Source organism: Monodelphis domestica, chromosome 4 (genome assembly GCF_027887165.1).
Source record: "Monodelphis domestica isolate mMonDom1 chromosome 4, mMonDom1.pri, whole genome shotgun sequence".
In the NCBI taxonomy this organism is placed as follows: Eukaryota; Metazoa; Chordata; class Mammalia; order Didelphimorphia; family Didelphidae; genus Monodelphis; species Monodelphis domestica.
Genome location: NC_077230.1, coordinates 262,018,367 through 262,090,455, shown reverse-complemented (window position 1 = coordinate 262,090,455; position 72,089 = coordinate 262,018,367).

Below are 72,089 nucleotides of genomic sequence, written 5' to 3'. Positions count from 1 at the left end.
GAATTTTTTGGACCTTCCTGTATTTGTTCATTCATTTCACTATTTTAAGTATGGGAAAACGGAGGCCCAGGAAGGTAAAACCATTTGCCTAAGGTCAAAAAGGTAATATGTAGCAAAACTGGGATTAATACTTAGGTTCTATGAATAATCCAGTGCTTTTGTTTCTATAGTGGTACATAGATATATCAAAGTGGTACAAATAAACATGAGATATTAGAACTATAAGGAAGAATTCAATTTTTTTAAAGCTGAGTTAATTTGACATGAGGGTACTTTCAGTGAGAGAGTATTACAGTGATCTGACAAGAGGCTGAGCCTTTGTCCAGGTGAGTGAAGGAACCAGAGCCTACCACTTTGATGCTTGTCAGTAAAAGCACTCTTTTCCCTGCACAGAAACAAAGGAATTTTCACCATTCTACATGACCTTGATTTGCTTTAATTCATCAGCACATTAAGGATATTTACATCCATGAAAACTTTAATAAGGTGAGATCAGACTGTTTTCGGGTACTATATATTTGTGCTTTTCAGTTCTCCTGTGGAGTAATATCTGCCAGGCTTCTGTCACTCAATAACAAGGGAAGACAAAGCAAACATCTGCAGAGAGAGGCTAAGGTTTGATTGGCCATCTCTGAATCATGTTTTTGGAGACCTTGTCTATGTGGTGTTAGTATTTACACAGTACTGTAAGATCTTTGCTTTGGGGACTTTGTACCTCACCACTGCTTAAGGAGCACCTTCATCTGAAGCATTATTTTTATCCATCTCTCTCTCCCCTAGAGATTTATGCCTTGGATTTGGGGACCATCATGGTTGATTAAAAGAAAAAGAGAATAGACCTTGCTTGAGGTTAACCATAGAAGTGCATAGGACAAATGCAGGGCTGGCATACACATCACCTTGTAGTCATTCACTCTCATGTACAGGGCTCTATAGGAGAATGATGGGGACCTTATGTGATGAGGACTCCCAATAAAGTTTGGGCAAATAACAAGTGTAAGCGAAAGAGTTACCATTCATATATATATATATAGACCTTTTCCAGTGCATGTCTTTGTATGTATTGTCTGAGGGTGTATGTATATATTAAGGGAGATTAATTATACAGGTATACATATATGTTTGTATATATATGAAATATATAAACACGCACGCATACATGTGCCTAGCTATCTCTCTATCTCTGTCTCTCACCTCTCTAAAAGAAATGGCCAAGGGAGGGGCAGGGTAGAAGGAAGGCCTTTCTTTGTGTGATCAGTATTTAGAATAGTGCTTAGGACATGGAAAGTGCTTAATAACTGCTTGTCGACTGGATAATTGCAGGTAGAATTAGAAATCAATGGAAAAAATAGTGAAAAAATGTTTATTGCTAACAAATTACAATAAGGTAACAAATCAGAAGGTAGAAATGCCCAAAATTTCTTTGAAAAGTATCTTGAAGACCTTTTTTTCTTTTGGTGTATATGTGAACAAAAATAATATAGTATTTAGGAATTCCAGTCTTCAAATTAGAAGTCTATATGCAGAGGGACTTGTTCATATTATAGTCTTAATTAGTAATAATAATAGGGTACTTAATTAGATGATTTATCACAGATCCCTTTAGGGGATTACACCTGGAAGGGATAAAAATACTTAACCAGGCTAGAAAGGAAATACTATCTGGGAAACAGAGAAAGGGGGTCCAAACAAATGGCTGGACCAAGCAAGGAAGCTAAGGCTACGATAGAAAAGCAAACCAGTTGAAATAGAATTTCACATCAGAGGCATCTGTGAGAATAGTAGACACTTTATCAGAAATGTCAGTGTAATCAATGTTTGCCTGACAAAATTTGCCTCACAAAGCTTCATCATTTTATTTAAGAGTAAAATAGTTCTTACTTCCATTTTTCTCTGAAATGTAGGCCCGTTATTGTGCCAATATTTGTGTCAATACCCTATATATCTCCACTGCTTAGTGAGATCAGTTCAGCTCTGTTGAGGAATACTCTATTCTTATGGACTAATATGAGTCCTTGAAGTAAGGTTCTATAATAAACTCATTAGCATTTGCGCTATTTTTCTGGCTCTGTACATTAAGGAGAATTGACTAAACTGAAGAGAGCTATAAATAACTTAGCTTTGAAATATGATAAGATCATAATGTTCAGGATTTCTGTTTAGATGCAGTGAAGTTTAAGTATAACAGTCAAACTTATGGCTTCATGTGAAATCAGCAACAACTCTTGATCTTTGTCATCTGACAGAGGACTCCTGTTACTGCTAGTAAAATTATTTCTTATACTTTAAAAAGTTATTATTACTTACAAATCTTAAATCACTCTACTTCATATCTTTCTTAATAATATTGAGGATATCATCATCTTTCCTGTTATATCATCCAGATTTTGTTTTCTGCAACTTCATACTCTCTTCCTCCCTTCAAAATCATTCATTTACCAACTACTATCAGTTCTAGTAACACTACATCACTCATATCAATCAGTCAACCAGCAAGTTTATTATTAAGTACCTACTATGTTTGAGGGAGTATACTAGTCCCTGGGAATACAAGCAGAAAGAACAAAATAGTCTCATGAGTTTACATTCTAATAAAAAAAAACACAAGTAAATATATAAATATGAATAAATGAATAAAACAAAGTAGTGGGCTAAGTATTGGGAATTCAAAGAGAAAACAGAGTCTCTGATTTCAAGGAGATCACTTTATAATAGGTAAAATTATACAGAGGGAAGTTTTCAGTTCAAGACAGTTGGAAAAAGTCCCATGATCTTAGAGTAGTGTTGGCAAAGATGTGGCACACTTGCAGAGCCGGAACTCCAGTATCTTCTTCATTCTCCTTCCTTCCAGTTCCAGAGGATATTTTTTGACATGCCCTGCCTCTCTGTTCAGCCACCCAAAGCAAGCACTTCCTCCCTCAGCTGTGTCCCATAATGCAGGGGCACATACATAGCTTGAATTTGCCCTGTGGGCACTCAGATCTGGAAAAGGTTCACAAACACTGTTAAGTGTCAAAGCAAATGTTAGTGCCTCTTTAATTTGATTTCCATTGATAATATCAGAGATTTACAAATATAAATAAAATTTAATAAATAAAGAAAACATAGCTAAATATAAGGCGGTTTGTTAATATATTTTTTGTTTTATTTAGTTTTAAGGAGGGCACTAGTAGAGGAGGATTGAAAATGGCTTAATGAAAAAAAAATGATGGCTGATCAGCAGTTAAAGAAAGAAAGAACCACACTCTAGGCATTTAGGATGGCTGGTGCAAAGCCATGGGAACAGGAGGTGAATTATTTCATGTGAAGAACAAAGAAAAGGTCAGTGTGAATGAATTACAGAGTGTAGGAGGGGGAGAAATGTCCTATGAAGCTAAATAGATAGGTTGCACAGGGCTCTGAAAACTAAAAAGAAAGTTAATACTTTATCCTAGAGGCAATAGGAAGCTGCCAAAGTTGATTAAGTGGGAGAAATATATGAACCATTAACAACTATTCCTTAAGCCTAGACATCCAAGTACTTTAAATTCTTCTAATTATTTTGTTGCCAACTCATATTCTCTAAAAGAATAACATGAGATGCTTGTATCAGACTTACTAAAAAAGTTATTAATTATATCAATAGCCATCTCCTCATTTATTAATTTAGTAATCTTGTCAAAAAAGGAAATGTTCATCTGACTTGGTATGTTCTTAATTAAATCATGCTGGCTCTTTGTAATCATCACTTCAATATCTAGATATTCATCAACAATTTCTTTGTAGATCCATACTAGAAAAATCTTTTATTAATTCTTTTATTAAAAATCTTTTATTTTCCCAATTACATGCAATAATATTTTTCAACATATGTTTTCCAAAATTATAGGATCCAAACCACCTCCCTCACTCTTTTGCCTCTCCTCACTCAGAGACAGTTAAAAATTTGATCTGAGCCACACATATATTATCATGCAAAACACACTTCCATATTGGTCATTATTGTAAGAGCACACTCAAAGAAAACCAAAATCCCCAAATAAAACCACAAATAAACTGATATGAAAGATACTATGCTTTGATCTCTATCTGACTCTAACGTTTCTTTCTCTGCAGGTGGTAGCATTCCTTGTCATAAGTCCATCAGAATCATCCTAGATCATTGCATTGCTGAGAGTAGCCAAGTTTTCAGAGTTGATAATCACACATTATTGCTGCTGCTGTGTATAATGTTTTCCCATTTTTGCTTAATTTGCTCTGTATCAGTTCATGTGAAACTTTCCAACTTTTTTTGAAATCATCCTGCTTATCATTTCTTATGGCATGATAGTATTTCATCACCAATATATAGCACAATTTGTTCAGTCATTTCCAATTGATGGATTTCCCCTCAGTTTCCAATTCTTTGCCACCACAAAAAGAACTGCTATAAATGTTTTGTCTAAGTAGATTTTTTCCCATTTTTATAATCTTTTGGGGGTATAGACACAGTAATGGCAATTACAGGATTTGGGGATATTGCCCTCCAGAATGGTCATATCAGTTCACAACTCTACCAACAATACATTAGTGTCCCAGTTATGCCACATCCCCTTCAACATTTATCACTTTTCTTTCTTTCTTTTTTAAAAACCCTTACCTTCCATCTTAGAATCAATACTGTGTATTGAATCCAAGGCAGAAGAGTGGTAAGGGCTAGGCAATGGGGGTCAAGTGACTTTCCCAGGGTCACACAACTGGGAAGTGTCTGAGGCCAGATTTGAAACTTGTAACCTCCTATCTCTAGGCTTAGCTCTCAATCCACTGAGCTATTGGCCAATCTGATAGGTGTGAAGTGGTACCTCAGAGTTATTTTAATTTACATTTCTCTACTCAAAAGGGATTTAGAACTTCTTTTTCATATTATTATTGATAGCTTTGATTTTTTCCATTGAAAATTGCTTGTTCATATCCTTTGGTCATTTGTCAATTAGAGAATAGCTTGTATTCTTATACATTTGACTTAGTTCTCCACAGATTTGAGAAAGGAGATTTTATCAGAGGAATTTTTATAAAACTTTTCCCCAGTTATTTCCCTTCTAATTTTGGTTACATTTGTTTTGTTTGTACAAAAACTTTCACTTTAATAAAATCAAAATTATTCATTTTACAGCTTATAATATTCTTTGTTTCTTCTTTGGTCATAAATGTTTTCCTTCTCCATATATTTGTGAGATAAACTATTCTATGTTCCCTTAATTTACTTTGGTATCACTTTTTATATCTAAATTAATATCCATTTTGACTTTATCTTGTTATAGGCTATGAGATATTGTTCTATACCTAGTTTCTGCCATATTATTTTCTAATTCCTGGCAGTTTTAGTTAAATAGTAAATTCTTTTCCCCAAAGCTTAAGGCTTATCAAACACTAGGTTGCTAAGGACATTTACCCCTCTATATTGTGTATCTAATCTAATCCATTTATTTACTCTTCTATTTCTTTATCAGACTATTTTAATTATCATTGCTTTATAGTACAATTTGAGATCTAGTGCTGCTAGGCCACTGAAATAAAATAGTGATTCTTCTGGATTCAAACTAGATGCTTTTACAAAGGGTACCTCTGCCATAAAGCTCTTGGGAGAATTAACTAAGTTTGGTGGAACTTCTGTGAATGTTTTAGAGCCTTGCTATCTTTATCAATAGTAACCTTTAGGGAACTGAAATTATGGGTCTTTGCATTAGTCACTTACTTTTTCTTGAGTTCTTGTGACTTATTCTTTCTTTTCCTTTTGCATAATTCAATCCCATTATCCACTGGAAAAAATTTTCTAGGAATGATTTGATTTCCTTTATAGACTTTTCCTGTGTGGTTACCATATAGCTCTTATCAAAGTCCCTCATTTCATTTGCAATTTGAGATGTTATTTCATTAATTTCTGCCTCATTTTCTTTAATCTGGCTCTGCTATTTTCTTGCTTTATTGCAATGGCTATAATTCACAGAGTCACTTTCTTTCATGATTTTTGCACTATTTCCCAACATTTTACTATTATTTTCATCTGTAGCCTCATTGTTACTATTTCTTCTTCTATCTCCAAGTGCCTGGCTTCATAATTCCCTTATTACCATCTGTGAACACTTTGGCTTAGCTCCAGTTTCTATTGCCTTTTTCATTTCTCTCAAGTAAGGAGCTTGTTGCGAGGACTTCAACTTGCAATGTGAGCAGCAAGTGGATTTCTTGTACCTAGTTCCTGCATTATATTTTTCTCTGTTATTACTCTCCTGTTTCTTCTTTAAGAAACAGTCTCTAATCAAGTGCCCTTTTTGGTGGCAAAAGAAACACTCTCTAGTTTCCTTTTGCACTGATCTTGCCTGGTAACTAGGTTTCTGGGAAACAGGTTTTGTGTATGTTTTTACTGTGGTCAGATTTTTGATTTCCTCAATTTCCTTCTGCTTCAAATCCTTTTCAATCCTCTCTAACTTTTCCTTAAGGTCTTGAACTTCCTTGCTTTCCTCTGAATTGTTTTAAAATAGGTAACCTGCAGCCTCTCTCAATTCAATTAGGGAAACTGAGTCATATTTTGGAAAATAGTTTTTAAAACCATCGTCAAATTGGGTGTGTATCCCCTCAGAAATTGCCTACGTACATGGCCAGCTGTCTCTTCATTATCTGCTTTTAAATGTAATATTGCCTCTGCCATTTCTGACATGTGGTCTATGTATGTGGCAGGACATTCCCCTCTTTCCTGCCTGATCTTATCAAATTTGGACTATGCACCAGGTTTGGAACAGCATTGCTTAACTGCTCAAAGCAAATCCTCTCTGCATCGTTTAAGATAAAACATGCAGGTTGGATTGGCGAAATCAAAATCAATTCTTTGATCTGGAGTGTGCCAGCTTGTCAAATTGGTCTCAGATCTAGTCTCCACAAAGTGCATTTTTTCATGGGAACTGAATAATTCTGATAAAAGAAAATCAATATCTTCAAAATCTGGATCAAAGATTCTGAACACCCATTTAAACTCCTTATGGGCTTTAAAAGGATTGTCCACAAATTTTGGAAATCGACATTTAATGGACTCAAGTTCCTGTGGAGTGAATTGTCTATGGGCCTTTGAGTGAATAACACCAGCATTAGTTGTAAGTTTGGTGACTTCCTTCAATGGACAGATTTTCTTAGGGGCACTAGCAGCTTGGTTCTCATTTTCATTGCTACTCTCATTTTCCTGAGATGCATTCTCTGATTGCCCATTGTCCTTGCCCGTAACTATATCTAAACCTTTTCCCTTAATGAGTTGTTCAAACACTGCCTTGATCATCTTGTCTAAATCATTGTCAATGGCCATAACCTTCTCTGCCTTCAGGGGAACCATGAATCTAAAAACTTTCTTTACTTGGGATAGAGTCTTTAACACAGCCATGAAGAGTATATATACTTGAGCCAGGACTTGCCAAAGTACTAATTCATTTTGAAAAGGTAAGTGTAACACAGTCATTGTCAAGTTTCCTACATAATCCATAGTCTCCACTACCATTTGAGTCAGTTTGCTGTATAGAATATGGTAAACCCAAAAGGAAGTGATGGCTGCCAAAACCACCACACCAAAAACTACCTGTTTGAACATCTTTACTATCTTTCCTGCCTATGGGATTGTTGGGTACAGTCAGACTACTGGGGTGCCAATTGAAATAAAATAGTGACTGACTCGTAATTGTTACTTCTTGAGATAGAGAGGAAAATCTGAGGGGAACCTTGTTTCTCCTGCAATGACTGTTGTTCTCTGGCTTTGACTAGAGAGACTGCTACAGGAACCTGAACCTGCTTATTAGTAATGGAGGTAGAAATGAGAAATGCTGAGGGATACCACCACACAGGGATGCTGGTACACTGAGGACACTACTCTGGGGTTTACTCTGGGGTTTGCCTATTGATCCCTACTGATTGCTGATGGATCAATATATTTCCTAACCCCCTTCCTCCCTCACTCCCTCCCTTAACCAACCTCTTTCCACCCAGTTCTTCTTGAAGCCTTTGGCTCCTTCCCTCCCTCCTGAGTGAACTCTACAGATATTCTAGTTGCTTTCTCAGTCAAGGGGTTTATTGGGATAACAGGATGGGAAAATGAGGTAAGAGGGATGAAGAATTTCCCTAATCTAAATGAGATAAAATTGAGGGTTTGGGGAGTCACAAATGTGACTCTTAGACAGTTAGGAAGATGGAGGACAGCAGCCCTTTCAAAATCGTCTTTCTTCTTCTTCACAAATCAACCAGGTCTCTCAGCTTAACCCCAGAAAGAAACAAAGTTCAAAGTCTCTCCTTTTCTCCTGGCCAGCTCAACTCTATTATAGACCACCAACTCAAAAGCTTCTTCCCTGGTCAGCTTCCACTGCTCAGAGCCAGGGAGACAGAGACCAAGTCCCAAAAGCCAAGTTTCTCTTCTCAGTGTCAACTTCAACTGCTCAGTCAGAGAAAACAAAAAAAAAATCAAATCAGTTTCACAAAAGTATTTCAGCCAACTTCAAACTTACTGGGAGAGAGAGTGTGTGTCTCCCAGTCAAAGACAAAGTCCAAAAGCCCCTACCCCCTGTCAGCTCAAACTGCCACCAACTAGGGACATTCTGTTGGAATCCAGCCTCTTGCATCTTGGTCCACAAGTCCTGCAAAACCTCTCTTCATGTCTCTATCACACCACTTTCCTTCACATTCCTCCCCCCCCCCAATTAATTCCCTTATTATTCATGAACTTTTGTTCTTCCAGATGAATTTTGTTAGCATTTTTTCTAGTTCTATAAAATAATTATTTGGAAGTTTGATTGGTATGGCACTAAATAAGTAAATTAAGTCAGGTAGAATTGTCATTCTTATTATATTAACTCAGCTTACCCATGTGCAATTAATGTTTTTCCAATTATTGATATCTGACTATTCATGTGAAAAGTGTTTTCTAATTGTGTTCATATTATTCCCAGATATTTTACATTATTTAGAGTTATTTTAAATGGAATTTCTCTTTCTATCTCTTCTAATTGAATTCTGTTGGTAATATATAAAAATGCTTGTGTTTTATGTGGATTTATTTTTTATCCTACAATTTTAGCAAACTTATTAATTTCAACTAGTTTTTTTTAGTTGATTTCCGAGGTTTCTCTGAATATTCCATTATATCATTTGCAGAGTGATAGTTTAGTTTCCTCATGGCCTACTTTAATTTCTTTTTTCTTATTGCTTAAGCTAGCATTTCTAGTATAATATTGTAAAAATGGACTTGAATCCAGGACTTCAATCCCCAGAATTCCTTGCTCCACTTCCCTAGAATGCTTTGTAATATCACTGAATTCTCACCTGGGCTGAGATTGAGAAGGGGTATTTAACCTGATTGGATAGGCTTTTGCGGCCCTTTCCTGTTTCTGCTTGCAAGCAGACGCCTCTCTTTTCATAATGTAGGTGAGGTTGTCTAGGCCTCTGGGCCTAGACACGTGCTTTCTTATCTTGTATTTTCTTTAATCCTTAATCTTCAATAAACCTCTAAAAATATAATACTCCTTGCAGAGAGAAACTAATTTCTCCCTGCCTCCATTTCCCAAAACTTTAATCTTAACAATATTAAATAATAGCTGTGATAATGGCCATCCTTGCTTAACCCCTGCTTTTATTGAGAAGGTTTCTAACATGCCAATTACAGATGATACTTGCTGAGGGTTTTAGGTAGATACTAATCATTTTAAGGTTTAGTCCATTTATTCCTGTGTTTTGTAATGTTTTTTCATAAGAATGGGTATTATATTTTGTTGAAGGCTTTTTCTGTATCTATAGAGATAATCATTTGATTTCTGTTAGTCTGGTTATTGATATGGCCAATTATGAGATTTTAATGAAATATAAATCAATTGTCTCTGCAGAACTTGTAATCTCTGAACAGTTGTCCCCTAGATCATCATCCCAATACAAACCACTCTCTCCTCCTTTCAACTATATATGTCCTCAGATTTCTACTGACCCCTTATCATAATGCTAATTGTTATCTTCCAAGTCTCAGTCTTGGATTTGTGAAGGGTGAATATTATGGTTGAGACTGAAAAAAATCTAAATTTCAATGGTCACCAAGGGAAATCCCAAATAATAAATTACACAAGTCAGCTGCCAAATTTTTATGGTGATTTAATTACAACAGGAGGAAGAAAATATTAGAGGGAGAGAGAGATAGAGATGGAGAGAATGAAAGAGGGAGAGAAGGAAAGAGGGAGAGAAGGAAAGAGGGAGAGAAGGAAAGGAATTTAATTCAGAACCACTCTGGCTCAGGCTGAGCCAAAGAGGGCATTAAGGCCTTGGAAAGCCAAGGCAGAGAAAGGGGTCAGTTCTTATCACTCATGTGACCAGTCTGAAGGAAAGCTGTCTGCAGGGCTCCTCCAAGCTCAAGCTCTAGGATTGAACTGAACTCTAGCCCTCTCCACAGAAAGTCACAAGAATTCCAGAGGATGTTCTCTACCTCACTTCCTATGTCTCACATGTGCCAATGGTGGCTCAAGCTTGACTTAGGACAGGCCATAGGTCTGTCCTTTTTTTGCACATGTCTGTTGAAGGCCATTTTTCTCAGATAATTAAATCTTGAGTTTAATGGAGACCTTTCTAATCTTGTTAAACTAAGAAGGGAGGAGAAATGTAGTTTCCAAGACCTGATTCTGTTATTACAAGTATCTCTATTGTTATTGATGTAACTTTTATTGGGAAAGGAAATAGGATTGGAAAAATGGGGATTTGGAGAGGTTTGTATGGGGTATGGAGGAGTTTAAGGGGAGAGAAGGAACACTGCTTGGTGAAGCAAAGGAGGGAGAGATGCCCCCTGCTGAGAGGAAACAGCAGGGGTCCAATAAGGATGGTTTGTCCTAGAATGACTGACTTGAAGTTCAGCTCCCTCTATGACCAGAAAAGACTGAGAATTCAAACAATATAAAGTTTAAAACCCAGTTGGAATTGGAGTTTTTTCTCAGCTTCAGACCCGAGGCCAGGCCCCAGAGGCTGGCGGAGGGTTTGTCCCACTCCCATCTACTCTATGTCAGTCCAGTTTGTATAATTCAGAATCTTAGCAGTAGACAGAAAGCAAACAAGAACAGGTCTAACCTTCAGAAGCCTGTGTCTTCCAGCTGAACCAAGAAGAGCATGCCACTCCAGACTGGGCTGAATGAGCTTCCTCCTCCTCCAACCCCAGGAAGCAAGTCCCAACCTGGCAGGAAGGAAGTGCTAGTCATAAGACCCAACTGCCACACCCAGCAGGAAGGAAGTGCTAGTCACAAGACCCAATTGCCACTCCCAGTTGGCCCATTCCCCCACAAACTATCAGTCTTGTTTCCTTTCCACATTGATCAGGAAATAGCTAAATCAGATCTTCTAAAGAATGGTCTGATTAGTTTGGGATATATATATATATATGTATATATATATATATTAATGTTATCAACAAATCAGTATGCTATTGGAAGATTGATTAATATTCAAATTGTCTTTTTTTTCTTTCATTGGTACATTTTATTTTATTTTATTTTTTGCCTTTATTTTTTTTAAACATTATTTTATTTGGTCATTTCCAAACATTATTCATTGGAAACAAAGATCATTTTCTTTTCCTCCTCCCTCCCTTCCTACCACCTCTCCCATAGCTGACGCACGCTTCCGCTGGGTATCACATGTGTCCTTGATTCAAACCCATTTCCATGTTGTTGGTATTTGCATTAGAGTGTTCATTTAGAGTCTCTCCTCAGTCATATCCCCTCAACCCCTGTAGTCAAGCAGTTGCTTTTCATTGGTGTTTTTACTCCCACAGTTTATCCTCTGCTTGTGGATAGTGTTTTTTAGATCCCTGCAGATTGTTCAGGGACATTGCATTGATACTAATGGAGAAGTCCATTACGTTTGATTGTACTACAGTGTATCAGTCTCTGAATACAATGTTTTCCTGGTTCTGCTCCTTTCACTCTGCATCACTTCTTGGAGGTTGTTCCAGTCTCCATGGAATTCCTCCACTTTATTATGCTGGAATAGTTTTGAAATTCATAGATTACTTACAATATCTCCTGCCTTCTATCCTACAAGTGGGCTGCCAAATGAAGATTGACAAAATCATGCAATTATTCTCATAGGATTCATTATTAGATTCATGTTATACATGCTTCAACTAAGCTCTCACTGTTGCTAGATAATTCTTTCACATTTTCATTATCAATTCACCATTCCACTTTCCATAACAGTTCTTCCAAACATTTTAAACTTCATATCTCCCATGGAATCATCTATACCCTATCCTCTCAGTGAAGAACCTTTATTTATATTTTACTAAAAAAATGAGGCTATTCAATGAGAGAGGTCCTCCTTTCCTTCTTTTATAACATTCAGAAATCTTCTCACACTATATGCTCCCTCACCCCATCTTGTGGTGAACCTACCCCTTGCTTGCCAAGGGAAATTCCAATACCTACATGAGTGATTCCATTCCATAGCATCATCTCCAGAATATTTCCCCCTTTTTTATACTTCTTATTTTTTAAAATCTCTTGTTATCTATTGACTGATTGATTCCCTAATAGCTCAACTATGTCCCAGTTTATCCCAACCCTAGCCATCAATTCTTCCATTCCTGCTATTGTTCCATTTCTTGCTTTATGGTTAAACTCCTTGAGAAAATCATCTACAATACATGTTTCTACTTCCTTTTTTCTCATGCTCTTTTAATTTCCATTTCCCAATCTCATTTGAAGGTATCAAGGCAATTTCTCTTGAAGATTTCTTTCAATATGGTATTGGATAAGTGGAAATTTTCTACCTTTGAACTACATTCCCCAGAATTCCTTTACTATCTCCCAGCATCCCTCTCCTGTGTCCTCATGTTTGTGTTGTTATGTTGTTATGTTATTGTTTATAAGTTTTGTTAACTCCTCCCTCTTCTCCTCTTCCTTTGCAACCATGGCTGAGTTTACTCTAGCTTTTAAATTTTTAGTTAATTTAATAAATCTTATTAAATATAATATCTGGATTTATTATATATTAATTCAAAATCTCACACCTTCCAGGCTCCATTTTTGATCATATCCTTCAAGTATTCCAATGATTCTTAGATTGTTTTTCCTGGATCTATTTTCCAAGTGAGGTGTTTTCCCAGTGAAATATTTCAAATTTTTTTCTACTTTTTTTAATATTTTGATTTTTTCTTCATTTCCTGATGCCTTATGGATGCTTTATGCATTTGGTCAATTCAAATTTTTAGAGTTATTTTCTTCCTTGAGCTTTTGTTTAGTTTTCCATTTGCCCTCTTCTATCTTAGGAAGTAGTTTTCTTTAGTGGGTTTTTTCTTTTGGCCTCCTTTTTCCATTTTCTCTATTCCAATTTCCAAGTTGTTGAATTGTTCTATCATTTCTTTAATTCTTTGATTTTTAAAAACTTCTTTGCAAGTTCTTCCAAGAGTTCTTTTGGATCCTGACAGGCTTTTTCACGTTCCCTTTAGGCTTCATATGGTTCCTTTATGCCATTGTTATCCTCTATTGAGTTTATATTTTTATTTTCCAGAACAGAGAATATATAACCTTTCATAATTGTGGACTTGAGAGGAATTTATGAGTCCAGGAGAGATAGAGAGCATTGAGAATTATAAAATGGATAATCTTGAGTTTTGTACAAATAAGATAAATGTTGTCAAGATTGCAAGGAAAATAGAAAATTGGGAAAAAATTATAGACAGTATCACAAATAGAGCTTTCATATTCAGTCTGTTGGTAAAACCTATAGATTTCACCTTTGCAATATGTCTCAAATATGTTCTCTCTTCTCTTCTGATATTGCCAACATCCTGGTATATCTCCTAATCTCTTCATGCCAGAATTATTGTAATATCTTGCTGGGAGAGACCCCAAGTCTCTCCCCACTCTAGTCTATCCTCCTTTCAACTGCTAGTTATTTTCCTGTGGCTCAGGTCCAACATCTCCCTACTCAATAAAATTGAATGACTATCACCTCTATACGCAAAATTCTTTGTATAGTGTTCAAAGCTCTTCAAAATTTAGAACCCCCCAATCTTTCAATTCTTTTGTATTCTCTTTACTAGTGATATTATAGGCTGCCTTGTTGTTCCTCACACAAGACATTCCATTTTGTAATAAGCTATTTCCTCTGTCTTTCCCCATATGACTGGATTTCATTCTTCCTAATCTCTTCCTCCCGACTTCCTTCAAGTCCCAGATAAATTCCTACACTCTAAAGGGAACCTTTACCAAGCACTTTTAATCTAATGTTTTCTTTCTGTTGATTATTTCCTACTCATACTGTGTATTGCTTATTTGTATGTATATTATGACCTCCTCAAGAATAGGAACTATTCCTTGTCCTTCTTTCTTTCATAGCATTTAGCTTGCATTGTGGTCAGCACTAAGTAGTGTTAAATTTATGGTTGGACTGAATATATTTAATTGGTCACCAGGAATTTAATTACTAAAATCCCAAAATTGAATTACTAAAGTCAGAATGGATTTATCAGAGTTTATTTTGCAATAGAGGGAAGATATTAAGGAAGAGAGAAGAACAGAAATGGAGAGAGAGAGAGAGAGAGTGAGAATTCAAAGGCCCCAATCAGGGGAAAGGAATCTCAAGATAATGGGCATTTCAGGAGGCTGATGCCTCTAGAAAGGCCAAGGAAAGGAAATTAGCCTTTACACTCACCACTTGTCAGTTCAATCAGCAGATTCTTTATTAGCCTCAACTCCAGTAGAAATGCTTCTTACAGCAGGTTCCACTGCAAGTGTGAGTCTCCACTCCATGTGTCTCTCTCCACTCCAAGTATCTCTCTTCACTCTAAGTGTGTCTCTGTTTCCACTTTTAAAACCCTTTTTCTGTTGCATCACTTCCCCTAAATTTTTACGTCTACCAAATACAGGTCCACTCCAGGACTGCCAACTCTTTCACATGTGGGTCATAGATCTCCCACTCAGTGTATGAAATGGGTGTTCATACCTTTTTGTGGCTAAAATCCAAAGTGGGTAGATCTTCATACTCAACTTTAAGTACTGTGCTTACATTTTGGGGGATTAAAATCTAAAACTAGACAGGTGATTATAATTTAATCATCACAATCAAGGAAGAGCTAAGTACTGTCATTGTTACAATCAGGGGAGAGTCAAATTCAATCTTCACGGTAGGCCTTAATAATTGCTTGTTGATTGACTGGCCGATAGTTCCTGATTGCTCTATTTCCTTTTTTGAAAATCAGGATAACATTTGATCATCTTTATTCTTTTAGTATTTCTCCTTTATTTCCTTAATTTTTCAAATATCTCTGAAAATAGCTCATTAATTATATCTTCAGATTCTTTCTGTATTAGATCTATAGCTACTCTGGGGCAGGAGACTTAAATTCACCAAGGTCGCTTAGATATCTGCTTATGTTCCCCATTTAAAAAAAAAAAGACCCTTACCTTCTATCTTGGAGTCAATACTGTGTATTGGCTCCAAGGCAGAAGAGTGGTAAAGGCTAGGGAATGGGGGTTACGTGACTTGCCCAGGGTCACACAGCTGGGAAGTGTCTGAGGCCAGATTTGAACCTAGGACCTCCCGTCTTTAGGCCTGACTCTCAATCCACTGAGCCATCTAGCTTCCCCCTATGTAACCCATTTTTAATGTTCCCCAAACTGTCCTTCAAAAAGAAAAAAAAACCTTTTACCTTCTTAGAATTGATATTAATATTGGTTTGAAGTCAGAGGAATAATAAAGAATAGGCAATTCCGGTTAAGTGACTTGTCCAGGATCACACAGCTACAACCTGTCTTTTTAATAACATTAAAAAAAAATTCCCTAGGAATCAGTCAAGCTAATTAATTAGTTCTACAATAGGAAGATTCTTCTTTTTCTAGGACTACATCTGTCTTCAGTCTGATTACTCCATTTCCTTGAATTAAGATTGTTTAAATATTATTAGCCTTTTTCAGTAATTACCTATCAGTTCCTTTAGTACTTTAGGATCTAATGTATCAAAGTCAGAAAGAAAAAAGTTTATTAATATTTCCTCATTTATCTTAGATTTCAAGTCCTTTTAATATAGTTTTTATTTCCTTCCTATCCCCTTAACTTGTTGCCTTTGTGGATAAAACAGAAGTAAAATAGAAGTTGTGTAATATTCTCTCCATCATCCATTATCAATACATGTTTCTTAGTCATTGCCTTGTTTCTTCTTTTTGTTTGTAGTTATGTCTTTTTAATAACATTTGTTTTTTAGTTTCCCCAGGAATCAGAGTCAAGCTAATTAATCAGTGCTACAATAGAAAGATTCTTCATTTTTCTAGGACTACATCTGTCTTCAGTCTGATTACTCCATTTCCTTGAATTAAGATTGTTTAAATAGTATTAACCTTTTTCAGTAATTACCTATCAGTTCCTTTAGTACTTTGGGATCTAGTGTATCAAAGTCAGGAATAAAAAAGTTTCTTAATATTTCCTCATTTATCTTAGATTTCAAGTCCTTTTAATATAATTTTATTTTATTCTTCCTATCCCCTAAACTTGTTGCCTTTGTGGATAAAACAGAAATAAAACAGAAGTTGTGAAATATTTTCTCCATCATCCATAATCAGCCTGTGTTTCTTATCATTGCCTTGTTTCTTCCTTTTGCATGTAGTTATATGACAGCAAAGACAAGAAAGACATTTGTCCTTATTTAATGAGTACTTGAGTGGCTGCCTGCCTATCTTCCCTGTGATCCATATGGCTGTAGGAATCCTTTCTGTTATTTTTGGTATATCATCGTTCCCTATAATATTTAGTTTAAAACATGAATGTCTTCAAAGAAATAGAATGAACTGCACAGTTTTATGGGGATTTATGTATCTTAATGTATTTTACAAATAATTGTGATAAAAAATTTCCCTGGTCCAATGATTAATATTTATCTAATCATTCTTTCTTAGAATGATTTCAAGGAAAATATATAAAATATGCTTGAACCTTTTTCCAGTTTCCAGGTAGATCCTCCTATAAAGTATAATTTGTTGACACAGTCCCCAAGATCCCAAAGTTATTTACATTGCACAATAAAACACAAGAGTCTGAATTATGGAATGGTGCCATTGAAGGTTGAAATAGCCATCATCATCATAATAATGATGATTCCAATGCCAATATAAATGTGTTTTTAGATTCATATGAGAAAAAAAGTTCTATTACAAATATGTTTATCCAGTGTGCTTTTCTCATCATTTTATGTTTTTAAACATAACCAAAAATCTCATACGAGAAGGGAAGGCAGGAATGATTATCTGTAGCAATGGGAGAAATGTTCAAATTGATTATTTTGAAGTTATATGGAAATTTTAAACTAAATAAGATAGAAAAAAACACAAATCAGTAATAAGCAGAACTTATTCATTGACCTTTTTGGGATATTTACTGTTATTTTTTCATGCTTTTAGATTTTGGAAGATTTTAAATTAATTCTTCCCATCTTCCAGAAGGAAATAAGTTTCTCTTTGAGACCCCAAGACTAATTTTCTATAATTATTTTTATTACCATCAACCACTGCAGTTCCTTCAAGTCAACAGAAATCAACATTTTATTTCACTAGGAGAAAGGGGAAGTCATCTAATAGTGATTGAGAATATGGAGTGATCCTTTTTTTTTTAATTTAAACAAAATAAAAAAATTGAAAAGGTTACACTTACCACTTATTGAACCTAATCTGCTAATACCAATGTCTATCATTCATTTACTTTTCCATGCCAAGACATCTTATATGATTTTTCTGTGATATGTTAAGATGGTTTCTGGGACTGTAAACTATATAAGTCCTAGAATATAGGATCTATACATATTGGCTCTACTAATTAAATATAATAAGCCATATATACTCAGAAAAAAAATCTATGGCAGTAAATGTGAAATGAGTAGAAGTTAAGCCTCCCCTACTCATAAAATTGATTATTTCTTAGCTTTTGGTCCTTATATATTTTTTTTAAATTCTTGTTCAACTCTAGGTTCTACATTACTTAACTCTCAAAGTCTATTTTGTAGGTCTCATTTCAAACAACTTTTCTTACAATGTCAGTGAGAAGGAAAAATGTGTAGATTTGTGTTTGAAGGGAGAGAGAAATTCATAGGCACCACTATTGAGAATTAAAAATAACTCGAATAAAGATAAATCTTTGATTTGATTCCAATATATATTCAAGGCAGATGATTTCATGAACTGAATATTTATTATGGCAAGGTGGTGAGCATTTTAGATATGGTAGGACAGTTTGTTCATATCCTTGACCATTCGCTTGGTATTATTTTTTGCTCCAGCATTCATATTTGAAGGACCCTTCTTTGTAAAGTCCATTGCTTTGAGAAAATAACCATCACAATTCACATAGTCAAGCTTCATGTAACTCAGCAGGTTATTTTTTGATGATCAAAAATAGCATAATTCTTTGGTTGCTCTTTTTCCACAGGGTAAATTTACTTGATGAATTGGTTATTACATGCCCAACAGAATGGAAGATGTAGGACCACTCAGCCAAGGGTGTACAGTAAATGTTCAATAAATTTTTCTTGGCTTGATATAAACATTCTGTACAGCCTTTCCCTATCTGGTAGGTTCCCCAAAGCCACTTGATTATAAATGAGTTACTGTGGCAGAACCTCTATGGAGTCTTTTGAATATAAACTACTAAATGCAGTATAGTACTGCTTCCCTGGCCAACAGCTTTCTTCCTTGCCAACCCCCCACTCCCTAACACCCTTCTCACCTTGCCTTAACAAATTCTATTGTTCAGGAAGCTATTTTTGTGCACAATGGGTCTTACGCAAGTCGGTGCCATTGCTAAACTACCGGTGTCTAACTGGAAAGTGCTCTCTAATTAACTTTGCTTGAATAGCTGGGCAATTATGCTGCAGGTATTTTTAGAACAACTTGAAATAGGAGTAGTCTGATTAAACATTACTCTTTGGAATGAGTGGTATCATGTGGAGATGAGGGCATTTTCCTCCCCCCTCCCCCTTTTTAAAAAAGGAGAGGACTATAAGGAGACTGCTAATAGATGCCTATGAAAGTTCACATCTGCTTACATGAATTGTACATGGTCTTAAGGTTGGTCTAATTCTCATGTGAATAAACAGAACATATCCAGCTTTCATTTTATGAGTGGAATTACATAAGAACAAAAATGAGTCATAAGAGGATTAAAAAAAATCTTAAAAATAAACAAGCAGAAAGCTCAAACCAAGCATCCTTGGTGAATAGCTGTGAGAAAGCACTGTCTTTAGGGAGAAAGCTCGAAAAAGCTGATTATATTTCCAAGGGCCTATACTGAGGGTCTAATTGCTAGCAGTGCCTGAGTCCAACTGCAAGCAAGTTCACAATGTCAAGAGACTTTAATTGCAGCTTCTCAACATATTGGTTTGAAGGGGCCAATGCAGAGAACCGCCAGGAAATAGCAAATGCAGGCTCTACCCCTGATTATTAATTTCAACCAGTTAAACTCCTGTGTAAGCCTCTCTTCCTGTCACTGGCTTTATAATGGCTCACAATTCTCCTGCTCTGGCCTAGGAATTGGGCTTTGTTGAGGAGCAATGCTCTCCCAATTTAAGGAGTGCCATTTGACATTTTGGGGTTACCTAATAATGGAACTGGCCAGGCAATCAGCTTTAGCGTGATGCATTTTGTGAGAGAAAAGGAATGAAATCTTAAAGGACAGGCTGGCTGAGTTTAATGTCATTGAGCATTAGCATTTTTTTCCAAAAGAAAATCAGTATTCATTATGGAAAACAGGCTAAAACAGCATTGGTGTGTTAACAAGCAAAAATATATTCCCCCCATCCCCACCCCAAAGGACAGCATTACTCACTAAAAACTCAAGCTGAGCAAAGTAATAAAATGATCTTGTTCTCTCCCTCTCTTGCTCACTTTTAGTTGGATTCATTAGGAGAGGAGGGAACCATGAAACCACTGACATTAAGATGAAGGGCTGGAGAAAAATCAACAGAAGCTGTATGGGAGAAAAAATGAAGGCTTCCTCATTATTGTAGAGCACAATGATGAGAAAGGGGGAGAGAAGAAGGAGCTTTCAAATGGGTAACAGGGCATGTTTAGGGCTAGGGAGTGGGGGAGATAACTGGCTAGTGCTCTTAGTCATATCCATCATTTTAGTGTAAATAGAAAACTTCATCTGGCCCTCTTCACTTAAGATGACTTATCTCATATTCTTTCTTTCTTGATTGTATTATTGCCACTAGCAAATTAGAGAGGCCAATACCTAGGAATGTGATGCATTAATTCAAGAAACTCTTGCCAAATGTTAAAGCTTCCTTACCTTATCAACCCTGGCTCACATGTAAACCTAGACCTCAATATTTCAGAGAATGAGGTCACACTGAATTGTTCCCAGGGAAAACTGTGGAGGGAGAAAATGGGTGACAGGTAGGATGGTCTATTGCAGTGATGGTGAACCTATGGCACAGGTGTCAAAGATGGCATACAGAGAGCTCTCTGTGTGCATACAACTTTTACCCTCCCACCCCAGAGTTCATTACTAAAAAAGTAGAGGGACTTGGATTAGCAGCTCCCCTCCCCACCTCTCCACTGTTCTTGACAGCACTTTTTCACATCCCTCACCTCTCTGCCCAGCAGCCCAATGGGAGCACATATGGGGTAAGGTGGGTGGTTCACAGGCAGCAGAGCTGGAGGGGAGCAGAGCTTTCAGGCCACACCTTTCCCCTTCTCTATACTCACTGAGGATATTCCTCTCTTCACAAATCTCTCTGCTCAGTAGCCCAATGGGAGTGCTTTCTCCCTCCCCTGTGTGTGGTAAGGGGGGGGGGGAAGGCATGCTGGACACCGAATCAGGGGAAGGGACATGGCATGTGGTCTCTGGGGAAGGCAGGCTTGACACTTGGTTTGGCAGATTGGGGGGGGGGGGTGTGTGAATGCCCAGCACTCCATCTCTAAAAGGTTCACTATCACTGGCCTATAGAGTTATGACCAGAAAGACATGGACACAAATCCTGCCATGAACATTCACAAGCTTCTATGACTGCAAGCAAGATTCTTAGCTTCCTTTGGGCTCAGTGTCTTGATTTGTAAAATGGGAATAATATACCTACCTCACAGTGTAACCATGAGGATCAAATGAAATAACAAATAGAAAACGCTTTACTTAAGATTAAATGTTTTAGAAATATTCTTTTCCACTCAAATTTGGTCTGTCATTACATTAGTAGATTGATATCTTATATTTGGAATATAACCAATGTAGTGCAGTTCTAGAGAGTTGCCTTACCCACTGAGAGGTTCCATGATTTGCTCATTTTTTCACAATCAATATATTTCAAAGGAAGGATCTGAACCTACCTCCTTTTGATTTTGAAGCCTGCTTGATAACCACACCAAACCATATGTGAAATTTATTCTTTGCTTTACACAGTAATTAATAACTTGAGGTAGAAATCATTCATGGCACTAACTAAACAGTCTCATTGGTTACACTTTGTCCTTAAAGTTCCAATTTTATGAGTGTACTAAATTCATGAAGCAATACTTGTCTATCTACTTACATGGCACCATTCAGAGAAAATTGTCAACATCTTCTGGGTGGTAGATTATTCTCATCCCTGATTTGACACATATGTTTGTGTAATTTTCATTCATTCTTTTCTGAGGACTCACCTACAATCCAAACCAAATTATACATAGAAAAGAAAGGAAACTGAAGTGTAGGTAATCCATGATAATAAACAATGTAAAAATATTCAGTTTTATATTTCATCCTATAACTGGGGAGGAGAGACTGTACATTTTCCTAATTATGTTTGTTTTAGTTTACCATTGAAATCAATTCACTTTTTAAAAGTACACATACACACCAACTGGAAGGAAAAGAATGGAAATGAGAGCAGAGATGACCTGGAAATGTAATGAATAGAAGAAAGGGGAAGCCAAAATAGGGGTATAAACTCACTGCAATTAACCCACAAAGTCAATAATCCATATGCAGAACTTTGAGAATTTGCATTTGATTAAACTCAGGTCACTGGGTTTCCAGAGGGAGTTCCCTGAGCACAAGGTGCAGGGGAATATGGGAATGAGAAAATGGGGGAAGAGTACTATATTGAGCCAGTCTCAATTCCTAATTTAGTCACTAATCAGTTGGATAGCTTTGGAGCAAGTCATTTTATTTCTTTCAGCCCAATTTTCATCATTTATAAAATGGAGACAATAATAGCTGCCCTACAAATTCATATGTTTGTTGCATAATGGGATAATAAGATCATAAAATATAGAGCTGAAAGAGATATTGGAGGACAGCAAGTACAATTCCTTCATTTTACAGATGAAGAAATTGAGGCCCAAATTGAGACTTACCTAGGGTTTTACATAGTTATTAAATGTCTGAAACAAGTTTGAAAGTCCCTTTTATTTTTTGCATTTTATATTTTAATTTATTATTTATATATTTGTAATATTCTTTTCATTTTGAATATTGACTCCCAAATTATTTGCATCTCTCCCACCCCCTCCCATGCCCACCGAGAAGGTAAGCAATAGGATATAAATTATACATTTGAAATAATGGAAAACATATCTCCATATTGGCCACATTTTTAAAAATAGAAGAAAAATAAAGTGAGAAAATTGGATTTTAATTTTCATTAATACTTTCTCGGTTCTGTCTCTGCAAGTAAATGGCATTTTTTCCCTCAGGAGTCCTTTGAAATTGTCTTTGATTATTGAATTGATCAGAGCAGCCAAGTCACAGTTGATCATCATTACAACATTGCTACAATTATGCATAATGCCCTCCCAATTCTCACTTTGCATCAGTTCACATAGCTCTTGCTATGCTTTTCTGAAACCATACTCTTATCATTTCTTATAGCATACTAGTATTGAATCAGAATTCTATGCTACAACTTGTTCAGTCCTTCCCCAAATGATGAACATCCCCTCAATTTCCAGTTCTTGGCTGTGACTAAAATGACTGCTATAAACATATTTTTGTATGTATTTGTACTTTTCCTTTTTTGTTGAGCTCTTTGGGAAATGAGCCTAGTAATGGTATTGCTAGGTTAAACAGTATGCAGAGTTACATATCCTCTTGGTTATAATTCCAAATTGTTCTTCAGATGTTTGGACCAACCCAGTAATGAATCAGCAGTTTGTTAGTGTGCTTATTTTTCCCTCATCTGCTCCAGCATTTATTATTTTTAATAAGTGTGAGGTGGTACGTCAGAGTTGTTTTCATTTGTGTTTCTCTGAACAATAGTGATTTAAAGTTGTTTTTTTAAATATGGCCATAGATATCTTTGATTTTATCTACTAAAAACTACCAATTTATCTACTTTCACTAGTTTATCATCTAGGGAGTGGATCTTAGTTTTATAAATCTGCCTCAGTTCTATATTCAGTATATATTTGAGAAATGAAGCCTTTATCAGTGAAACCTGCTGTCAAAATTTTTGGTATTACATTTTTTGTCTATGGTATCTCTTAGCATAATTTAGTTCCCCTGATTATCTTTTTTTTAAATTAGGTCTATTTTTGTTTTTGTTTTCTCTGAGATGATGTTTGCCACTCCTGCTTATTTTATTTCCTCTAAAACATTTTAAATTCTGCTCCAACTTCTTAGTTTAGCTTTATGTATGTTTCATGTATGTCTCTTGTAAAACAAAATATTTTTGGATTCTAGTTTCTAATCTATTTTGATATCTGCTTTTATTTTATGGGTGCACACATCTCATTCATATTCATAGGTATGATTAACATATATTGACCTTCACTTCATTTTTTTATTTTTCTCATTTTTTTATCCTATCCCTCCTCAAAAATCTATTTTGCTTCTAACCACTGCCTCCCTTAATATGCCTTCCTTTTTATTATTCTCTCCTTTCCCTTAACGCCTTCTCTTTCTATTTTTTTATTGAGTAAATTACATTTGTTCATACGACTGATTATGTTTATGTGTATATACGAATATATATTATTTCTGAAACAATTCCAATGTCTCAAGCATTGCTTGCTTGAGTCTTTCATGATTATTCTTTCATGCTTATCTTTTTATATTTTTCTTGAGTCTTGTGGGTGATTGTCAATTTTTTAAAACCCTTACGTTCTGTCTTAGAGTCAATACTGGGTATTGGCTCCAAGGCAGAAGAGTAGTAAGGGCTAGGCAATGGGGGTTAAGTGACTTGCCCAGGGTCGCACAGCTAGGAAGTGTCTGAGGCCAGATTTGAACCTAGGATCTCACATTTCTAGGCCTAGCTCTCAATCCACTGAGCCACCCAGCTGCCCCCAAAATTTTATATTCAGCTCTGATCTTTTCATCAGGGATGCTTACATATCCTCTATTTAATTTAATATTCAATTTCCCCTGAAGTATTACAGTCAGTTTTACTCAGCAGGATATTCTTGGTTGTAATCTCTAGATTATAATGCAAACCCCCTATGGATGCATCCAAATCTTTTTGATTATGACTGTGCTTCTGGATGTTTCTTTCTGACTGCTTAAGTATTTTCTCTTTGACCTGGGAGCTGTATAATGTGATTATAATATTCCTAAGAGTTTTCATTTTGGGAACCTTTTCATAAAGTGATCAGTGGATTCTTTTACTTTCCAGTTGACCCTATGAATTTAAGATATCAGGGCATTCTGCTTTGATAATTTCTTGAAATATGATGTCTATGTTCTGTTTTTGTTCATAGCTTTTAGGCAATTCAAAAATTTAAAAATGATCTATCCTTAAACAATTTTTTATGTTAATTGTTTTTCCAATGAGATATTTCACATTTCTTTCTATTCTTTTGACTTTGTTAAATTATTTCTTGATAAATAATGCAGTCATTAGCTCCCAATTCTAATTTTTAAAAATTTCTTTTCTTAAGGGAATTTTTGTTCCTCTTTTATCCATTTGACAAATTCTGCTTTGTAAGAATTCCCTTCAGTGGATTTTTGTGTCTCCTTTGCCATTTGACCAATTCTATTTTAAAAGTTATTTTTATTGAGTATTTTTGTGCCTCTTTTCACCATGCTATTAATTCTCTTTTCATAATTTTCTTATGTTAATCTTATTTCTTTGCACATTTTTTCTTCTGCCACTTATTTCTTTATTCCTTCCAAGAATTCTAGTTGAGTTTTGGTTTAATGAACATTTTTACTTGAGGCTACCTGTTTTCACACTGTTGTTTTCACATTGTTATTTTTCAAGTTTATTTTTTGGTCTTCTATTTTATCATTTTAGCTTTTCTGGTAAAATTATTTTTGTTTTTTTGCCCACATTTCCACATATTTTTTGACTTTGAACTTTATATTAAAATTGGGCGTTGCTCACCTGGGGATGGGGAGATACTGTGTCAAGATTCAGGCTTCTATATACTGGTATTTTTAGAGCTAGTTCTGGTCATTTGCAAGTTTTTTAGAACTTCCATATTGGTGTGATTCTGGGAGAGATATGGTTTCTCCTTTCCAGATCTTTGCTCTGGTCTTTACCCAGAATGGGACCCTTATCCCTTGCATACATGCACTAGTACTTCTCTTTGCATTGGAATTGTGAATAATGCCCCTCCACCATTATCATTTATGACCAACACTCCTTTCTGCCCTGGAACTGTGATCTGGAACTTCATATGAGTAAAAAGTTGCCAGTCATTTCTAGCTTTATTCAATTCAGCAAAGAGTCTCCTGTAATCTTGTTCTGACCAGTTTTTAATCCTCTTACCATCTCTAGGCTTAGAGCTCCCAAAGTTGTTGCTGCTGTTGCTTTTGATGCTCCTGCAACATGTGTGGGCTTTGGACCAACCTCCATCCTGGTGTCACAGACTTCTCTTGCTGACCTCTTAAGCTAAAAAAATATCTCACTCACACCATTCATTGACTCTACGTGTATGCAATTTTATTTGAGATGTTATTTTAAAGTTGTCTGGAGAGGAATGTTAGGAGAGTTCAGCTGGTTTGCTGCCCCTAATCTGCCATCTTGGCCCCTCTGACTGTTTTTTTTTTAATTCTAGTGTACCATGATACCATCTAGCTGACAATACTCATACACTCATCTACATACATAAATACACATAATCATATGCATGTCTTTACATGCACAAAGATATGTGGAACAAAGACTATTTGTCTAGTTGAGAAAGGCTAAAATGTGTGGACGAATTTGACTAACATTTCATTGAATCACAAAGAAGTCACTTTGGAGGCCAGTCTAATGCCCTCATTTTAATAATAAGGAAATGGAGAGCTAATGAAGTAAAGGGACTATACAAAAGTCACTGAGGTAAGATTGGCTAGAGGTAATATCTAAATCCAGGTCCTTTCACTTCAAAACTGGTGTTCTTTTTGCTATACCATATTCAAAGTTATTCCTGCGATTTAGAAATAAAAGGAGAATACTCTCTAAAGATTACCACTTTTTTCTAAAGTACTTGTTTGGTTTGGATACTCTGATTTCAAAGTAGCCAAGTTTCAACATGTTCAAGGTTTAAGTTCTTTCAAAAATAAGTTTTGCATATAAAGGCAGCTAGGTGGCATTATGGATAAAGTGTTGAACTTGTTTGTAGAAAATTATGAATTGGAAGCCTGCCTTAAATATATAACAATTCCTTAATTTTAGGTGAATTGCTGAACCTCTTTCAGACTCAAGTTTTCATCTGTAAAATGGAAACAAAATAGTACTGTTTTTTAGGTTTTTATGTGAGGATTAAGTGCAATAATACTTGTAAAGTTCTTTGCAAATCTTAAAGCACTATATTATTTTCAGTTATTGTTATTTTGTATATTTTAATTATATATTAACTATGTTATTGTAAATAAATTTTTTTTTGGTGTAGCAATAGTCTGCCTAGATTCAAATTATATATATATGTATTATACATATGCAGTTTAGATTGGAATATTCAAGGATGATTAGTTACCTAGGTTACTTTTGTTCTTAATTATTTTTAAAGTTTAAACTTTTTCCAGATTATATATATATATATATTATAAAATTTTTAATGTTTATTTTCTGATATTTTAAAATCTGTTTGTTTTTCTGCCTCCCCATATTATCACATAATATGTATTGCCCTGTTCATCATGTTGTGAAGCATGATGCATATTGCTTCCACTGGAGAAAAATTCATGAAGGAAATAAAGTGAGGAAGGATATGTTTTAATCTGCATTTGGATTCTTCTGCTTTTTAAGTAATTTTCACAGATGAATAAAATCGAGTAAATTTTATTTGAAACAGTACATTTTATAAAATCCTTGTGCCAGGATACCAAAAGCTTTAAAACACAATTATTATAAATATAGTCAATTAAAACTCAAAATTGATCTTTCAACTTACTGGGAAAATAAACTTGACTAATCTTGTGCTTTTAAAGAACCATGTCACTGAGGTACAATATAAGTTAAGAAAATACCATCACTTTAGAAGAAAAAAAAAGCAGAGAAACATATGCAAGCAGTTACCTATGAATTAGTATCCAATTTAATAAATGTCAAATTAAGTCCTCTGATTCTATGTGGTTAATGTACTATCGATTTGAAGGAAAGATATGATGCCTAAAAGCATATCTATCCCTTTGCCTCCCTAGAATTAACTGTTTCTGAGAGAGAATAAATAGATTTTGCCCTGGAAAAGGTTGGAACGCTTTTCTCTCTGTCTTAAAATCTTTCAGCCTGTAGGACAAGAGTCTTTTTAGCCTGGCATTCATGACATACAAAACCTGTGCTTGCCCGTCTGATGAGGGAGGCTCTAATAAGGAAGAGCTCAAAATAGCTCATACCAAAAAGGCGACAGAACCTCTAATGGGCAACCTGTTTAGAATTTAGTTTCAAGAGATGGCAGCCCTTGTTTTTCTCCATCACAAAAGTGAGGATTAGAAATCTCACTTTTATCTTGGATGAAATGTTTTGCTGAAAATGGCAAGGTCCTCTCTTTTCTAGGCAATTTACAATTGTAAATCTGACATTGGTTTGAAATTCCTCTCGTTCATTTTAAATGTCTTAGATATAGAAGAAAAAGTGAGAAATAATCAGAGCTGAAATGTTATATTATTCATAGTCTGCTAGTTTGCTCTGACCCTTCTTGATTTTTTATATGTCATCACTTATATCTTCTATAGAGAAGAAATTGTCACATGCAACTAACACAAGTATTTTGTTAAAGCTGTCCAGTTTCTAATTAGTCAGTTCAGTTCGCTGAAGTAATCAATTAATTCAACAAAATATTCATTAAGTACATTATGTAGTGTGTATGTAGGAGTAAACTATGGCTAGTATATAAGCAGGGCACAAACTAGGTTCTGGGGAAAGATAAAATCATAAGGATGATGTAGTGTACACCCTCATGCATGTATGTATATAAAACACACACATATATATGCATATATGTGTATACAGTATATTTTCACACAGGCAAATGTAAATTTTAAAAAGAATGAAAGTATACATGATAAAGTAAAAAGTATATTATATTTAAAAAATTTAAAAAAATTATCAACTTAAACTTTCTATGAGTATATGTCATTTGCTTAGGCAGGGAGATGGTTGCTCTTATGCAACCCCATTGCAAGGCAGGGATTCTAGAAACTTTCTCCTGACAGTCCAGGACATTACAGTTCTTCCCTTGGATTTGTTAGAAAAGGAGAAAAAGAAAGAAATAACAATGGCTTATACTTCACAGGTAATAAGCACTTTCGGGTACATTATCTAATCTGATTCTCATAATAACCTTGTGAGAAGAAGATAATGCAAGTATTATTTTCCCATAATAGATGAATAACTTTAGGCTCATGGTGGTGAAGTGGTATGCTCAACATCTTTCTATTATAACAGTATACTTCCAAAGCAAGTTTATGTGTTTGGAGTGGGATAGGACACAGAGAGGGACATTCTTTTAACCGTATTATGTAAATATAAAAAGAACTTAATTCTCAAGGTTTGCAAAAACTTAACTAGTATTGTTCAAATCAGAAAATTGGAATGAATGGTTCTGGGGATGGGAATGAAGTCTATATATTTTTATTTCTCTCCTAGTCTATCCCTATCTCTATGTGATAGACAGGTGGGTGATGCACTGGATAGAGCACTAGACCTAAAGTGAGGAAGGCTTGAATTCAAATTCAGCCTCAAACACTTACTAACTGTATGAATGACCCTGAGTGAGTAAATTAATCTTTGACTTACTCAATTCTCTCAACTGTAAAATCAATCAATATTTATTAAATGGCACTGTGCTGTGTTGGGGATACACAAGAAGACAAAAGGCAGTTCCTACCTTCAAGAAGCTTAAAATCTAATAGAGGAGACAACATGCAAACAAATATATACAAAGTGAGGTATACGTAGGATAAATGGAAAATAATTAAAAGAGAGAAAGTCCTGGCAATGAGAGCTTGTGGAAGACTTCCTGTATAAGGCATTTTAGTTGGGACATAAGTTGGGGAGGTCAGTAGTCAGAATAGATGAGGAAGAACATTCCAGGCATGTGTGAATTTTTTTTTTAAATTCCAGGAGTCTTCATTGGGAGTATATTGTTCATTGAGTTGCCAGGAAACCAGTGTCATTGGATAGAAGAGTTTGTGCTTAGCACGCACATCCCAGGGCTGTTATAAGAATCAAATGAAATATTTGTAAAGGGTTTAGCATGGTTCCTGGAACATAGGACATGTTTAATAAATGTTTGTTTCTTTGCAGCATTAGTATGGCAAGTGAGATTTGATTATGACATAGAGAAAATGAGTTTGAATCATGCTTCTCATTGTATGATCCTGACAAAGTTATTTAATCTCTAAATACTCTAAGTAACTCATTTATTTACTTTATTTTCTTTCATTTGGAATATTTCAAAATCACATTAGAATGATTCTTCTTTGAATAACATTCCCTGGTTTATAAGCTGTGAATGTGCCAATTAATGGTTAAGGACAAATGTTGCCAAAGTTCAATTCAAACAAAAATATACTACCTAGATCTTGATTTTATCTCTAGATTCCTACAATTTTAATACAATTTTACACAATTCCCACAAATATAATGAGATGGTACAATGATTTTCTTATCAGACACTTTAGTAGTAGGTGAAAAGGATAACTCATCTTAAATTTTTCTGCCAATTAAAAATCAAATGCTTATCTTTCTTTGAGTCTTTCCTAACCAAAGAGATTACTGTTATGGGAAGCTTCAAAGTTACCTTCAGTTCTATATATTTTGAAATCTTTTTCTTTATACTATTGAATTAGTATTTACTCTCTTGGCCAGCAATAGAGGATTAAAAAGGAAAACTAAATATTGAAAATATTTTCTTTAGTTTCAAGAGTATTTAAAGAAATATTTCAAAAAGATTCACTTTATATGACAGGATAACATGAATAATTATTCCTGATATTATTATTTTTAATTTTAGTAATGGGTCTTTCTTCCCCTGTTACCCAGGATTCAAGTGCAAGGTCTGATAACACTATTTTTAACACTATTGATAGCATGGGAGCTCTTACAATTCTGATAGTTTTCTCCTTGGGCAATTTTGTACTTCTCCTTTCCCTTCTTCTCAGGGACTCATCAGATTAATTCTCAACTTAGCGCATGCTTTGCTCCTGGCAACTCAGAACTCTTGAGATCAAGAGGTCTGCCAACTTCAGACTCCCTTATTGCTAGGTGTAGAAGTATATGACACCATGCAGGTTACTGGATTCATTATTCAGAAGTCCATGGCAGGAACATTTAAAAAACATGACCTATAATCTCTGCTTTTGAAATGAGAGGGAAAAAATGATGCTCTAACACTACCTAATCAATTTTGTATCTGTACCAGAGAGGAGATCATCCTGTTGGCTTGAGATTGTTCATCAGGGAATATTTCAAAAAGCTTCATTTTCCCCCTTTGCCCCACCCTACACATCCAGTTTAAGGGTAGCCTAAATTAAGCTCTGATGTTTTAGGTATTTGCAACAACAGTGTTTAATGGTTCTATTTCTAGTGAATAAGCCTTATTCTAGACCTCTAATTTTTATGTCAGTCATCTTAGAACTTTCAATGGAGCATTTTTGTCAGTGATAGATTAAACTGATTTCTTATTTGCTATAAAAAAAAGCATGTGGAAATAGATTGTGAAGAAATAATGGATAGATTTCACATCTGGTGGTACTCTAAACCACCATTTTTTTTGTCTTTCTAGATCTATATATGGAATAATGGAATCCCAGTAACTTTTTGTTTTTAATTTGAGATATGAACAAATGGCACTAGAGAAGACTCTACAAACCAACTGCCATGGGTAGCCAGCTTGAATTGTATCTTAGTGACATAGTGGATAGAATTTTTGTATCTAGAGTCAGAAAGAGCTCAGTTTATATATCTGTCCTCAGACATTTCCTAGCTACAAAACCCTGGGAAACTAATTTAACCTCTGTTTGTCTCAATTTTCCTCAAGTTTCCTCAAATGTAAAATGGAGATAATAATACCTGCCAGAGTTGTTGTAAGAATAAAAATAGACAACATATGCAAACTTTAACATGCTATATTTATTTTCTATTACATTGCAAGTGGTAATTGACCAAACTGAAAATTTCCTAAATTTAGTTATTGACTTAATTTGGAATAAAATAGATAACTGTTTTTTCATAAAGATGGAAATATGAAAAATTACAACTATTCCCAGCTTTCCCATATAAAGTATATCAGAATGGGGGCGAGGGGGAAGAAACAACTGAGTAACAAAGAGAAAATTGAAAACATCAAGGGAAATGCCAGTAGATCTTCTCTGTAGTCTAGAAATGCATAAGTAGACAGGAGGTCTGAAGGTCTGTTGGATAGTATAGAATTCCAAAGGCAGCCAATCTTTGGCAAATGAGACCTGAAGACAGCAGGACATTGAACCTAAAATATCAGTCATAGTAGGAGTCAAAGCCATTTCCTTGTACGTCACTGTCCAAGGACAACTGGCAGATGGGTTGGACAGTACATGCATGCCTTGCAATCCAAATTTGAAGCATCCTGAAACCAGCACTGATTACTGAGATGCTCTCTGAGGATCATCTGCAAAAGACCGTCATCTCTCCTAAGAACTGAGTGTCTAAAGAAATTAAGGTTGGACTTATGTACTTAGTTAGTACATATTCTTCTTCTAATTTCTATAGTCACGTCTTGTAGAATCTTTGCTATCCCATCAGAGTTTGTCCGGATTACAGAATAGTTCAAAACAAAGTACAAGTTAAGTATTTGTTTGATGGGCTAAAGGTAGAACACAAAGATTGAGGCAGAGGGTAGAGTTTGGACCCAGCTTCTTTATCCCAGCCAGAAATTTATAAGGAGTAGTCAGAAGAAACAGAAACCACCGTCCTCTCCAGAACTTCGGCAAGGAAACTTCAAACTTAAAGACAAGGGCCTATCTGCTAGATAACAATGCAAAAAGGAACAGAACTTGATCTTAGCACAAACTCTCAATAAAGGAACTGAGACTGCAGACATTAGCCAATTAAAAAAACCAAATGCAACTTCCAATATAATGAGTAATTAAAATGGATTAAGAGAAACCTAAAAGGTAAACCCAGAATAAAAGAGTAACTACACAATAGGTATAAGCAGAGACTCAAGAGGAAAGAAAAAAAAAAGATTAGCTTGGCCAAATGACTCTAAAGCTAGATAGGAGGAGTGAAATGAGATAAAAATGGGAGTCAAGTTCTTGAGAAAAAAAAAAAGAATCAATAGCTTAGAAGAGAAAAATAGCATACATGACTCACAGTGATGTTCCCTTAAGTTGGTGATTCAATAAGACAACTACAAATATGAGAAAAAATTCAGGAGTTTAAATTATAGCAGGTGGCCTTTAAGAATGTGAACAATTAATGTGGAAGTTCACATTTTCATTCAAAAATATTTTAGGTTCTCAAAGCATCTGTTTCCAGAGTGAATGTTAAAATATCTAAGGGACCTATCCTCATGTCCATTCTCACCCTCTTCCTCCTCCTCCTTCTCATTATCATCACCACAACTAGTATTTTTAGATTATTGTCTGCAAAGACTATTGTCAATAGGATTTTTTTGAGTTCTCCAAGTAACCCAGGAGTCAGTTGTTATTTTCATTCCTGATGTACAAATGAAGAAATTGAAGCAGAAAGGTAAATGACATGTCCAGGGTAACACAACTAGTGTCTCAGGTAAGATTTAGGCTCTGACTTTCCTGATGCCAAGTCCATTACTTTCATCACTAAACTAAGGTGAGAAGAAGAGGAAGGGGAAGACATATATGACAGAAAGTATGAATTCATGCTAATGATTTATTGTATAAAATTATATAATAATTTAAATTTAGGTTTTATGCTAAATATGAGAATTATAAAGCAATATTGTGGTTGTTAATTTAAAAATATTATAGCTTAAGTCAAAATGAATTTTAGCAGCTTTTTTTACAAAGAGGTGGAAAGAGTGAAAGTGGAAAAATGTAGCTAAAGGGACAAATTTTAACAAGTTTACCAACCCTTCTCCAGTGAATTGAGGCTCAACCCTGCAGGGGCTTCCTTGAATCTCTTGTCCTCATGTAGATTTCCTGGTAATCCTCAGTCAGAAGTCCAGTGGTGTCTTCAGCTAGAGTTCTACCAATGCAGCCTCCTCCAAAGCCAAGGCAGGAATCTCCAGAACCAATCTCTCCAGAAGCCAGGAAAGGAAGGCTAGCTATTCATCCAGTTAGCCCACACAGGATGGGAGGAAAAAGTCTCCTCCTCCAGTCTGACTCACCAACAGAGAGTGAATGACAGAATCCTCAAGCTGGCCTTTTAAAAGCAGTTTTCTCAACTTTACTTCCTGTTGCTCCCCCACTTTATGGAAACCAATCACAGTCTTTCAATTTGTCTAGCACTGCCTGGGGGTGAGGCACTAACCTCTAGTGTTGTCACCCACTCTAGCAAGTGACTTGTGAACTCTTATACTTAGTGACTGGTAAGGTACTAAGTAGGGCTACTTAAGGTTTTGATCAATTAACTTAAAAGTTAGTGATTGAAAGATAGAGTCTGATTCATCACAATTCTGTTATCAACTTAAACTATTATCTATTATCAACTAAAGAATTAAAACCTTAAAATGAAACATATAGAGTTGTATTTGATCTTCATTGGTGACTTCCATATTCTGTTAAAGGTTATTTCCTTGTCAGATTCAGTGTTTTAAGGAATGGGATAATTACTTAACAATAGAAGCAACTCTATACTAAGAAAAGAGAAATGAGTGGATTAGGAACTTCCTCTTCTTGGTAATACTACATCCTAAAAACCCTCAATTTTATATTTCATTCTCTTCTTTGCTCCTGTCTCTTAAAAAATGACTGTTTGCTTTGACAAGGTCAGTAGCTCTGTTTTTATCCTTGATCTCACTCCTCCTCTCTCCTTTCTTTCTCCTATTTCCTATAATCATGCCTAAATCTCTCCAATTCTAAAAGAAACCTTTACATTGTCCTTTTCACAGTCTAACTTCTTTTTAAAAAGCAGTGTATGAGGGGGCAGTTGAGTAGCTCAGTGGATTGAGATCCAGGCTTAGAGATGGGAGGTCCTAGGTTCATATCTGACCTCAGACACTTCCCAACTGTGTGACCCTGAGCAAGTCACTTGACCCCCATTGCCTAGTCTTTACCACTCTTCTGCCTTGGAGCCAATACACAGTATTTCTCCAAGACAGAAGGTAAGGGTTTAAAATCCTCCCTTTAATTCTCTTCTTCATTCATTGAAATTTGACTTCAAATATAAATATCAGATTTAAACTGCACTTTCTAATGTTATCAAGAATATTTTAGATAAATCTGGAGGTAGAGCCAAGATGGTGTAGTAAAGCAGAGAAGTTCAGTCTGTGAGAGTTAAAATTTAGGGGAAGCTGATAGAGGTAGAAATTTGTTTCTCTCTGCAAGGAGTATTATATTTTTAGAGGTTTATTAAAGGTTAAGGATTAAAGAAAATACAGAATAAGAAAACATGTGTCTAGGCCTCTGGCCTAGACAACCTCACCTACATTATGAAAAGAGCTGCATCTGCTTGCAAGCAGAAACAGGAAAGAAAAAGAGAGCCTGCCTAGAGCAAAGACCCTTTAAATCATAATTTGCTCTTGGCCCAGGTGAGAATTCAGTGAGATTACAAAACATTCTGGGGAAGTGGAGTAAGGACTTCTGGGGATTGAAGTCCTGGATTTAAGTCTCCATTTTTACATACCCCTGTTTGATCCTCTGGGAAGAAGGATTTCCCCAAAGGATCATAAAAAAAACATAATTAATTTAAAGATTACAATAATTTGAGAAGAGAAAACAAAACAAAACAAAACCAATAATTGCTGGACACATTGACAAAAAGCCAGTTAGGGGGCAGTCCCCTTTGGCATGAAAGTATACATACAAATAAATGTTCAATCAACTACACCCAAAGTTCATTTTTGTGCAACTTATGGTCTGGAGGCTTCTTCATGGTATCTTCTCCAACAGTTCAGTTTCTGGATTCAGAGAAGTATCATCTTTCTTTGCCTAAAATTCTTCTCAAAAGGAATTTAAATTTTGCAATTTCAATAATGATATTTTCTACATTCCCCTGTTAAGAGGGTGATTGAAAAAGAAAAACAAAACAAAACACAGGATCACTTAGGAATGCATGGCTGAGATATGAGGTATATGAATCAATTGGTAAGAGAAATTAAAAAGATAGATATCAGAAAAATCCAAAAGAAAAGAAAATTTTCTGGATGAAAATATAGACTATCAAAGTCTTATGTGTAAAAATTCTAAGTAAAGGAAAAATAAATCTATAACAGGTCCTTGAATCAGGGCCCAATTAAAATGATCTAAGCAATGATGCATTTACCCAGTCAGTAGCCAGGACTTCAGAAAGGTACCACACTATGAAAGAGAAAAGGGACCAGATTATAGGAGCCAAGTAGGAGACAAGTTTGAAATACTTGGTAGAATGTGGGAAAAGGAAGACCTGCCTTTAACACATGTTAAACAGCTGCAACCTCGATCCCCAAACACGTTCAAGTCCTCTTTGTCTAGGTTCAAAGTTACATCAATCCCACCAGGATTGGTTGGTCTCTTTGACCTTGTGCTGGATTGGCACTATGCAGTTAGCTTTGTGCTTCTTTGGCACTGTGCAATGGCTCCTTTGTGTATATCTTGTCCTGGAATCAGACAGAATCATTAAGCAAAGTCCCATAATATTTTAAATAATTATTGGCATCATTTTTATAGTCTCTAGCTTTTTGGGCATACATTGACAAATGTATTTTAAATTTATAGTACTGAAAAGTAAAAAAAGTTGAAGAAAAATCTTAATGCTGGTGACATGTGCTTCAAATATAAAAAAAGGAGAGAAAAAATACTGAAATAGTATATTGCACATGCAAGAAAATATGATAATAAAAGTCTTTAAAAAATTCAAAAATATAGCTTATAATCATTGACACACTATGTCAGCTAAGAAAATATAGAATACAAGGCTTTCTCACCAAAAATGAGATCCATTTCCTCTTTATATCTGGCCATGATCCACTGTAAGTGTGAGCAAATGAATTGAACAAGGTAACATTTTTCATTTTTAAAGAACAGTAGTACAAATATGTGGTATCAATATCCCCAAAATTCTCAATAGCCCAATTAATTACAATAGCAAACAAACACACTATCATATTTCACATAAGTTGCTGTATGACATTATAGAGACTATGAATTGATGGATATTTGTCACAAGTTTTTACAATCATAGCAAATCTTTCAACCTTGGTAATAAACAGATTTTTAAACAAAGTAAAACTCATCTTGGGTTAAGGACATAATCAAGAAATATCATTCTGGTGGAAGTAAAACAGTGAGCTGAAGAGTATAAATGAGAGGTGCTCCTTTTTTGGAGGCTTTTTAGGGGTATAAATGCCCTGAGATTAACTGCCCCAACTTCCATTCACATATTTAGAAATGCGGGAAGGTTGGGGGTTATAATTGTATTTCACTTCAGCTACTAGAATGGCCCTTACACCTCATGGTAGGGGCAGGCAAAATAACCAGAGATTGTTAAGAAAAATTCCAATAATCATGTTTAAAAAACCCTTAAAATCAATTTGAGATATTTAGCACATTAAATTTTCCAAAGGTTGTTATATAATTGTAACCAGTTCTGAATAAGTCCATCTATCCTCTATGCGACAATTTACAAAGGCAAAAATAGAAAGGCTGTTTTTTTTCATATATGGGCATAATTACAATGATCTCAATATGTTTATAGGGGAAAAGCAACAGAATTTAGGAGTAGTTAACCCAGTACATTAAAATGATTCAGTGTAACAGAATAATATTGAAGTAATATATGAATTTAAAATCACAAAGTTAAACTTTAACAAAGCAAAAAGTAAAATGCAATAGAATACAGAAATTTGTATAAACCATTGGAGTCTGAAATGCCCTAAAATTATATAACCTCCAGTCTTTAAAGTTCCTTGGGTTATTATCCATTTAAATGTCTATTGTCCGAAGGCAAATTGATAAAGGGTAAGCAATGAGGTCCAAGCGATCTGCTCAGGGCCACACGGCCATGAAGTGTCTCAGGCCAGATTTCAACCAGAGACCTCCTGTCTCTGGGCCTGGCTCTCAGTCCACTAAGAAACCCAGCTGCCTCCCCAAAGTTAGCTAAAAGGTTGTACAGAGCTGAATGTTTTCCCTGACATGTAGGTGAAGTCAATAAAAAGATCAATGCAATTAAAAGATATCCTTGTAAAATAGACATGTTTTTAAGTTCCTGCTTGAAAAAAGTCTTTCTTCTTTCCCTCTTGTCTCTTCTCAATCCGTCCATGTGGCCAATACCCCTATTTGTTACCAGCTAGTAGATATGAGTCCTGAGTGATCTGCTCCAAAGCTAGAGTTTGTTGGGCAGGCAGGTCACCAGGTGATTGCAATCTAGGTTGAATCAGGTGGGCCAGGTGAGTGAGAGAAAGACCAGGAGCAACAGTGGAGCAGGAGAAGATAGCTGGGGTGGGCAGGTGACCTGCAATCTGGGTCAAACAGCAAACCAGTCTGGAGCTGATGGCTGCAGGCAGGAAAGCAGGGCCAGGAGCCGAAGCAGTCAGCCAGGTGGGGTGAGCTATCTAATGGCTGGTACAAGCAGCAGCTTTGTGAGGGTAAAAAAACCTTGACCAGCGAAACGTGGCTTAAAAAAATTCTAGGCTAAAATATTTGAGAAGTTCTCATCCAATCTAGTGGTTGCCATAACTGTAAAGTTAAAATTTAGGGGAAGCTGACAGAAGTAGAAATTTGTTTCTCTCTGCAAGGAGTATTATATTTTTAGAGGTTTATTAAAAGTTAAGGATTAAAGAAAATACAGAATAAGAAAACATGACAACCTCACCTACATTATAAAAAGAGCCATGTCTGCTTGCAAGTGGAAACAAGAAAGAAAAAGAGAGCCCGCCTATGGTGAAGACCCTTTAAATCATAATTTGCTCTTGGCCCAGGTGAGAATTCAGTGAGATTACAAAGCATTCTGGGGAAGTGGAGTAAGGACTTCTGGGGATTGAAGTCCTGGATTCAAGTCTCCATTTTACAAGTCACTATGACAATCCTCTCCAATATTAAAATAACACCACAAAATGAATATAGAAGTGAAAGAACCAACAAGGAGACAGATTGAAATAACTTTCAAGAAAAGAAAAAGCCCAAAAGTTAGGCAGAGAACATCTAGGGCAATGGGGTAAAACAGGAGTACAGTCAGCAAGTCAGCAAGAGGCTATATAGCAAGGAGTAAGAACAAGCCAAGTGTCCCATATCCCTATCCCACATCTGCTGTCCCAGATTTGGAACCTAAGCCCAAGACAGTATTCAAATCTTGAGACCCTGCTTGGGAAAAACAGAGAGCCAACCAACCCATAACCCTTTAAATTCTAAACTTGTGGTAAAGTCCAGAATCCCAGCACAGGGCAGTTTGTACTAAAATGAGTTGATCTATGTGAGCCCAGAACAAAGTCAGAAATCCCAGTCTGGGTTTCTGGTAAAAATCCCAGTTTGAGGTAGTTGGCAGACCCAAAGGGGGTCTAGATCTTTTTGTCAAAAGCTCAGGATGGACTTCCCCATTAGAGGTAATGCAGTGATCCTGAACAACTTGGAGGGATTTATAAGAAAGAACACTATCCACATTCAGAGGAAAAACTGTGGGAGCAGAAACACAGAAGAAAAACAACTGCTTGATTACATGGGTCAAGGGGATATAAATGGGGATGTAGACCCTAAATGAACATCCTAGTGCAAACATTAGCAACATGGAAATGGGTTCTGATCAAGGACACATGTAATACCCAGGGGAATTGTACATCAGCTATGGGAAGGGTGGGGGGGGGAGGGAGGGAAAGAATATGTAACCAAGGAATAATGTCCTAAACTGACTAAATAAAATTTTCTAAAAAAAAAAAGGCTCAGGGTGGAGCTCTAAGACAGGGCAATCACCTGTGTTCCCCATTCGATCAAGTACACAGTGAGAGGAAAAATTTACACATAAACCTGAGGCTAGAATTTGAGTAATCCCTGAACTGATCAAACTGAGTAAGACCAAAATCTGAGGCCAAACCTGAGGCAAGTCTTGAAGCTATCATCATCTCAAAGGTTAATTGAATCAACATTAGGATGTGACTTTCAGAGTTTTTAGCCTTAATGCCATCATGCTATCTTGGAATATCTGAAACTGACAGAAACCCAGAAAAAAAGCTAAGGATAGCATCAAGAAAGGTTTGAGGTTTAAGCGGGTATCCTAATCTCCCAGGAAACAGAGCCTAGCTATGAAAAGGTAGGAAAAATGAGTAAAAAACAAACAACAAGCACCTAACTCTAAAGAATTTTAATGGAGACAAACATCAAGGTTCAGACACAGAAGGGAACAATGAAAGCAAAGCAAGAATCTTTTAATTTTCAAAACCAACTACATTATTGATATTTAGCTCTCTTTATTTTTTTATAACATTAGCTGTCCCTTAGTTCTAAATAGTTTCTTTTCCCTAAATTTTTGGGACAATGATCTCTCCTATTTACCATTCTACCTTTTTGACAAGTTGTTGCAATGAAATGATTTGAGTAAAGATATAAATCATTACATTTTTGCTGGTTTGCCATCCATTCTTATGTGTGAATATTTCCAAGGATTTTGTCCAGGACCCTTCTTTCCTTGCTTTCTATATATTTTCTCCTTGTGATATCACCAGCTCCAATTGGTTCAGTTGTAATTTCCAAGTTCTAGTCACTTAAATCTACATATTTAAAGAAGATAAGTTAAAAAGCACTTATTGAGTGCCAACTATGTCAATGCACTATGCTGTGTTTAACAAATATTGCCTCATTTGGTCCTCAGAATAACCTTGAGAGATAGCTGTTGCTATTCCTATTTTATAGTTGAGGAAACTGAATCAGATAGAGGTTTAGTGACTTGCTCAGGATCATATACCAAATAATTATCTGAGGCTGGATTTGGACTCAGTGTCTACTCTAGGCCTAGTACCATATTCTTTGGACAATATGGCCCCAATCTGTCTTTCTAAAATGTTTAGATATTACTCCCTATTATACTTTCTTACTTCTAGTCAAAGTGGTCTTGGTTGTTCCATGTACTTATTACTTTATCACCCATCTCTGAGCCTTGACATGTGCTGTTCACAAGCTCCAAATGAATAAATGAATTAAAGAACTGAGTAAATCAAAAATGAGTAAAAGAAAAATAAATATAGTGAAGCCATTTTCTGAGCCTGATTTGACTTTATTCATAGAGGCTCTAAATCACAAAGTAAGGGTCAATGACAAGCCCATATAGTCTAAGACTTTAAGCTCATTTGATAATTGGGATATATATGATATACATATGCTAGAGAGTCAGATTTAAAAAACTGTCCCCAGAAATGGGAGGTGGGGGTTGTTGACTGAATATTTCCTCTTGGGGGAGCAACCAAAATTTCATTTTCTAAAGTGTTTTCCAGAGGGTAAAGTTTTCTTTATTTTCTTATTGGGGCAAATTATATGACCTCTGTTCCATATATGGTAATAGACAAGGTTATTTTGTGGCTAACTGAGATGTCATAAATCTCCATCTTTAGGCATGTCTGAACACATTCCAGTAAACTGAAAGCATGTGCAACTCCCCTAGGCAAGGATATTTTGTCAAGGAATTTCAAGAGATTTTCCTTATTATTTTTCTCACAATATGATTTTTGCTTACTGATTCTAATATATAATTATTCAATCAATTAACAATTGTAATTATTCCTCATAATTTCTCACTAAAATACTGATTATCTAATGGAATTACATGCACAGGATATACAGCTCTGAGGAGACATTAAACAATGAATATAAACAAGTTGCTTAATTAAGTTATCCGTTACAAATGTTGCTCTCTCTCTTCATCTTTATCTCATAAAATCACTAGCTATTTTCTAGAAGAGGCCTTTTCTGATTCTCTATAGGTGTTAATGTTTAATCAAAAATTTTATATCCACTTGTATGCATTTTATATTTTTGAATCTGCATACATGCAAATAATCCCTGAAACAGAGTATAGGTTCTCTGAGGCAGGGGCTATTTAATCTATATCTTCATGTCCCTAGTCCCTTCCTCAGTGCGTGACATGTAAATAAATGAATATGTGCTTATTAATTTAAAATTCTTGGGATGAGTATCTCTTTTAACTTCATAATTTCTTACTGGGACAATTTTCAGCAACATGGAGTAACAGTCAACTTTTTTCATTCAAGGTAGAACATCCATACAATTATTGAATTAATAGGATTAAATATGACAATCTCATTTCTCTCATTACTAAAAACAAACATCTATGTAATTAATTTTTTGTTCATGAGATTATCAATATCTAATTGAAAGAATCAATTTATATAGTCAATCAAATACTACTTGTTTAACAGAGCTGGCCAGTTGACTTAAATTTAAATTGACTTGCCACTTGAGTTGAAACATAATCCAGCTATAAGCATAGTTAGAGAGTAGGTTCTTCTTCTTGTGGACTTTAATGGGAACTATTAAATGCTAAATAAATTCAACACTGTGACAAGGCATTTTACCTCTAAGGGCCTTTCAGAAAATTTGTTTTTCTTTCAAAAAAATGTGGTTAGTTGGTACAACTATGGGATACTCCTCAAGAAAAAGGATTAAACTGTAATAAGAGAGTGATACATAATAAAAAAGTAATAAAGAAAGAAAATTAAAAACAATTCTTCATTAATGTCCTGCAAGAGTTATATCACTTTCCAAAACTCTGAATTTACTGCCAAAGAATGGAAAGGAGAAACCCATTATTTAAAAATACAAATGCGTATTTAATTATTCATTTTCACATATATGTATGTATATATATATGAATACATTTTATGTACAGAGTATCTTTTTTAAAAATCCTTACTTTCTGTCTTGGAACCAAGGCTGAAGAATGGCAAGGGCTAGACAATGGAGTTGGGAGGTATTGGTTTTATATCTGGCCTCATACACTTCCTAGTTGTGGGACCCTGGATAAATCACTTATCCCTAATTCCCTAGACCTTTCTATCTTCTGCCTTAGAACCAATACATAGTATTGATTCCAAGATGGAAGGTAAAGATTTAAAACAAAAGAAATCAAAAACTTTAGCACTAGCATTGTAAAACCCAGATGAGCTAGAGGCTAGAAATGATAGAATTCACAAATACCCATCAAAATGTGAGCCCAGTGGAGATACTTTGCTTTTTAAAGAGCCACCAAATGAATATCCCGTGTTTTCCATTCTGACTAAGTTGGGTAGAAGCAGTAGCCAAGAGATATGTCTAGATTGATACAGAAGATGTGTCCAGAAGCCTAGTGACCTACTTGGAGCAGCCTAGGAATAGATTTACCTGTAAGCTGTTCCCTGTGGGCAGCAAACCAAGTCCAGCAGAATAGCAATTTTTCCAGTATTGATAATTCCCACCCCTATGTGATGAACTTTTTCATAACTGTTCAGAGAAAGAAAGGACAATGGGGCTTGATGTTCTAGAATTGTGAGCTGGCGGGACCATGTATACCCTCCAAGTGTTTCTCTATTCTATTGTATTTTAAGTTTATGTCAATTTCTTCTGAGACTTTAAACTTTCTATGTCTTAGGAAGTAGTTTTTTGGATGATAATTCTTTGTCACTACTATGTCATTTGAAGAAATGTCTTTTCTAAGAGAGTTATTTGATTCTATTGACATTGTTAAAAGCAAAATCACTGGTGGGGGCTTGAAAGCTTTCCATTAGGAATAGTCCTGTACAGTGTTAAACATTAGAATTCAAGGTAGTCATCAACTCTCTTCATTTTCAACATTCTATTGCTAGAGAAAGATTTTCTGAGTGAGAAAATACCCCTACTCCCTCATACAATAATTAGATTTTAATTTTTAGCATTAGTCTTAAAATAATTCCAAGATAGTATGTCATGATTTTATAAGGCTTTTTCTGAATATTTTAGTTAAGATTTAAATTGCTTTAGCATAGGCCTTGGAGTCAGCCGCACCCTTCTAAGTTGATCTATCTTGCACACTAACTTGGGATTGGGTATGTCACCAGTTTTGACTTTAGTTTCATAATCAGATATGGAATCATTCATTATCAATGTAGAAGGAAATGCACTGAGGAACCATTTTGGAATGTTGAAAGGAGGGAAGAGTGGCAGTTGGTGGAGAGAAGGGGATTATGGGAAATAGCCCTTTGGAGGTGGTCTTTTGCCCTTTGGACTCACAGGAGCTCAGGACCTGAAGTCAGGACCCCAAATCTGGGGTACCAGAGTCTTGCCTCAATTTCCCCTGGCCCTGGAAGACAGAAAGATCCCTGACATCTCTGGATCATTGATCAAAGAAGCAAAGAGAACAACAACTTCTGGTGAGGGGTGCTTTACCCCTGAACCTAACAGGGGTCACCCCAAAGACCTGCCTCATACCATTGCCTTCCCAAGAAGGACACTAGTGACCTGTTTAGAGTAGACTAGTAAAGTGATTAGAGAGAAAGGAGGAAAAGGAATGTTGAAGCCTGAGCCTTTTGGCTGCTTGAGGACTATAGGATTTCCTGATCCCCCTGACCCAATCCCTCCATTGTATTCTGAACAAATAAACCACCCCTTTTCTGAGGAAAATGCAATCAGAGCTAAATTGTCACAGAAATTAAGGAAGAGAGTTAGAAGGAGAGGAAGAGGGGACTGGGGTAGACTGGCTATTCAGCTTTGGCAAAGCGAAGTCAAGCAAACAGGGACATTCAGTCAGCCTGACAGGACAATGTGTCCAGAGGAGGCTTCTTGGGTCTTAGCACCAGACAAGTCAACACCATAATCCCATAGAAGTTCACTTCCTGGGACATGGTCAATGTTCATCCCTGTCATAACATCTTCTCAGGGATACCCCTCTTTATGTTTAAGGTATGAGGGAGAGGGAGAGCTTTTCACACATTCTCCCAGCTCTGAGCACTCTCTCTCCCCTCTACACCAACTCTCCTTATCCCTTCACCTCCTATCCCTGCTCCTCCCCATCTATCCTCCCTTACAACCCTAACACCACTCATCCTTAGTTGGAGTGTCTCTAGGCCCAGAGAACATCTGCCCTCCCCATTTTTCTCAAATGACTTTTAAGTAATATTCAGAAGATTTCTGTTACCAAGTAAGGAGAGTTTCCTCATTCCTAAACAATGAACAGTGTTGCTGAGTATCTTTATTCTCAGAAGGATATGACTATTCTTACATTGTTTTTGTATTTGAATGGAAACCTTGGCTGTTTCTCTTGGTTATAAATGAAGGTCTCTCCCATTGCATGGGGTCTTATGATATTAACCAGGAGTCCAGCTTTATTGGAGGACTTGAGCCTCTTTCAATAAACCTAAATAATTACCTGGCTTGGAGAATCTGACTCAGTTGATCTAAATCGCGTACCTGTTCTTAAGAAAATTCCAGAACAAGATGAAGTGGTCCCAGACTGAGCATAATGATAATGTAATTAAAAGATCTCTTAAAGGGGTCATCTAGACCTCTTATTTGCCTTATTTATTTACCAGGTACATCATGCAGAATTCCAGGCTGGATGAATTAAGGCTGTCAGGAGGAATTTCAACAATTTCAGATATATAAGATGATAGCTCTTTGATAAGTCTGAAAGAAGAGAACGTAAAACCTGGCTTGAAGCTTAACAACAACAAAAATTAAACTCATGGCAACTAGTTTAATCACTTCTTGACAAACAGAGGGATAAAAAATGGAAATGATGACAGATTTTATATTTGGGGGCTCAATGTTCATTTCAGATGGTGACTGCAGCCATAGAACAAAAAAGATATTTGCTCCTTGGAAAAGAAACTAAGGCAAATCAGGATCACATATTAAAAATAAATACATCATTTTCATGACAAATGTTCATATTGTCAAAGCTATGATTTTTCCAATAATAATATATGGCTTTGAGTTTGGACTGAAAAAAAAGCTGAACACTGTAGAATCAATACTTTCAAATTGTGGTGCTGGAGAAAACTTCAGAGAATCCCTTGGATATCCAGGAGATCAAATAAGTCAATATTTAAATTTATTCAGGCTACTCATTGAAAGGACAAACATTGAAGCTGAAACTTAAATACTTTGGCCAAATAATGAGAAGACAGTCTCCTTGGAAAAGTTCCTGAAGTTTGCAAAGATTGAAGACAAAAAGAGAAGGGGATGACAGAAGATGCGATGGATAGATAGTATCATGCAAACAATGAACATAAACTTGGACAGACTTTGGGAGAAGGTGTTCTATGATCCATGGGGTCACAAAAATACAGACACATATGAATAAATGAACAATGGAAGATCAACACCCTCATTTTATAATTGGTAAAACTGAGTTCAAGAGAGATTTTAATGAATTGCTCAAGTTTATACTGATGATAAATGACAGAACTGGGTTTTGACCCAACATTATCAGATCTTAAAACTCTAGCTCTTTCCATTGTACTAGTCCCATAATTTTCATGTCCAATAATTGGTATTAAATAGTATCATATTTCAGATACCATCACTATATTGAGAACAGATAGTTATAATGATTAATATTTTAAAGTGCTTAGAAATCAAGACTGAAAGGACATCTGAACTATAAATTATTTAGAATTCATCATAGTTATTACTTGATTAGATTGCCCATTAGCTTAGATTAGTATTTTGTATGTGGGAGAAGCCTCACCACTTTCTCATAGGATCATACATTAGAAGCATGAAAGAGGCTCCTCAGTCACATAACATTTTCAGTGCTTTGGCCAGCCGATTTCCAAATTCATCCTTTTTTTTCTCTAGGAGACTGTTTCAACATCTGAAAACTATTAACTTAAAAAAATCCTAATGTTTCAAATAGTATATTATGTTAGCTTCATTGAATCAATAGCATGGAGACTTTCATTTCATACATACATATATATATATATATTCACATATATATAAAACCCTTATGGTTCTGTCTTAGAATAGATGTTGTGTATTGATTTTAAGCAGAAGAATGGTCATGGTTAGGCAATGGGGTTACTTGACTTGTTCAGGGACTCACAGCTAGGAAGAGATTGAGGCCAAATTTGAACTGAAGACCTCTCATCTCCTGGTGTGGTGCTTTATTTATGGAGCCAACTAGCTGTTCCCAAGTTCATTTCATCTTCAGTAATCTAACTCTTTGTAACCTATCTATTGTAAAGACAATCTAATTGAATTGAATTGACTTGTCAAAAGCTCACTTGAGAGCCCTAGACATAGAGGTTGAAGAGAATAAAAGGCAATCCTCAGTGCTATCCCAAAATATGATTTTCTTATTGTCTTTTGCAATTTCCTTAAACTTAAAAAAAATTAGAAACCTCATGGGTGTACCTAAGGCAGAGGTTCTATGGACACACACACACGCACATGTACATGCACATACATGCGCGTATTCTATTAACTGAAAGTGACTTTTACTGCTTGTGCAGTTGGAACTAGGACACATTTTAAAATGGAATTTTAAAAATAGTTTTATATATACACATATACACACATGTAGAATGTATTGCTCATCTGGAAATGAACTTGGTGAAGTGAATTCTTTGCAGAAAGTCTGAGCCCATTCTCTTCAAGAATCAAGATGATATAGGGGCAATCAACAGGTATTAGGAGGAAATATCTAGCTTTTGTTTTTACTATTAATAACTTTTCATAAATACCCATTGCTATGAATTGGTTAAACAAGATTGAGTACTAATTACTTCTGTGGGGAGAGTGAGCTAGGATGGGTACTTGAGTCAACAACATTACAGAAGAATTATCTGAACCCTTCATTATTATTTCTAGAACCTGGAAGGAGAAATGTAGCTGGTCTGACTTCATGAGAATGCATTCAGGGCATGATTCTAATGATGTTACTTTAGGGCAACAATTGAGTCTTATGCATCTTTCTTTGCTCCATATTACTATGCACAGTTCCTTGAACAAACTAGCAATTCAGTGAAAACTCTATTGAATCAAATTATAATTTAATTATTCAATGCAGATATTGTTAGCAGGAAGAAAATTTAAAATCCCAGATGTAAGTTATATTTTTTTTAGTTCAGGTACTTTTCTCTGTGTTCTGCCTCTCTGACTTTTTATTTTTATTTTTTTTTTGAATGATTCAGAATTGGTCTCATCAAAATTCTTTTACCTGTTGCTATGCTACAGGAGGCCAATTTTTATTTTTCTCTGTGATATTTATTTAAAGAAATGTTCGTCTGATGAAGGTATGTGAATATCTTGGCATATGTGTTGTTTCCCCTGCAATATGATTTTATGATTTCCTTCTATTTGCCTTTTATCCCTGATAACTGAGTGATCTCAATAGAAACTCAGATCTAAAATCATTACTATAATATTCATACAATTTTGAAAATGTGTAATGTGCCTCACATTTAATATCACACTTATTTTCTCTATTTTTCCTATTTTATAGTAGAGGAAAATTGAGAAACAAAAAAATCAAGTACTTATTAACAAAAAAAGACTTATTAACTGCTTATTATGTGCAGGTACTATGCTAAACTATGAGAGAATGAAAAGAGTGAGAAAATTATTTATTATCCTTATAGGGGAAATTGTCACTAGAAATATTTCATCATCTCCCTACACATTTCAAATATGCTGGCTCTCTCAATGAATTGACTAAATTGACTTCTTGATTGAATTAGTAGAAGCATAGTTGTGACCTCCATAATTTGACTTGGATAGTCTTCTATTTGTTTTTCTCAGTTTATTTCTCATTTCTAATTTTATATTACTCCTTAGTAGTCATGCCTGGCCCTCAGTCCTCAGCTCTAGGTAAGTAAGCAAACCTACTCTTATCCTTATTTAGAATTTTCTCATTCCATACCATGACATATTTACATATTATTAGATGTATCTTCTTATTACTAAAGTTACTGTTTCATAGTGATAAATTCACTGTGTTAATTTTATTTTAGTGGAAAAAAATTCAGCCAATCTTGGGGAGCTGATTAGTAAATTCATTCAAAAGGGTCCAAATATTTTATCTTTTCTATAGCTCAGCCAATGACCTGTGCTAAACTCTCAAATCATGCCAGTGAGTTATCTTCATTCTTTATTTAGACACTACATTTAGGAAGACTTCTCAGACTAGTCTTGTTCTATTTTTCTTTTTCTCTCTTAAATCTTTATCTGGATATTGCCTTTCTTATAGCATGTCTCTGGAGCATAAAGTGATTTCCTTGGGATAGGAAGGAGGCTTATTCCAAAGTTGCAATTCATGTCTAACTCATGTTTGTTTCTGGAGGAAAAGGAAGCAGGAAGACTTAGTTAAGCTGATTGTTTTTTTGTAACTATTAGTATAGGGATGTTCAGGGAGACTTCTGGTATGAGGGTCTGCTGAGCCCATTTCAGGGCTGTTCATCCACTTTTGGTGTTTACCTTTCATCCATCTCTCATTTATAATTCTAAGAAGCTGTAGCATACTTAGTGGCCACAACCCAGGAAGGTGGACTAAACCAGGTTGAGGTTAATCAACCAATCTCAAATTCATCCATGAGTTAATGGAATGTCTAGTATTTGAAGACTTCCCCCCAGGTAGAATAGACAGAAAAGAACAATGTGTTCCAACCCCCATGGAGGTGGCTAAAGCAGGTACTTTGGAGCACTTATAGCTTAGTCAGATGTTGAAGATTTAGGAATCTTACTTAAAAGGAATCCAATATATTTCAAACTACACCACCAAGCTGTCTGCTTACATTATATGTTATAGAAATTAAACTTGGGTGCTAACATTTGGTAATTATACAAAAGGGTCTTGGAAGGCAATATCATGCATGAACAAACTCTTACTCAAGACATATAAAGGTCTGGATGCAGTGGAAAAGGTGGAAATTGGTGGGGGAGAATAGAGGAAAGAGGAAGAGAGATGATATAGCACAAATAGAGGTCTAGATACATAGTAAAAAAAAAGGCAAAAAACAAACACTGCTTTCAAGTCCTACAGATGAGATATAAATCTTTATTGAAAGAATAATTTCTTTTTGATACTAATCTAGAGTTTCCTGCACCAATAAAATCACAGGTGTGGTAAAAAAAAGGTTTAAGACTACAATATTAGACTGATGGTTATGAACAAGTAGAAAAGATGGTGTGTATGTATGTATAGAGAAGAGAAGAGTGCAGAGGGGAGGAGAGAAGATTTTGTAAGGAAGGAAGAAGACAAAAAATGGAAGAATTCTTGCTTTAGCTTTATTGACTAATTCTAAGGCAACAATTTCCCTCCACTCTAACTGGTTGATGTGGACAAACGGTGCTTGGAGATGCATTTTTAAAGTCTCAGTATCAAAATTGCCATGTGGTTTGAATCTCTTACTCTGTGTATGTGTGTGTATCTGTGTATGAGAGTGAGATCATAAAGTTGAGAGCAAATAACATGAAGTATAGAAAATTTAAAGAGTCAAATAAAAATTAAAAAAAACTTAAGAAGTTTTAAAATGTGACCAAATCCCTTTTATAAATGATGGTTTTAATAAAGCCAAAATCAACAATAAATGGTCAAAGGATATAAACAAAGTTCTCAAAATAAAAATTATATACTATTCACCACCACATGTCAAACTCAGTAAATTGTCAAAGATGACAAAAGATGGGAATAGTCAATGAAGGAGGAGGTGTGTAGAAGCAGGCACCCTTAATGCACTGTAAAATTTGCATAATTTCTGGAAAGCAATTTGGAATGATGTAAATAAAATGGACAAAATATCCATAACCTTTGATCAAAAGAATCTACTGTTACACATAATCTCTAAAGAGGTCTTTGACAAAAATAAAGGCCCCCATATACAACCAAATATTTGTAACACAAATTTCGTGTGCATGTGTGCTAGCAAAGAACTGGAAGCAAGTACAAGAAGATGCCTATCAATTTGGGAATGGCTAGAGAAATTGTATGTGAATATAATGTAATATTGCTATGCTGTAACACATATAATGAATATAATGAAAACAGAGAATAATTTACAAGTACTGATACAAAGTGAAGGAAGCAGAAGCAGGAAAGCAATATGCACAATGACTACCACAATGTAAACAGAAAGAATCATAAACACATTTTTAAAGACATAGAATTTTATCAAGCTTGACTCCAAAGAAGATATATTAGAAGACAATTCTCCCCACTACTTTTCAGATTGAGGATATCCATAGAAATGAGCCTTTGCTATATAATATAATGTTTTGAATTTATTGATTGGCTTTGTTGATTTTTTTCTCAATTCTTTAAAAAATGGTATAACAGATGACTGTTGGGGGGAGATTAGAGGGGAAATCCATGTGACATAAAAATAAAATATAACTATAAAATATATTTTAAAATAGACGATGGATATAATCATCCACTAAAGTTCTATTCTGATGCTTCATCATTATGGGGAGGCAAATAAGTATGGTTTCTTAGCCTATAAGTTAGTGGCAGATCCAAAGTTCTGGCTCCCCTTACAGTTGGAAGGGCTTTGGGTATTGGTCTGATGATGGGTCATGTCCTGGATGTCTGTCAATCAATCTACCTCAGAGAAGAGATGTTCACCACCAAAGAACTGGCCATGGTGCAGTCTCATATTGGATCCAATAAATTAGAAGTCCAGACTTCTAAGGTTTAAAAGGTTGTCATCTTTTTGGTATATAGAATACTTACACTGGTAAAAATCATAATCTGATGTTAAATTAGACCTATGCATATGTATGTGCATATACATGTATATGAATATGTATAATATGGGACGGAAAGAGACAGAGAAAGTTTGGCATCTCTACCATTTTAAAATATTTTAAAACATAACATCTTGTCAGCAGCCTGGTTCTATACACAGTAATTATATAAATGATAAGGCATTAAAAGTATTCAGTAGGTAGAAGAAAATTTTCAGTGTGCAAAACTACCATTTTATGAAAATGGAAAATATATCTAATATGTCATATCAACACAATATTTCCAACTATCAGGAAATGGATGCCCTTGATTTTAAAATAAACCCTGCCGTATGACATTTATTTCATATTCCAATGAAATAAACAGGAGCAGAATGTCATTCACAACCCAATTAGCCCAGAGGCTGAGATGCAAAAGATTTTGAACTTTCAAGGTGAAGAGATGAAAAATGAAATTAAATAAACATTTCCACATTTCTTTAAGGTCCCACTGGGAACTGCCTGATGTGTGCTATTTCCTAAGGAGGAAGAGAATAAATCATTTGAGTGAGCTAAAGATAGCCCTGAGTAGAGCAGTATTCTTTTTTATTTTAAATCCAGAGAAACTGACAAAACAATAAAATGCAGACCTGCCTCCCTTTGGAGAAAAACTGCTTTGTTGAGGATAGGCTGACAACCACACTTGGATTGTTCCTCTTTCTTGACTAACTAACCAAATAGAATAAATATTCAGAATGATTGTTCAAAGAGAAAATAACATTTGCTGTTCAGATAGTCTGTTCTAAGATTAATGACATGGTAAGTTTGGGTCCATTTTATGCATCTTTGCATAGAGATATTATGACAAATTGTTTTAAATAACATTTTTAGAAGTAGGGAAAGTCCCAGTTTTAATCTATTCAAATTGGAAGAGTGGGAGATGAATCTTGGATTTACTCTTTCTTAAAAGGAGAAACAGGTCAGTGCCCAGTAGGAAACTCCTCAATAGTTCTAGGACTCTTCTCACAGAGCACTTTAAAAGTCACTGAAGGACAGAGAAACTTCTGGCATGATTAATGTTGGCAAACAGTGATTAAAGCAAGTGTCTATTCTTAGCTCAAAAATCTCTGGGTCAAGAATCTATCAACTTTAGAGCTCAAGTTTTACTATACAGGACTATCTCTATGGGTAAAGAGAGATCTGGGTTGAAATAGAAAGAAAGGTGGACTGATTTTGAATCACAGTTTTACCATAATGGCCTGTATAATTATGGATAAATAATTTCCTCTTTTTCAGCCTTGGCTTTCTCATCTGTAAGTGGGCACTCAATTCAATTCGCTTGACTTCATCTCAACAAACATTTATTAAGCATCTACTATGTAGAAGGGCATTGGAGATACATTGTTAAAAAAACAATAATGAAAACAAAAACAACCTTTACCTTAAGGAGTTTGCATGTTATTAGAGGAATTAAGCAAATACAGAGATACTGATATTTTAAAAAGTAATATAAAGTAACTTCAAGATGGAGTAAAAGTGATAACAACTGGGGATGATCAGTAATGACCTGTTGGAAAACTTAAATATTGTGTTACTTTGTGTCAATTGCCTCTAAATCTACTAAATCTTAGTCTTCTTAAAGTAAAATATTGTTATACATCTAAAATATTCAATAGCACCTAGAAAAATGCTTTGGACAGCTTAGGTGATCATTAAATATATTTATTAAATGGCTAATTAATAAAAATCCCTTTGTGACTAATTTGTAGACATTTTGTACTTATCCATTCATTTATCTAGCTTTCCATCTATCTGTGCATTTATGTATGTATTTATGTATCTGTCTGTCTGACCATCTACCTATCTATGCAAGTCCCTTGCAGTTAGAGCCTATTCAATTGCTTGTCTCAAAATCTCAGCCTTTAGCACAGAGTCCATCAGATGATGATACTAAATGCTTCTTTAATTGAATTGAACAAAAATCATTTGAGGTTCAATGAGCAAAATACATATTGCAAGAATTCATAAAAAGTTCTATCACACTTATGTTGTAGTATACTTTCTATAGCTTTGAAGAGAAACTAGAAAGACCTGAGACCCTTTGCCACCTGCTCATCAGGCTATTAAATTTGTCATAGCTATGTTCAGCTCCCCTACTCTTGCCTTGATCTGGATGTATACAGTTTCTAAGGAGGGAGGAAAGTCCTGACTATCAGTAACCCTAGTTGGGCTATTGTTAGAGAAGTATAATTATATCCTTTCAAACAAAACATAATAAACCTTTTTTCCAGGTAATGCTGTCCCAGCAATAGAACTGATGCAGCTGTTCAGTAGTCGCTTTCTCCAACTACACCAACAACCTACCCTGGCTATATTAAGTTCATCACATACAGATTTGCTCCATCTTGAGGTTGGTAAAGCAAAAGGGAGCAGGACATTCCCTAGCTTCCTCACCACTTCTCAGCTCAGCTCATAGAAGTTTACAAAGACCAAACTTACATATATATCATACACATGTATATATATATACACACATATATATAAACTTTAATAACACCAATAGTATATCATTATCAATCATATAATTACTTGATGCATTTCAAAAAGACAAATTTGATTTGTAAAAATGTGATAAATCTCAGGCATCTCTAGCATTTATGGTAGATGCCTAACAAAAGTTATTGAAATGACTGTATTGAAATTTATTCTATAGTAGCCCAAATTTCTAGAGGGACAGAGGGCTATTGTAAATATAGATTGTGTTGATAATGCTCACCTCCTGGATTTAAACAAACACACATATCACAATTTATATTATATAATCAATCAAGCAACTATAACCAAACATTAATTATTGAGCTTACTTACTATGTTCCAAGCAATTTATATAGACATGTGCCACCAGGCTACAGCTCTAATGTGTTGCCAAAGGAAGTAGACAAAGCTAGCTAGCATGTTCAGTCTTCTCCAAACAGCCCCGTCTTTGTAATTTATAAAGAACAAAAATGTATGATGAAGTTAGAAGAGCCTTGAAGGAAGTTTCCTTATCATAACTTATTTAATTTAGCTCCAATATTTTTGGAGGAAGTCAAGCCCTGGGGACACTTACCTCCTCTGTTCTCAAAGGTGAAGAGGTACTTAGAAGAACAAGGGGTTAAAATGAATTTCTGGTCAGTGAAGTTAACCTATATATCACTTCTAGGGCACATATGCCTTGCATCTAAGAATAAAGGTATACATACATAAATAAACACATTAATTAATAATTAATTACAGTGTGCATAAATAAATAAATACATTTAACCCATCCATCTTTATGTTTGAAGGAGAGCCATATTTCTATACTGACTTATATGTTACATTCTAGGAAGATATATACATTGTTACAGGGAGGATTAATAACATGTAGATGATAATGAATTATGATAGCTACATTCAAATTGATTTGCTCATTGATAGAGCATTCTGTTGTCAATTGAATATTGGTTAAAGTTGAATTGAAAAATTTAAATACAGTAGACTTGCATGAAAATGTAAACAACCAGAGAGAAATATTTAAGGAAGAATCTTCAGAGAGCTATCTGCTTCTTTCTCTGCATATGTGAGAATTTTTGACCATTATCCTAGTGAAGAGGTCAAAGAGGTCCCACTAGGGAGAAGGTCCATTTGTCAGGTGAACAAGGTGACTCCCCAACATTAATAAGACATTAAGGAAAAGGCAGTTGTACATGAGGTAATTTCGTAGAAGCTATGAAAGTTCCCAAACTCTTTTATTTTACTTCATGTCATCAAAGCAGGGATTTAATCAGCTACAATGTAGTTCAATTGAGCCAATAAAAAGTATCATTGATTATAACCTCTATAGAATGGTAATGGCAGCCATTTTTTACTGTATTGGCAGTCTAAATTGCATTTCCTCTTCGTCTCAGGTCACTTACCACCCAAATGAGCAGTTGTTAATGGAACCAGATCATTAGTGTCTGCTTTACTGATTTCCATGTCACTGCCTGAGTGCACATTCCAACCTGAACAGAATTTTTAGCCCAGCCTTTCTAGACACCTGAGGAGGATGAGATTATGTGAGTTCTGACTGATGGCTCTTTTTACAGCTTGCAAAATTACTGAACCGAAAATGCTGACCATTGAATAGGGGAGGCTAATGACATAAAGCATGATGGCTAGTTCATCCCTGCCATAAGAAATGAGAGGAAACACTGAGATGATTCAGGCAAGACACAAAGATACAGGGGTAACTGTATGCCTGAGTTGCTGAGTAGCCCTCACATGATGACTTGTTCTGAGCAAAATCCAATACTATTCACTCCCACATTGAGGCAATGGAGAATGAACACATGAAGTGCCTAGGTTTATGGGCCAAGGAAATCAAACTTATATTATATTCTCAAGGATCAAAGAAGCCAAGGCCACCCTGAACCATTTGGAGTATCCTTTGACTTTATATTTTCCTTTCACATGATTTTCTCAGGAATATTTTGAATAGGGTAGGACATATTTTTGTAAAGGTGGATGGCACTTTACAGAATGGATGCATTTTCAACACGTTATTTGTAAATTGAAGTGGAGCTGATCTAATATTTGTAGAGCTCTATGGGAGCTTCCTCTTCCATAAAACTCTTTTGTAAAAGCAGAACTCTTTCTTAATATGAAAAATCACTTCCTTGTTTAATGGAATAGTTTGAAATTCCAGGTTTACTACGTGGGATTTTCTTAAATTAGGAGTATATACTTCTTTTATGGAGAAGAGTATATTTGCTTATCTTGGTGACTTAGGGAATAAAGAATTAGTTTGGGAAAGAAGGGAAATGGTTTAATATTCTTAAACATTGATAGAGCTAGGTAATGCAGTAAGTTTCATAAATAATTTAAGATGTTTCTATGTAGATTATATCTTCATTCCCTTCTTCCTATTAGCTATTGATCTGAAATGAGTTGAAGGGAAAAATGACTTGATGTAAAGCAAAATATACTTGATCTTACTGCTCTAAGAAGACCAAAATGGCATCACTATGGTGATAATCTTTGACTCCTGAAATGGACTCAAGTGAAGCAGTTATGCAAAGTTGTTGGCCTTACTCTCTCTTCCAGAGTCAATGAAGTCCAGTGGCAAGACAAAAGTTAAAATGACTGGTGATATCTTGGCTGGATAACCTTGACTTTTTTGATGTCAAGCAACCTCACAGTGCTCTACTGTGCCACCTTCATGGAAGAAATTCCTCTCATCTGCTCCTTCTACTGGGGGCAAGTCTTCAAATGCCTAGGCTAGACACAAATCTGAAGCCTATAGGTTTTCTTCAACATGGTTTAGCCTATCTGCTGAGATGGTTTACCAGAGAGTGGCCACTATGCATGCTACACCTTTTTGGAACCTCAGGTGAGAGCTGCGTGAAAGGTAGATACTGAATATGAATAAGAAATTCTGAAAAAGCCTTGGCAAACTTTCACAAGAAAGGTATTAGTCTTCCCTGAACATCTCACGTAGGGAAGTCAAAATATATGCTTCCAAGATTATCTATGGACAGAAGGTTCAGATTTGTAGGAATCCTGGAATTTATCTATGGTGGTCCATCACAGTGAGGGGCTCAGAATTAGAGTTACGCAGAGATAGGATGATAGTTTCTTTTATAAAATGGGCTGATACCTCTATTTAAGGTTGATTTAATGAGCAAACATTATATAATATGATAGAAAATATTCTTACTTTTAATATTAAGAATGGGCTGGGTAGGGGAGGTAATTAGGTGGTTCAGTGGATAGAAAGACAAATCTGGAGATGGGAGGTCCTGGGTTCAAATATGATCCTAGAAACTTCTTGGCTGTGTGACCCTGGATAAGTCACTTAATCCCAATTGTCTAGCCCTTATTACTCTTCTGCTTTGGGACAGATACTGAACATTGATTTTTAAGACAGAAGGTAATATTTTCTTTTTTAAAGGATGGGCTAGGGGATGACAATTTGTCATTGAATAAGAAAGTACAAATTATCACCTTGAAAAGAATACAGCACCAGAAAGTGGCAGGGAAGAAATAATAAAATAAGAGAAATATGCATCTTTTCATTATTCATTTATTTTTTCTGGAGTAAAATGTTAAAGGAAATCAGAGATTTTAAGAGGCAGAGATGAGAGAGAACATTCCAGGTATGGCAGCCAGGCAGGGCAAAACAAAGAGATGAGAAACAGAATGTTATATACATGAATGACAAATAGCAAATATGCTGGTATGATTGGAATCTAAAGTTTAATGTAGAAGTGTAAATCTTAATAAGGTTTCAAAGACAGGAGTCAGTTTATGAATACTTTTAAATGACATATGCAAATATTTTCCTTTTTTTTTTGAATCTCAGAGTTTGTGGTAGAGAGCTACTGTAGTCTATTGAGAAAAGGGATGGCATGGTCAGATCTGGGCTTTAGGAAAACAAGTTTAGTAGCTATTTGGAGGATCAATGCTAATGAAGAAAAATTTGAGTCAAGCAGATCAACTAGTAGGCAATTTCAATATGCCAGATTAAGGAGACCATGGTGGCCTGAACTATGAATGTGGAAGAAAGCAAAAAATGAGATTTGGCAATGAATTTAATATCTTGGATGGAAGTAATAATATACTTGGCAAATAATCAGAATATATTTTTATAAAATTTTCAGGACATGCTAAAGGTTTTGTTTATTGACTACTGTATCCTTATGTATCAAATGAAAGAATCTATGAGCTTGTGCCTATCTCACCCCCATGTTTGTTTAAGAAATAAATGGAGAGAAAACATTTTTAAGCATTTGTTTGTTCCTGCATCTGTGCTAAGCATTAGGAATACAAATATAAGGGAACAAAATATACTTCCTTCAAGGTGATGACATTCTAATGAAAAAAGACAACATATAAAAGAGCTTTAGATCATTTTGAAAATTGCTCAACAAGTTGTGGCATATGATTGTGATGGAATCATTTCAGAAATGATAAGGAGGTTAATTTTAGGAAAAAAAAACTGGAAAAGTCCCACATGAAATTATGTACTGAAATGAGCAAAACCAAGAGAATATTATTTACAGCAACAGAAATATTGTTTAAAGAATGACAGGTATATTCACCTCCAAAGAAAGAGCTGATTACATGTTTTTATCTATCTATCTATCTATCTATCTATCTATCTATCTATCTATTTATCTTTTTGCATTGAATTATGCCTTCTTTAATAGGGGGAGGGAGGGAGGTAACTGGGTATTTTAATGGAACAAACAAACAAATAAATAAATTTTAATTTTAAAAGAGAGCTAGAAATGAGAGGAATATATGTCAGGGGACATGATTAGGAAATAACTGGGATATGGCAGAGTAGACTGTATCATCTACAGTATGGAATAAGTGGATTAGGGTAAGTGATTGTTTGCCCTAGTCCAGAATTCCAGGGGAGAAAGGCCCTTTTCCAGTGGTAAGGGGGATGAAATAGATGGACAGAGTGTAGGCTGCATGGTTTTAAAATGGCCTGACATGTCTTCATTGATGTAGGAAACTCATAGAAAGTCAATTTCTCTCCCTTAGTTCATCTGGGCATCTGGCCTGCAACATAGAGTTGGGGAATTGGCTTCAGGAACTGAAGGCCATTGACATACTTAGGGCCACAGGTGTTAGAGATGAGACTTGAATCCAGACCTTGACTTGGAGGATAGCTTTCTATGCTCTGTACATTGTTGTCTTTTAGAAGTTTCTTTTTTAGGAGTAGGCCTCCTTGTAATGTATAATTCATTTAATAAGTATTTCTTGAAGACCTGTTCTGTGTAAAACACAAGTTATCACTGGGAGCACAAAGAAATACAAAGCATAGACCATACCCTTAGGGAGCTAATTATTGAGTTAAAAACATAGCACACACACACAAATGTATTATATATTATTAACATATAATCTATAATAAGTCCTCATTCAGTTTGAAAATCAGTTCATGCTAGGTGTTTGAAATATGCAGGGAGGTGCTGAATCAGATCTCTCTGGGCATTCAATGAGACAAGTTTTTGGTGGAGAGGGTCCTGATTTGAGTTGGCTGCTTTGTACAGCTTCCTGCTGCTGTGCCAGCACAGCACCCACTTTCTTGGAAGCTGGCTTCAGGACAACTTCAGGCTGGATCAAAAGGCTTCCAGGAGGCCTTTAGGTAACAGGAATAGAAATTTTCTCAAGCTATGTCTATTGTGTCTAGCATAGTAAATGTGTAAGATCAAAAGTAGGGTCATTAGCTGTTCTTTAAGATAGAAGAGTTTTACTTTCCATGTAGAGCTCCATGGGTCAGAAGCTTGGACAAATGAAAGCATATGGAATCAGTGAAAACAGTGTACAAATACATCAACCCAGGGAGCAAGTATGCAAGCCCAATGAAAGTTTAGATAGAGCAACTGAGGATGGAGACAAGCAATTACTATTTCCCTTTATGAAAGTGATTGGGAAAATATAATAATAGTAGCAGAGGATTCTCTGATGCTGGTGATCTTTTCATGTCAGAGGCAGAGTCTGTCTAGGATTAAGATTTGAGTGCCCTCTCAGAAGTGGATTACTCAGAGTCTGCCCAGATAAGGTTCGAGTGCCCTCTCCTTCACCTTCTTTATTCTTAGCATAAGAAAACATGTTTTTGTGGGCAATAACATGTTATTAATGATTAGACTGTTCCATGAACCCGGGCAACCTTAGAGCCTTATCTGCTACAACTTCTCTTGATGTTTCTCCAAGGATTGTTTTACTGTCTCTGGTTCTTGCCTTTAAATGATGTTACCAGCTTGAATTAAAACACTGTCAGTAGATGAGGTCTTTCTGACTCCAATCTTTTTCTCGGATCTCTCATTTTCCCTCGCCCTTACCTGAGGAACTCCTGGACTCCGTTCTGCCCCCAGGGGGGCATCTTACATTTTCAGATTAGTTTCTTATTCTATTATGAAGCAAAGAAAGATTTTTTTTAAATGTCATAATAGGAAAACTATCCAAGCAAAAGTTGGGAGGAATTTCTAAACCCAGAGAATTTTAAAGCATATCTTAGAATGTCTGAGGCATTCCTTATTCTTATCCTTGGGAGAAATAAGTGGTTTTATGATAATAAGATCCAAAGTTTACATGACAATATATCCTGTATGTTCCAAGGCAACTTTGATGCCAAGAAGAAAAGAATACCTGTATATTCCTATTTTAGAAAAATAATACATTCTGGTAAAATGGAATATCCTTCATCAGACCATGTGTCTCAATTATTGGCTCAGAGAATACAATTAGTATAGATATGTCAACCTGAATTGCTCTCTATAGTGCCTCTCACAATGGTGTTTTTAGTAATTGGAAATGGTGATATTGCTGATGATCTTAAAGTACTATTTATTCATACACTGTTTTTCTCCTGGCACATCCATTTAAAAAGGAAATCATCTTAACTACAGCATCTATAATTAAAAAAAACAAAAAAACTAGAAAGTCTAAATGCAGAGGACAAAGGCATGGAACATACTACAAGAAGTTGGAATTATTTTCTAGATTAAAATGAAAATGTGAAGAAGAAAATACAATAATTTTTGATAGCTTAGACTAATGATTCATACTCCCATAATGCTACCGAATATTTTGAATCTTAGAATCAATTTTCAAGATGATGGAAGCTCAGAAAACATCCTGGTCCACTATCCTCATGCAAGAATCATCTCTAGTATTATCATAGTATCCTTGAAAAAGTAGTCATCCAGTCTCAGTATGATGCCTTCCAGGAGTTAGGAACTCACATCTTCCTAAGGCAGCACACCTCACTTTTGGATACTCTCTAATTGTGAAGGATGTTCCACTCTCATTCTTTCTACCTTCAAATTAAGTCAAGGTTTGTCTCTGCAAATGACCTGGCTAATTAATTCTCTTACTTGTGCTCTCAGAAATCAAGCAAAAGAATCTAGAGTGAAACTGATGATGTGAAATAAAATCAATTCAATCTTATTAGTTAAATAAGAAATTATTAATAATGTCCCAAGAGCAAGGCACTAATATGAATGAATTCTCTGTCATCAAGGAGCTTGCAATCCACTTTCCTCTTTTATCCTCTGATCTAGTTCTCCTTTTAAATCAGAGTTCTTTAACTACTGAAAGGCATTACCTATTTCCTACATACTTTTATTTTACCTATTAATATAACATGATATATTTTAATATAATAGAATATATTTTAATATATGTGATATAATGTAATATAATATAATATAATAATAATTATCTATTTCCAAGTAATTTCTGTTAAAGGGAAAATTCAGAATGCATAAGCTTTTGGGACAACTAGACACCCAGGTGACATATTAAGTTTTTATTGTTGCTCATTTTATCATTAATATCTGACTCTTTGTGACCCCATGGACTATACTAATTAAATGAGTTTTCTTGGCAAAATACTGGAGTAGTTTGCCATTTCCTTCTCCAGTGGATTAAGATGAACAGAGGTTAAGTGACCTAACCAGAGTCACTTACTCAGTGAGTATTTAGGGTCAGATTTGAATTCAGGCCTGCCTGACTCCAGGTCCAGCAATCTATTCCCCGAACAACCTCGCTACCTCTTTATATTGAGCTACAATCGTATAAAATCTACAGGTATTTTTTTCATGAATTATTTTCTAGTCATGTATCTTATCTCATATAATTAATCTTTTGAATATAGAAGTAGGACTATATATTCATAAAGGTATCTCTTCCACATCATGGGGATTATGGCTACAGCATTTCTGTGATCTAGAAAATCTGTGTAAATTTTTGTGGGCCTTCCTTTCATAGGAGAAAAGATGTCTGAATTTTTAATTTTTCATTCATGGGGTGTTTACAGTATCTTAATGTAAAATTTGGGTTAACTATTTTGTCCTAGGCTATATGTATGTCAATATTAAGGTATCTCTAAATTTCTAACCTTTGTGTGTCAAACCTGCTAGCTGTTGCATTCCTTTTGCAATTAACATTTTACTTGTTTTAACTTTTAAGGAGAAATTATATTCATTTATATTAAAAGCTAAAATATGTTGATATTATACAATACTATACATACATTTCATGTATTTCTGAGTTTCTAAACTCTTTCTGTGTCATCTGCTGGCCTTCATGTATTGTCTGCACATTCCGTAAAATTCCCTAAATTTATTCCGATATTCCAAATTCCAAAAACTCTCCAGATTTAATTTCTTATCCTGACTCAAGTTATATTGAAACTGTAATGAGAAAACTGCATGGATATCCGTACTTATTCAATATTCTTCTAGATTAATTATTTTTATGTTTCATAGAAAACTCTATTAGTATCTTATACAAATAGACACATGGAGGTAGTGAAAATGTAAGGAATTAAATTTAGGGTTTAATTAAATATGTGAGAATTCTAAACTAATGTTGTGGTCGCTGATTAAAAATATCATAGCCCAAGTCAAAATGACTTTCATTAATTTTTATTTACAAAGAAGTGGAAAAAATGTAAGTAGTGAAATACAAAAAAGTGGATAGAGAAGATATCTAGCCTATCACACTAAATATTGCTCCAGTGCTCAGCTCAGTCTAGCAGGGCTTGTTAACCCTTGACTGGAGGACCTGCTGTTCTACTCATGTGGCCTCCTCCAAAAGAGAAAGACCTCTCCAGAACTAATCTCTCTCTAGAAGCCAGGAAAGGAAGGCCAGCTACTCACTCACCCAAGAAACAGTCCAAGAGCCAAGGTCCCAAGTTGAAGCTGAGGTCCAAGTCCAAAGTTGTAGCTCCAAGCTTCAGTCCCAGCCCAAGATTTTCCAAGATCCAGATTCCAAGATCTAAGATTTTCATTAGTGTAAAATTTACCCATATTGATAAAATTATAGATATTTGAAGAATAAGGTATGCATGAGAAAATAAAGGACTACCATCAAAGCTTCTCAGGACCTTTTGGATCCTGTCTTTTAGTAGATTACCTCTCCGAGCTTTCTCTTATCCTCACATTTGAGAAGTATGTTATCTACAACTTCATGGGTAGGTAAAATTATTGAACATAAGGTGAAGAATGGTGCCTAGGATATTCTGTTCTTGGTATTTTAGATGACGGTAGTTGAGCAAATATTTTATTTGTTGTCTATAAATAATGGAGAGTGTTTTTATATATTGGTTTTAAAAAGTCTAGTACTTCAGATTTGATCCTGTCTGAATTCTGAATTCCTCCCTTCAGAATAGAAATCTCAAATAAACTCTCACCCATTATATCTCCATCTCCTTGGCATGCCCCAATCCAATGTTTTGAAAAGATAGTCATTTCAAGGGAAGAACACATTAGTTAAGCATCAGTAATAAGTTAATGGGCCAAGATATTTGAATGATATTCTTCAACTACATTATAAATCTTCCCTTTAGACTGTCTGGGGATATCCTGTGTATCACAAAGGAGCAGAGCACTAACTCTGACATGAACATTGTTATCTATAATCTTATCAGTCATGATACATTCCCGTCGATGGATTTTCAGCCTACATAAGTCAGAATTAAAGGAGAGAGTAGCCTACAGAAGACAGTGGTGAATGTGCAGAATCTGCTAACTCATTGAAAAGATAAACTATTGGGGCTGGTGTAGGGAAAGAGAGAGAGGATGATGCTTTTTGTTTTGTTGATGTTTTTTTATGTCTGCCTTAGTGGATATTTATGTTACTTGATTCAAGCAATTTTGATATAGTTGATGGGACAAACTCAACGAGTTAAATGGCCCAAAGGTAATAGTAATTAGGACCTGCCTTATGCAGAGTTGGGATAGAGAACTCTCCCTGTTATCATTTTATAAATGCTAGAAAGGACTTCCTTCCCCAAGGAATTCCTTTCTCATCTCTTCAGTTATGACTGAAATTTCTTATGGGGGCATTTTGGAGGAGGGGGGCTTAGAATGCAAATGGATTTTGGTAGGCTTTAATGTGCCTTAATTTCCTTAGAACAGGTTTCCATATGTAAGGGGAATGAAAAGACAGCCTCAAGGTGAGGTAGTTGAAGGTGAAAGGGAACTACAGTAAGATTTTAGAAAAGGCTTAGCAAGTGTAAAACACTGGCAATAGTTTACAGTTTTGGCTATTCACAATTTTGTTGTGGGATGACCTTAGGATTAAATATTCTTTCTCACTATTCAAAGTAAACTGGCTAGGATAGGAAATTAAATGAAGATACTGCACTTGTGTGGATTTGTTATACAAATATTTATACAGAGATTCACTGAAGTTGAAGGGGGCATTAGATACTCAATACTTGTTGAATTGAATTGAAGCAAGGTATGATATCTTATTCATTCAGTCTCTTTTCTAAGCCTTGAGGTTGATCAGGTCCTGAGAATTGGAATGAAAGCCTTGGAAACTGCAAAAAGAACAGAAACACTTTTATTACCTAAATCTACCACCAGAGGCAATATGGTATGGTAGAATTGGAATCAGATCCTTAATGCACTTAATAGCTGTGTGTCCTTAGGCAAGTAATTCAAATTTCAAGGACCTCAATTTTTTCTCAGCTGTAAAATAAAGTGTCCATATTAGATTGTCCCTAAAGTCCCTTTAAGCAATTTTCATCAATCAATTGATAAACATTTATTAAGTGCCTATAATGTGGCAGGTACTGAGCTAAGCACTAGGGAAACCAAAAGAGGCAAAAAAGTAGTAGCTGCCCTCAAGGAGCTTCAGTATAATGGGGGAAGACAGCATACAAACAAAAAATCAATTCCATATTTAGAATAATGGTTAGGTTTCATCAGTAGCACTACCCCTCATAATTTAATTAAACAGGTAAACCCATTGGTTCTCTTCTGTCCAAAGATAAGACTTTGCTCAGTGACAGAATACAGTACATGATGATGCTCATACCAGTCTCCAGTGGACTGTATGTACAATCATCTCAACTAGGAAACAAGGGTCCCTATTCTAACTTTGTTTCCATGAGGGTCCCTTGGCCACTTCTGAGGCATTTCACATATGAATCAACGCAATATTTTATTCACTTCTAACCTGCCCAATTGTGTCTGATCACTGTGTAAATGTAATTTGAAATGTGCTCACTTGTTCAATTTGAAAACCAAATTCTTGAGACTAGGCCCTCCTTTGAATGGCCATGTTTCTTGTTCCTTAAGTGGCCTTCTGATAGAGGGCAAGTCTGGTAAAAGTCCAAGAACTACTTAACAGGAAATCCAGGTAGGTCTAGAATGCAAAATGGGGGACCCCACTGAAGTTAGACTTGATCAATTAGAGACAAAGGGGAAGTGGCGCCTTAATAAGAGAGGGGACTGAGAGAAGCAGCCTTCTCTCTATCTTGTTTTTCTTCTGGGATCAGACCTTCTCTCTCTGGGCAAAAATGGCTGGCCTTATTTTATCTGAACTAGCATTCTTTTGGGGCTGGAAGCCAAAGAAGCTGGGCACTCTCTGCTGCAGTTTTGGTCTGTTTGGCTGGACAATATCTAAGAAGTAGCCACATGGAGCTGCACTGGGCCTGCAAGACTGGGCCAGAGGTAGGATGGAATCTGGAGATAAAGAGGTGGGGTACAGCTTGGAGACTTTAGTTAGGCTGCTATTGCCTTCACTCTCTTATTTTTACTAATACATAATTATAATTTATTATACTTCCTCCAAGATTAATTTTATTCATTGTGTCACCAATATCAGGGTATGGCAGCTACTACTTCCTAGAGACTCTTACAGTCTATATGGGAAAATGAAGTGAAGTGAAGTCAATAAACATTTATAAACTTCTTCCTATATCCCAGACAGTGTGCTAACTGCCGGGGATAAAATATACGCAAAAAGAAAGAGAGAGCTTAACCTCAAGGAACTTCCAGCTGAAAAGTGAGAAAGGGAAATAATAACTGGAAGAGATCTTGGAGATCATCTAGGACAACTTCTAACTGCAGAATGAAGATAGTAGCACCAGAGAAAAGAAGTAATTTGCACAAGTTCACCTAGGAAGTAAGTTTGCCAATTTTAGGAAACCAAATTCATGAAACTGAAGGAGAAAACAGACCCCTTCTCTAAGGTTTATGATTTCTAGCTGTTTCAGTAAGTGATCTTAATGAGAAAGCAATTATGACCTAGATATCCTGTACCAATGAGTAGGAATGACAGAAAACTTGGTGAAACTAGGTGAGTGGAGTCCAAGAGTGACTCCTTTGAAATATTTCATCTTCTTGTTATGATCCAAAGACTGCCTTTGGTGACATGTTTCAGATTGCTTATATCTTCTCCTTGATTGCTCCTACTCTATTACGTTCTTGCCCCTAGGTGTGTCATTTTGAATCTTGAAGCTCTCTTTGTGTAAGTGAAAATGTACTATAATTAAAATTGCTTTTGCTTTCCTGTTCTGCCCATGAACCTCTCTTAAAATCTGATAACTGCTGTTAAAGATGGGCATACTTTTCCTAGGAGGTGTTTTATAATTCTTCTAAATGAAATGCTTTTTCTTTCATTCATTTATTATTTTGTTTTTTTTTTCTTTTCGAAGTCTAATTTCTTCTATATAGTCGAATCCACTGACCTGTGGATTAGATACTGCACAACTCTAAATGCTCACCAGAAGGTAATTTGCTAGGAATGGAGTAGGCCCTAAACATGTAATTATCCAGTTTAATTGAATAGGAAAATGGGTTCACAATTGCCTTCTACAGTATTCCTTTGTTGTTTTTTAAAACTCGATAATTATAATTTGTAGTCATAAAATTAACAAAGTGGTGATTTGATTAATCTCATGTGAATGTTCATCTCTATTATTTATTTGTGTAGATAATTGTTCTTAAACATTAAATGTTGCCTACTTGAGAGATTATAGGGTTTTATTCAAAGTTTAAGCACATGTTTTGAAATGTGGCTTGATTGCTTAGCTGTTACCTAGTCCGCTCTCTCTTTCCCTTTTATTGTGCCCTCTAGAGCTCTGTTCTATGATTAACAAACTTCTCTTTTTATTAGAGTTCTTCCTTTCATACTCCTTCCCTTTTCTTTCTCATCACTGAAAGTCAGCCAATCCTCTGAAGCCTCTCCCCTGGCTACCCTCTATTACTATATTCACTTGCTCTCATGCGCCTCTACGTACAGAACCAGCATGAAAATTAGGCATATTCCTTTTTTCCTCAATACCATTACAAGACCACTTCTTAGCTGTTCTCACTCAGCTTCTGACCCTGCCGTTCACCTGAAAGTATTCTCTCTGGCATTATCCATTATTTCTTTTTTTTTTTTCAGAAAATAAATGTTTCCCTCCATGTTTCATCACTATCTTCAACTGCCTGAATTGCCATGTTGTTTTGTCTTAGGAAACTTTAAAAAGTCTGCCCCATAACAGGCATGAGAAGAAGGGAGTTAAGTAGGGTAAAGTGTCTTGTAGCACCACAGCTTGGCACTGTTGGGAGCCGAGGAAGACAGAAGAGCCAGGAGATGGTATATTCTAGCCTCCTTCTAGTAATCTTCAGTAGGGCCTAGATTTTTGATGGCCATAAGGATATAAAAGCCTAGCAAGGAGTCTGGATCTGACTTGATAGCCAACCTTGAGCACTATTGAGAACTATTATAGAAGAGAGGAATTCTATGGGAGAGAATGTAAAATGGGAATATATCTATATATCTATATCTATCTATCTATCTATCTATCTATCTATCTATCTATCTATCTATCTATATATATATATATATTTGAATGAGCCTCATTTGCCAATGTTTTCATCTCAGGGAGCCAATTTTCTATTTACTATTAGACCCAATAGCCATTTTTTAGTCTGTATATTACTTGACCTGTTATGGCTTCTGAAACTACCAAGAACTCCCTTTGTTTGGATACTTTCTCTTTCCTTCACTTCTGAACTCTGCTTAGTTTTCCCACACGTATTTTTCTTTTCTGAACACTTACCTTTGATCTTAGAATCAATACAGTGTATGGGTTCTGAGGCAGAAGAACAGTAAAGATTAGGCAATGGGAATTCAGTGAGTTGTCTAGGATCACACAGCTTCGAAGACTCTGAGGCTTCTACTTTTCTGACCCTTTTATTCCTGCCATTTCTGTGGTATCTCAAATACATTCTGTTCCTTAAGCATGAGTTCTAGATTAGATTCTCTAATCTTTTGTCCCTATATTTTCAATGATTTAATCAGCCCCCACTGATCACTTCGATACATATGATTCCCAGATCCCCTTATGTAGTTTCCCCCTCATTACTGAGATAATTTTTCAGTACCAAGAAAAAAAGTACTGAACATTTTTAGAATGTGTAGCCCCCCTTAAGAAAATTTGTAGTTGCTTGTCATGTTTTTGCCTGGACTTTTCTACTGCTATCAAACTTCCTTTTCTCCCTGGAACTTCTTTCTCTCAGTTCTTGGACCCTTCTTGTCATGGAATAAACTTATAACACACTATTCCTTTCCTCCTAAACAATCAATTAAACAACATTTATTAAGTGCTTACTATGAACCAGGCAATGAGTTAAGTGTTGGGGATATAAAAAAGAGGCATACAATGGTCTATGAGTTCAAGAACTTGCAATCTAATGGGGAAAACAATGTTCAAAAAATATAGACAAAGCAAGCTAAGAGAAAATAATTTACATTGAGAAGGTATTGGAATTAATAAATATTATCATAATAAAATTTGCCTTAGTTTACCATCTTGTTAAATTCTGTAACAATGTGTTATATATGGGATATAGTGAAGCATTTGTGACATCCATTTGTTGTTTTGTGATGGAGAAAATTTTAAGGAGACTAACCTAATATGATCTCTATATTGTGTACTGAGTATTTTCCTGGAAGAATACCATTCATTTCACTATTGGGTAAACCTAGATTTGTGTCAGTCCTTGACTTTATTTTAGTGATATTTTGGGAGAAAGCCAAATGGAAATATATACTAAAAGCAAACCTGACTTGCATGATCAAATTTGGTTCATGTGACCCACCCCATGGGTTATAGTTAACACTTTGAATTCATTTTATATTTATTTTTCCCTGTGTGTATTCCATGTCCCAGGAGCATATAATCTCTTTGATCTCTTTATTCTTCTGTCTTGTACCTATCATGATGTATTACATGTAGTACAAATACTTTAAAATGTAATTTAAAGAGACAGCTGGGTGGCTCAGTGGACTGAGAGTCAGGTCCAGAGATGGGAGGTCCTGGGGTTCAAATCTGGCCTCAGACACTTCCTTGCTATGTGACACTGGGCAAGTCACTTGACCCCCATTGCCTAGCCCTTACCACTCTTCTGCCTTGGAACCAGTACATAGTATTGATTCTAAGATGGAAGGTAAGGATTTAAATATATATATGTACATATATATATATTATAAATTGAATTAAATAGGCTAAACTTAATTATTATAATAGCAAACATTTAGCTCACTTTACAGTGTATGAGGGAGAGGTAGATATTATCTTCATTTTTCAGAATAACTAGGAGAAATGAAGCATACTGTTCATTGCACTGGACCATTTATTGGAAGATGAACTTGAACTTATGTGTTCAGACATTAAGTTCATCTCTTTTGCCACTATGCCAGTATTTTATGATAAGTATCTTTCCTCCTTTTCTACCATGGCTTGGGCTCGGTAATGATGGACTAGCTAGAGTGAAGGCAATTGCATTGCAGTCTTGGGACATACAAAGCCAAGTACTTCTAAAAGGGATGGCAAAGTATGTTTGAGGATTCCATGTAGAATATGGCTTAGGAGAAATGATATGAGGAGTTTGTTATAATGGAATATTATGATTAGACATAGATAGATATAGATATAAACATGATTAGACATCTATTCCTGCTACTTCTTCAAAGTCCTCTCTGATCAACTGTAGTGCCAGCATGATGTATTCAGTGTAATGTTGACCCTTTCCCCCAGTCAGCTTGTTCTAGAGCCCAGGGATTTCTGTAGCCATATTTTATTAGGAACTTGTATCACTTATGGATAACACTAGCATTTTTTAAAGAGAAGAGAGAGAGAGAGAGAGAGAGAGAGAGAGAGAGAGAGAGATGCAGTTAGACAGAGTGAGTTGTATTATTATTATTATTATGATTACTTGTTAAATCCTTAACTTTTGCCTTTGAAATTATGAATACTATGTATTGTTTCAAAGGCAGAAGAGGGGAGAGGGATAGGCAATGGGGGTCAAGTGACTTGCCCAGGGTCATATAGCTGGGAAGTGTCTGAGGTAAGATTTGAATCTAGGACCTCCCATTTTAGTCCTGACTCTTAGTCCATTGAGCTACCCAGATGGCCCCTATATTATTTTATAGAAACATGCAATTATTATTAACAATACGGTCTTTTCCATCAAAAAATCTTAGTGACTTGAGTATTAGAATGAAAAGTATGCTCATTACACATACCCCAGACACCAAATTAAAGGTGCATTTCTAACATCTGGGGAAGCTGGATTCAAGTTCAATATGACAAGAGAGAAGAGTTGGCACATGCAAAGAAGGCAGCTCAGCAGAGACAAGTGCTGTATCATTCATTTGGGATGGAACAACCAATTGTAAAAGGAAACAAAGCTTAATTTGAATGGTTTTAAGCATATATGACAAGGAAAAAACATTACAGGCTTTAGAGCTGAAAGAGATGCCAGATTCTAACCCCCATATTTTACACACGAGGAAGCTGTAACTCAGGGAAGAAAAGTGATTTACCGGAGTTCACATGATAAGTAACAACAATAACATATCATATGCATGCACACACACATTTCTCTCTCTCTCTCTCTCTCTATATATATATATATATATATATATCATATATTACTTTAAAATTTACAAAATATATTCTTCACAATAAACCTGTGATAGAAGAATTAAAACTGTCATCACCATTTTGTTGATGAGAAACCTGAGGTTCAGTGACTCTTCTAAGAGTCATAAAGTTAATAAGAAGAAGAATCTGCATTTTCCTTGTTTTTCTGACTTGAATACAGTGATCACTGCACTTCTCCCCTAAAGCCCACATCATCATCATTATCATCACCATTTTTTCATCCTATTCCATATTTACATAATTCTTCAATATTCTCAAGGTGTTTTGTATGTATATAACTTTAAATGTGAGACAGAATGGCAGCATGGTGTAGAGTAATGATTATTGGGCTAAAAATCAGGAGACTTAAATGGGCTAAAAATCAGGAGACTTAAATGGTAGAAACTCAAATTCTAGCTTGGCATTCTGGAGAGATTGCTGAAATAGGAGTCAAGAAGACCTGGATTCAAATAATTTCAAATGAAATTTATAGCTATGTGAACCCTGGCAACTCATTTAACCTCTTTGTGCCTTCATTTCCTTATCTATGAAATGAAAGAATTATCCTTGATAGGGTTCAAGTTCTTTTCTAGCTCAAAATCGATGTTTCGCTGGATATTGGTGATAGTGTGGTTGGTGGATTACATGAGTTTAGGACTCTTTGGTACAATAGTAAATCTAAAGTATATCAGATATTTGCATTAAGAATAGCATCAATCTGTTGCTCCCACCCCAAATACAGGAATTTTTGCCCAAGGAGGGGCAAATGGCCCCAGACTGGGAAAATAGAACAGGTCAATGCTTCCTTGTCAAATAAAATTGAGTTTGGACCATGGGAGGTTACTACACTTCCAGCCTCTCTGAGATGGGGATGCTTAGTCTCCCCCCTTCCCCAGACAAATGGGATCATGTGAGAGAGGTGGAATGATAACAGATAAAGGAATTTCAGAGTTCATGAACATAGAGCAACTGTCGGTAGCATGAGACAAAATGTACAACCATCTCTCTTTGTAGCTGAAGTGGAAGGATCACTAGGTTACAGAGAATATATAGGTTGAGGAATTTGGAGGTTAGGGATTTTGAAGGAGTATCAATATTTATGTTTATTCTTCTAGTGTAAGAGCAGGACTTGGGGAGGAGAGAATGACTTAACAAAGGCACTTAACTTGCTGAGGAAGGCAATAGAGTATCCTAGAGATTGGAAGATAACCACCAGATTCTTGATTAGGTAATAAAGATG